We start from the raw sequence: 72,089 nt of genomic DNA, 5'->3' as shown, positions 1-72,089 counted from the left end.
TAATTAAAAATGGTGTTTATTCTCTCTGGATCTAGAAAAACTAATAATCTGTTTCAAGAATCACAATTTATGTATTACGAGCTAAACCCGCCAATTATTTGCTATTGCTCGATTAGAGTACATACTCGTATATATGTTTATATTAAATGAACGCAATCGAAAGTTTGATATCAATTATTGTACATAGTTCAAATTAGGTAAGTCAATAGACATAATTATTTTTGTATTTCGGATTACATAAATTATAAGGATATGCGGTGACAGGGAATTTTGATAAATAGATATCTGAACATTGTTTTCTTGTCGCTGTCTTGCAGATGCCACTCTGATGCTGTGCGAAAAAGACAATTGCATATCGGACCTTTTATGCCTAACTAAAATAGACAAAATCGACGTTTCGTTTTCCCATTTTTCGCATCTCAAAACTGAACCAATTTGGTTTTTCTTTATTTTGAGAAAAATATTATCAAAATAAAATTTCCTCGATAGGTACGTATTGTGTTTTTTAAAAATAGTTGTATTTTTTTTTTAAAGTCATATTTGTACACCGTGCGCCCGAATAGCGCAGGTAAAACTGGACGTTTTTATGGGTTTTTGGATGGTTCTAGTTCCCATAATGAGCTATATATTAAAAAAGCAAAACTATAAAAACACGCTGATAGCAAATATTATTAGTGCCATAATCCAGGGTGAAAATACGGGAATATGTTTGTATTAAGGAAAGTCAGATCGCGTTTCATCTTAAGATAAAACAATATTAAGTATACTTACAAAGTTTGCTTTATAAAACTTTCTCGTAACCATAGAAACATGTTCGGTTTTCTTTAATAAAACCATAGACCTATTAATTCACATGGACGCACCTTGAGCCCTCTAAATTAATGACACTAAACTCATGTCCAAATGTCCAACGGGTTTTAAGTCGTTCAACCGCCAGCCGGTTTCGACGTGAGCTTGATATTTAATTTGAAACCCAAATCCCTGATTGTGCGTGAAAACGTTTAAAAACTGTTCGAATAAAAAGAAAAAAGAGAGTATAACTTTTCGTTGATAAGGAGGAACCTATTATAGGTAGCTGTTAATGATTTAATTCTGAATCTAAAAACAATTCATGTTCAAATATTTCATTTAAGTAGGTACCTAAGTACTTTATGTTTAAATTCCAAAACATAAAATAATTTATTTTCAAATTTATAATTCTTTTTGCAAACGTCAAAATCTGCTCTTCTATCAACAGAGGTGCACTTTATCTAGGAATGCGATTTTCAAAAACGTATTAAATGTCAGTTTATAGTATTTTATCATTATCGAAAATTTATTGTAAAGAAATAAATGAATTTTAGGAAAGAATCTGGTTGGAATCCATAAAATGCGAATTTTGTTTGTAAATACCAAAAACCCGTATTTTTTTATTTACGAAAAAATTACCCCCTCATAATTTTTCAGTATTTGCATTCTCGACGAATGCAGCCCTGGTACCGATGAATAAAACATTTACGCTCCTAACTTTTTTCTGCTTAAGAGATTGACGATTTTAAAAGCAGCAATTGCATAATTGCAAAACTCGTCAATTTGCTAAAAATCGCACATAAATCAGTCTAGCAGTTATTTAGTCTATCGAAGACACATATACAAAACATTGTCTGAAAGATATATATATATATATGTATGTATGTATAGATGAAAAAATTCAATGCTAAATCTTTAACTTACAATTTTGTTGTGCCTAGATAATGCAATACCTACCTAAATGGTTGATAAAAATAAACGGAAATTGACTTACAGGTTGACTTTTTAATCCACTTAGTTTGATTAAGGTTATTTTTTGTTTATTTTGTTTTATTTTTATTTTATTATAACTTTCATATTGTTTTAGTTGCATCTACGTGCAAAAAAATTAAAACTATAATCAGTATGTATGTTTATTCTTTCATTTTACTTTTAAAAAAATATACTCTGTTCTTTTTTATACTTTTTAATTATTTTTGACTATTTTATCTTATTTTCGGTTTTATTTATTTTACTTAAGTTTTATTTTGGTTTTTACTTTTTTACTATTTTTTTAATAACACTAATATCTGAGCAACCGAAGACAAGCTATAAGTTGATATTATTTATGTTTATAGCATTAACTTCGTGGTACCCGTCTCTTCCTCAAGACGCTCACTACACCAACATGCAAATACCAAAATGGACTTTTACCTTTACCATCACCGTAGTATATGTAGTATTTAGGAAAAAATACATAAATTACCTCCAGAGTTACAGGAGGTGCAAACACCACCGTGTCCGATCATGCACTGAAAATGAGTACGTCTCGAAACCGGTAGATATGGAAAGTCTACTAATATTTATTAATATTAGTTAATATTTCATAGTTTGTCGAGACAATTATTGTTTAATATATAATATTAAAATGTAAAATAATATTCTAATAAAGCATATATATTTTTTTTTAAATAAAGACTCTGAATAAACCAATAATTGGTTACATCACTCTTGCGATATTTTCGGACAAGTACGTATATTTATTTAAAAACTTTAACATAGCCTGTAAAATTTTAATATGTTTGGGGGCATTTTGTAAAAGTAGTTTAAAGTAAAATAAATATCAAACAACTTTGTTTTTTCCACTTATTTTTTATTATTTATTTTGTCGGTCTCGTGGTGCTGTGGTCGGCGTGTTTGCCTATTATGCAAGAGGTCTCGGGTTTGAATCCCGACATGGTTGACATGAAATATTTATTTAAATAGGTGTTTTTACACTATAATATTTCATAGATCTTCTTACCTTCATGTTACAGAAATGATCAAGATACGCAGCGATTGGTGTACCAATGCAGTGCCCTATGCACTATTAGGTGCGGAAAGGAAATGATGATGATGATGATGATTTTTTTGATTTTTTCCGATCGATTTCAAAGCTACGCAAGCTTCTTTGACAAGATAAAATTAACTTATCAATTGGTTAAATATTTATACCTTAGGAAAATAAAAAATAAGTGTGATATAATAAATAAAATAAACAGAGTTGTTATGTATTTAATTTATTTTAATGAATAACCACGAAGTAAATGCTTCAAATAAAAATTTTGTAATAAAAAGTGTTTTTTAAAATGAACGAACATTGAAAAAATAATTATTTTATTTAAGTATCATTAAGGTGCTATAAGTGGTTTGTGTTTTTTAAAAATATTTTTTTAATTAGTTTTGTGAGGAAAACAATTATTGACATTTGAGGATTATTTTTTTTAGAACACGACATTCGCTAAAAACGTGAAAGGTTTGGGTATTTTGTGATTCGCGTCAAATCGCGTGACAATATTTTTTTTTAATTACACCTTACAACTAAACATGATGGTAATCTGTGATGATTATTGTCAGTTTATATAAAAAAAATATATTCCATTAGCATCTTATACAAATTGTTGAAATTAGGGATATACACGATTAAATATTGTTTTTTCAAAACACGGTATTTTATCGCGTAAGACATTGATGTTATTTTAAGCCAGTTTTTAGCGTTTTATGGTAAGTCGGGTAATCGATGCGTCTTAATACTGACTTTAAATTATACATTGAAAAAACACACGCCATGTGGGGCAAACATCGTGTTTTGAAAAAAAACTATCCTTAATGGGGAAATATCACATACTATAAATACCGATAAAAATATGTGAAACAGATTTAGAAAAATTAATTGCATTTGAAAAATTAATATAGATAATGTCCAGAAATGTTTTCATACAAAACTTTAACCAAAACGTCTGTACAATAACGCGATATGTTAGACTTCTTTACGATGTTTTTTTAAAAATTTAAACGGTCACAAAAAAAAACAAAATATGCTCGACAATATTTCAAAGACCTTTTTTAATTTAAAATTGTATTTAAAAAAACCTGATCTTTCACTTCTATGGAATTCTTACTTTATGGTTACTTAGTAGAATATTGTCTTTTTTCGCTTTATATTAAAATTGTTTAAAAATCGTAAAACAATGTTCCTTAAATTTTACAAAACCGAAATTCTTTATCTCTTGAAGTATGCCTCCCTTTAAGTAAGACAATTTTTTTCTTAGTTATCAGGAAACCAGGCAAATAGCCCATAAATTCTCAATAGAGAAGACTCAAAACACGTAAATATTCTGAAATATATTTAGCAACAAACACAATTGAACCCATGAACTTTTTATAAATAATTGGATTTTTGTTGAATTCTTTGGAAGGGTGAGTGCGTCAGTATTTGATTCGTAGATTCGTAAAAAAAATGGTCGGTTGTGTGTTGCTCTACTCAGCGCTGGAAAATCCATTTGAATAGTTATGTTTAATGGGTCCAAGGATAAATGTTTTATTTTATGTAGGTATGTCATTCCACCAGTTAGATAAAGTAAATAAATGAAAAATTTTCAACCTGTCCTTGTATGTGTGTAAGGGTATCACTAAAACCATTTCGAAATGCAAGAGATCGATGAATATAATCATGGAAAGTTTCAAATCAATCCGGGTGAATTTTATAATTTAAATAACGAATGATGAAAAAAAAACTTTAAAATATTACGACAGATCGTGAACTTTTGTAGTATTTTGTTATTCTTGAAATGAAATCTAATAACTTTTAATCGTTTCACAATGTTTTCAATGTGACAGTTAAATCTCATTGATGAATCCATAATTCCATGGTCTTTAACTGTTGATTGTGTTATTGTTTTACAGGAGTAAGATTTTACTATATTTTTTGTAAAAGATATATGAATACAATTGTTCTCATAAAAAATGTAATTTTCTTTACACCACTTACAAAGAAAGATCAGATCTATTTGAAGAAGCTCACAGTTAACGCAGTGATTTAGGTCGTCTCCAAAAAGTAAATATTTTGAAAAATTTATAAAATGTGCAACATAATTATTTAAATTTTAAATTAAAGTGTTTATACAAATTTATAAACATATAAGTGTAAAATGTCATACCGCAAAGTGAAAAATGTTTTTGAAAACAATTTCATCATATGCAACAATGTACCTTAATAAGACAGTATTTTATAAACCCTTTATAATATAAATTGTAAAAAATTATTTAAAATTTTTTTTTTCAAATTGTGTAATGTTCCATCCCTATTGTAATACGTTAATCTTGATAACTCTTTAGGTGGTAAAATTCTGTCCTTGTCTACAAACATTCGGAAAAACAAAAATGTTATTACAAAATTTTAAGTAATATAAAACCAACTACTGGTCGAAAAAGAAGTTTTAAAATTAGAAAATTGTTTTAGGCGTTGCCCAGTATGTGAAATAATTCGATCAGATAAACCCCTTCACAACAATAAAGGTTTCAGCTCTTTAACTTCTCTTAAATAAATAGATGGAAAAAAAAGGTAAAATTGTGAATTTTACACAGTGTGTAAAGTTACCACTTAAACCAGTCAATGACAGGGCATAAGCCCTGTAAATGCCTAAACCTCCATATTCTTTCTCTAAAATATTCTCCATCCCGGTTGTAATTTGTTAAACTTAAAAATATTAGTTTTAAACTTTCCAGTTCGTTTTTTTCCTCACCGTCACTTTATTTTTCAATTTCATAATGTTTTATTGCTTTATATAATCCGAGATTTCACCATCACGTCTTTCTAAGAGCAGTCTTAATATGAAAAATAAAACACGTGATAAATAGGATTGGTTTTATCCACTCCCACATATTTTTACATAACATAGTGAATTCGCCCATAAAGTAACACGAAATAAAACGCAGAAAAATACAGCCTTGAGAATAAATTTACTTTTAAAACTCAAAAACTGATCAGCATTTTTTTTTGCTCCCATTTGGGCATAGGGCATTGCATTGAAACTCCAAATCACATTTAGTTTAGTTTAGTTTAATATATCTTGTACATAGAATTCACCGAATCACTTATAGACGTCAAAAAATACAACTATATAATACAATTCAACAATCAGTAAATTAAACCTAACAAGCGAATAAATTCAAATCAACCAACTAAAATAAATAAACACGAATCTAATGCCAAGACTATTTGCATATTCTTCGACTCTATAGTAGCTCTTTCTAAACAGCCTGTGCGTGACAAAATCTTTAAAAAATATATCGGCAAAGCTTGAATTTCAAGAGGTACCTTATTGCAGAATTTTATGTAATTTGAGGCAAAATAATTTTAAATTTTTTGCAGTCTAGCAGCAGGCGCAACGAGCATATTTTTATTTCTCGTGTAAAACCTTGAACCATTGAAACTTAGAATCTTATTTTATGCACAAGAATACAGTAGTATCAACAGGATGCAGTTCTTATTCTTTAAGTTTTATATTAAACATAGTTTGTTTGACATTACGTGTGACAAATCTTAAAAATTCATATTTTTTTCGTAAAATAAAAAAATGTTGGAATTAAACCAATTCAACACTATGGAGAGAGCATTGTTTATGTCATCAACAGTTGATTAGTGTAGTTTTACTTTGAATAGAATCCACGTTTTATCTGCAAATAATACAATCTACTGATTTTTATTAACATGATGAGGTAAGTCATTAATATAGTTAAGGAATAGGAAAAGTCCTAATATGGAACCGTGTGGTACACCTGTTGATTCTTCACGATCTCAAGGATTTACAGCTATCAACTACATCCACCCTCTGGATTCTATGACTCAAGTATGAAGAAAAAATATTTAATACAGAATCTCTAATTACATAGTGGTAAAGTTTCCTGACCAATGTATAATCCCGAACACAGTCAAATGCCTTGGACTAATAACAAAATATGCCAATGGCATTGTGTGACTCTTCCTAGACATCGCAAATATGTTAAATTTGCGTATTCCCAGCATCGGTTGTTGATCGAATTGTTTTTTATGTAATAAATCATTGAACAAAAACTGTTTTTGAAAAAAAAAATTCCTACATTTTACTTAATTGGGGTAAAACAGAGATTGGTCTAAAATTAGAACGGTCAAAATCACTACCAGATTTAAATTAAGGCGTTATTTAACTATCTTTCAAAAGGTCATCAGAACTATAATATTCTTTATCTGCCTTAATACAGACATGATGACAATTCGCTAATATAATACATTCCGTTTTTCCTCGATTAATCTGTTTCCAATCACATTATGATTGTATATTTTTGATGTACGAGTATTTTTTTTTCCTGGCAATGATTAAGTTATATATTTTTTTTAATTAATTTTAATTCTTTACTATTAGCATTCGAAAGATGGGAAATGATTCCACAGACAAGCCGCATGGACACTATATGAGTTAGAGAAGAAAGAGAAATTGTGGATGGGTATTAAGACAATAGTTAAATATATTATTTTTTTTAATTGTCCTAGCTTTAATTTTCTTTATTTGTATTTTGTTTTATTTGTGCCTGTATGTATTATAAGGATATTATGTTTTTGCCATTTTTTAATGGACTAAGTCCGTTAATAAAGTGTAACGAAGTTACACTTTACACAGAACGCAAGTAATGCTTGCTTGAACATGATTTTTATATGACTTTTGACCATTGCCTAAGCGATATGCTTAACGATCGTCCGTATTTATCTTCTGAGGTAGTACTAAGCGATTACAAGGCAGACTCTCAATACGTTCTCTCAAAAAGATAGTAACAAAGATGGAAAAAATATAATAACAATTATTTTTTTTACAGTTGCAACTTTCGAACGCTTAGATACTTTTATATGTCAATAGGGCAGAATCTAGTCACATTTTTTTTGCATCTAGGCGCTCGTTTTCTAATCTGACAGCTATGTCGAAATTTAATTTGACTTCAAAATTTACTTATTTCTTTTTCATATTTTTGAGAAAAAAAGTGCCAACCTCAGAACGATTAAAAATTTAAATAAATCGTAATTATAGGAAAAATTTCTCGGTGCAACAAATTTTTGTCACTTTTAATGCGTAGATAAACGTATCGAGGGGTTCTAGATCCGTCGGTATAAACTGATGTACTTACATCAAAACTTGATGGTGGGGGGGATCGGTAGTATATCTTTGTAGTCGGTCGGGAGAATTTTGTATTCAACTATGACGTCATACTGAAGCTTTGTCATTTTAGTACGTAGATACATGTACCATGACGTACGCTTCACCTTGTTTCATATCAATTTACCTACCCAAAACTTGAAGGGGGGGGGTCAGTAGTGTATCTTAGTAATCGCTAGAGAGAATTTATCTTCAACTATAGCGTCAAGGTGAAGGTATGATGTCTTTATCTTCCCATCATAATCGGGGCCCAGGTACCGTTGATATTCAGAGGGTTAAGAGTGGATCCGTCTAACTTACTAGACAATCTTTGACTACCCGCAAACATAATTTATGTTTTAGATAGGTTTGTAAGTAAACCACACTCCTTTGTCCATGTTGACATGCTATTTAGTGTATTAGACATTGATTATATTGCTTCACTGGAGCTTCACTTTTGACATTTGTACATTCAAAACAATTCTCCGGATGTATTAAAAACAAAATGTATTTTTCTAAACCTTGTTTACTGAGAAAAATATATTTAATAACAAAACCATAACATCGAAAGGATATTGAAATTTCATTTTAAATCGAGTTCTTGTATTTGTTTCTAAATATTTAGCATGAAACAATACCATATTTTTCTCATTTAAAAACCTGTTTGTTGTTTTCACCAGTCAAATTTAATATATTTCTCATATAAATTTCTTCTTGGTACTCCACCTATGTATGAAAAATAATACTTATTTGTTAATGGAACTCAATTTCAATAAGTTTGTTAGAAAAGTGTTATTATTTAACAGAATCCCATAAAATCGTTATTCGTAAATAAATAAACTTCGTGCAAATAATATGAAATTCTTGTGCAAACATTGGATTCGTGGTATGTTTTGTATTTGTTTATTAATGGGCGTAGCTAAATTGTATAACATAGTTTAAAAGTAATAAAATGTAAAGTACATATTAAGTTTATAAATCTTACATACGTATTATGATGTACACGAAAGCACATTATTAATAATTTTACATCAGTTGATAAGGTGGTTGATAGGTTTCTGTATGTGACAATATGTAGTGAATATAAGTGGACTTTTTGAACAATGATTATCAAAAATTATCTGATATTTAAAACTGCATACAATGCCGTTGCAGGTGCTTATAGTTAAGTTCAAATATATATTCATTATCTTATCTCTTAAATTCTATAACATATGAAAACTCTTATTACTATGGAAAAAAGAAAATATGTCTTCTCATGTGCATTAAAAATATATTCTACGTAGGAAAATAAAAACTTTTCCAAATAAAAAAGAAAAACACAAAAAGTCAAATTAAAAACCACGTTCTAAAAGGCAAATTTTCAGCATACGTCTTTCTCTTGAGCCTGATAAGTTTTTTGTTTTTTTTTTTATATTTAGTGGGAGCATATTATACATTTTTGGTATATTATACTCTAGTGTTATTTTCCCGTATTAATTATTAAATTTAGGGAGAGCTAGTCCATCTACACTGGTGAACTGAGTATTATATACATGCTCCAATTTATTTCTATATTCAGATACAGACGCATGCTGAGAAACCAGCTTGGACCATAATAAAGCCATAACAGATAAAATATTTATAGATTTATACAATAAGGATATTGAAATTTCGTTTTGTTGATAGTACAATTTTTTTTTAAAATTAACAATTTGATTATTAAATTTTGTAAGATTTGAACATGGTTTATGTTTGTATTACTGGAAAACGCCACATTTTTGACATTTTTTTTATGACAGGTTTATTTTACATTATATTATCTATATTATACAAATTTATTTATAAACAGGCACTATAAATTATTTACAAGATATTTCTTTAGTTCTTTTTTTTCATTTGAGGATCCTTTATTTTAATGATGGTTTGTGGGAGATCATTGAACAACCTCGGAATAACGCAATAATGTTCGTTCTCCGAAGTTATTTGTAATTCGGGGAACGATCAGGGAGCCCTTTGTTTTTGATCTAGTGTTGTGAGTGTGGGAAACTCTTAATCTTAGTCTATGAAATACTGTCCAGTTAAAAAAAAAATGCTTATTATTAGTGGCATAAAAAATATTTTTAAATTTGTAATTTTAAATTCCCGCAAAACCGGCCATTACATTGGCCACGCCCCTAATACGTCACGATTTATGTTTATTTGTTCCTGACCATTCAAATTTGTTTAGAATATTGTCACGAATCTTGACGTTTCAACTACCAAGGCCAAACATGTCTAGCAACGTATTTTTGTCAAATTAGTTTTTTAAATTTATGTATGAAAACATTTCTCCACGATATCCATATTGATTTCGAAAATGCAATTAACAATTCTAAATCCATTTGATATATTTTTATCGGTATTCGTAGTATGTGATATTTATATACTACTCTTTTTTCCTCTATGGATAAGTATTTTAACCTGTACATCTGTTTGAATTCCTAATAAAATAAAATATAAAAGAAATATAACCTCGAGAAAGAAGAAGAATGCCCATTTCTATTCTGCATATATTGATATGTGTAATAAATTATTTAATATATATACTATATGTATAATGTACATATATTTTGATTGATAATTTGTAGAGACATGTAGATTTGTTACGAAATACAACAAAATGTTAACCAACACTAAAATGTTTGGTACATTACATATAGAATGAATGTAAGTACAAAAAAATATTATTTAAATGGGTTTTTATTTTCATTTTACTTTTCTTTGTTGTGAATATGTTACCTAGAAACTTGAACAATTTGCTTTAATTCCTTAAAAAAGTTGCTTTAAATGTGATAAAAAATTGTCCTCTCCGTATCGTCTTTGTGGTACTGGAACTTGGCAGCCATGTATGTCAAAATGTAGAAAAAACACTTGCTTAAAATTTTCTTTATTTTTCTCACAAATTTATTTGTTTATTTTATTTGGGATTTTTACAGATATTCTATTAGAAAATTATCAAAAATATATTAACAATACAAGAGCCAATTAAAAAAAACCACTGTAAATCTAATAATACATAATATATAAGAAAAGAGTTTACGTAATTGTATGTGTGTGACGTTTGTATTCATGTGTGTGTATGTGAATGTGTGTGTATGTGAATGTGTGTATGTAGAAAGGAATGAAGGAGAGGGTGCGTGTGTGTGGGTGCGTAAGTATCAAAAATAATAATTTAAAACTTGTAATTATATTGAAAAGGGTACGAGAAAGAGCCTGGTAAGAAGTTTGATTTAAAAAATATAAAAAAATCGTTTATACCTACTTTCGAAACCTTTTTGTAAATATTTAAGTCAAGAATCGTTATAAATTGTATTTTATACAAATATGGTATATTTCAAAACCATATTCTGAAATAAAGCATTTTATTTCAAAATTTAATTGATACACACTAAATAAATAATGTGCAACGAGTCCCATATGGTAGGTAACCAAAATGCAGTGAATACAATGTTATGTCAACAATAAAACAAGGTAGGTATGACAATACGCGTACGTTGATTCAGAACGAACATACATCGTAACAAACAGGACGCAGATGTCGACTGCGAAGATAAGGCGTATGAAAGTAGAGGAAGCGAGGTCCGTATGCACAGACAGAGTAATACGACGTTTTATTCTCTCCGCCTACCCTTGCGTGGGAACGGCGCGAATAACACTCTCCACTGATCAGACCAACAGTTTGAATGTTTCTTCTGACTGAGATTTCAATGCGTTCCCCTTTTATATAGGAGAACAATTAGTTTTATTATGAAGCAATTGGCCAAGACGCGCCAGTGAAAATTAAAGTCTCCAAAAACAAGCGGCATAATTCCAAAACATGACATTACTTTTATTTCCTTTTTAAGAAATGCAAAAATTATGCATTTTAAAACTTTATTAAAGTCGTAAAAAAAAATTCTTTTTCATGCAATTTTTTCTCTGTTTTTGATGTGTATTATTATTATCTTATCTCTCTCTTAAATTAATTTATAAAATATTTTTGTGTACCATATATAATATTATTATCTCATACTAACTGTAAACTATTTTTTTATTATTTGTGTAACGTACGCGTTACCACGATAAAATTTCGCCGGTTCGTCACCCGCGTCTGCCGCAGTCAAGCTTCCCGGCGTAAGTGGGAAGCCGCCCTCCCAGACAGAGCCAAAGACAAAGTCGGAAGGTAGGAGCACAGCTGCGCCGACCGCAAGTCAACCTCAATAGCCCTGAAAAGGACTTTCCACCCGGTCCAAGTGGTGCAGAGAGGCGAAGGCAGTCAGCAGGCAGAGCGGAGCGAAGAGCGAAGTGCAGGAAGGCGAACAGGGCGGAGAACGGAATAAAACACGTGTGAACTGTTCAGAGTTAGGAACTCAACTGATTTAATATCTCCAATTGACCGCCTTATAAAGCGGTGCGCGTCGGGCTCCGTGAGTCGGCCATCCCACCCGCGCCGGCTGCCTCGGAGTGGTGGGGGTAATCCTTCCCCGCCACTCGCTACATGCCGCCGGCCGCAGGTGGCGTAAATACGGGCGCTCAATGCCCGTACGGGCCATTTCGTCGGCAGCCGCGACGCGCGCAACATGACATTTACATACAATATATTTTTATACATTTTATCCATTTTAACCTAGCTATTTTTCCCCGGTAATACTGAGGCCAGGCTCGAAAGTGACCATTTTATCTTTATTGAGAGCCCAGCCATCAGTTCTATACATTTACCGGGGATCCTTTCTAGTTATTGCATTATTTTAAATTATTCGACTTTTACGCGTCCGGAACAATTTGTTTTTAGCATTAGTTTGTTAATACCATTATTTTGCTTAAATTCTTTACAAGTTATTTACAATTTGCTTCTCAATTCTAACATTTTTCTTATATCCATATTTATCTTTTTTACTTTTTTACTGTGCAAAGTTTCACCTTTTATTTTGCATTGCAGCATACTTTTTTGTATCTACATGTATACAAAAAAATGTCTTGTTTATTTTTTAAATTATTCTTCACTATGTTTGTACTTACCTGTATAATTTTTGTAAATGCCTCTCGGGAGCATTGTAAAATAAAATAAATAAAAATTAATAAATTAATAAAAACATTACTGCGCGGCAGATCTAAATATTTAAGAGCTTTAAATAAGAATTGCGTTTTTCAAAGAAATAAAGTTACCGTCAAAAATATTTTTTTTACACGCCCTGTTGTACTTTTTTAATGTTACATACACAATAAACATTGTTTTCTTATTCATTACACAACAGTCTAAAAATAATGATAAGGCAAAAGTACATATTTACATCTTTAAAACTGAAATTTACGTCATACAAAAAATATCCATGAGCATACGCAATAAGATATTATCAGTATATTCCAGTAGGCAATACACAGTTAAAATACGAGTATGTATCTCTAAAAATCTGTTCATAAAAGGTCTAAACACTTATTAACTCGTTACTTCCAAGAAATAAATCTACTCCCTCTCCGGGTGTGATAAATAATATTTCACAAATTTTCCTTTAGTAACTTTTGCTTACAACTTTGATGAGAAAAAGTTGAGTCGTAAAAACAGATTTATATTCCGTAAAAGCCTTAAAATGTTATCAAAGATACACACCTTTTAACAAAACAATCAGCGCCATCTATACATGTTACACGAAACTTTAACATTATGTTATAAAGTTGTTAATGGAAAATATTTCGTATAAAGATAAGGACGAGACGAGATAAGCGGTCTTTTTGTGACTTAAATAACATTTATGCAATTTAGTATCAAATTAATTTAGCGTCCGAGTATACATGATTATGTTTTCCATGTATTAATACTTTGTTGTAATGTGTAACATAAAGATAGTTGTTTTTGTTTATACTATTCACTTATTTGAAATTCCCTGAGGTGATGAGTTCTGCTTGAATGGTTTCTGTGTATTATAATCTAAGTTCGATACTTTTACTACCGAATCGCCCGACACGAGACTTTTTTAAAGACAGCAAATTAAACGTCACTTCGTTACAGATAGTGACTGCCGGCGTAACCTTAATTCGGTAAAGTGTTGTTTAGATAAAGTTACTAAAACATTTACGTTTTTTTCCAAATATTGAACATTTTGAGACGTTGGATATTTTTTGTGCTTTTTATTCAAAATGAATTATAGAGATGATCGTCTCAGCAGCCCGCTGGTTTTCGTCAATAATACTGTGAGTGCAAACAATGTTATTATATTATAAAACATATCGGACTATAAGCATGACTGATTTTTAAAATCCTTTGGTTAAATCAAGATATAAGAGCAAATATGAAGATAAGTATATGTTTTTTTTTAATATCACTAACGAAACTTTAAACCTCTTAAATCAAAGTAATAGTATCTCGATAATAAAAATAAGGATTTTTTTATTTATTTGATCTTTTTAAAAAACACGTTATACTTTATAATTTTTTTTATACTAGGGTTTTCGGAAAAAAACTTCAATAATTTAAAATATTACAACAGAAATAAAAACAATTTTTAATAAAAGTAACATGTAGATATAGGCATTTATAGGGCTTATGATTGCCTGTTCAATATATATATATATAACTGGATAATTTATACAGCGCCATTTTTGTGAAAATCACCTCAAGGGCGCTGTACAATTAATAAATATCCCAGCACGTCTTGCAGCTACAGAGCGCATGGACAATTGGGAGTCTAGTTCCTCGTTTTCGATTAAGATCAATTAAAAATTATAACAGATAGGAGCTAGATTACAGGACGTCTTGCAGCTATAGAGCGCATAGACAGTTAGAAATTTGGCCCCCATTTACCCATTTTAAAAATTGACAAATAAATTTATTGTATTAATGATATTTAAAAATAAAAATAATACTATGAATAATAAAAAGGAGTATGATTACAACACGTCTTGCAGCTACTAAGCGAATAAACTATTGGAATTCTAGACCCCATTTACAAAATTTAGGTATTTTAAAAAATATATGAAAGCTAGATAACCAATCATCGTGCAACTACAAAGCGCATGGACAAGTGGAGTTCTAGCAAATTTAAAATTATATCAATAAATTTACAAAAAATAGAGCATAGTAGTAAATTTGTCAAGTGTTCATGAAGCAAGTGGCCACTTTACACATTAAAAGTAGATTTCTGTTTTTCACATGATAGGCTTAAAATATGAAATTTATGTAATTTTTTTCACTTTATGTATTTTTAACATAGAACACTCTTAAGGTGGTAATATGGAAGTTGAGGCATATAATGGGCTTATGGCCTGTCATTGGCTGGTTTATGTTGCTACTTAACACACTGCGTAACGTACTGCCATTTAAAAATCCATATTTTTTCAATCATCCCAGTTATTATTTTTTTAGTAGTTTATTTATACATTCACAAATCATTGATTCATTTACATTAATTGGGACACAAGACACAAGTTCATGTGACTGAAGTTCTGAGTTCAGTGACTTGATTTTTATCGAATTTTATGTATTACGTCCCAACAGAGATAAAGCATCTAATTTGTAAGTCTATGCATTTACTGGGCTTATGATTTACCATAGTTGCATCACAATGACGAAGTTCAGTGGTTTTTTTATATACATTTATGTATGTATAATTTTTTAATAGAATATTAAACTAAGCTATTTTTTTCGAATACATATCTTATTATTTGCGCTATGTTTTTTAAAGTTTTGTATTTCTGAAATACATCCGCGTGTGACGTCAGAGGTTCTTCCCTGTCAGTTCTCCCGATTGGATCGTTTACGGTAAGCGACCGGATATCCTGCACAGCTCTCATATCATTGGTTGGTTCATATGAATCAATGTCGTCGTTCATATTTTTTATGATTTTTTCGTACATTTTCAAGAAACTTTGCCGTACAGTTTAATGCTTTAATTTTTACCTCGCGCAAGAAAAAAAAATTGTATCCAATTTCAAATTAACAAATACAAACTAATAAACAAAACACTGTACTTCCTCGTTAAGAATTATTATAAGGTTTTCATTTTAATTAGAATTAGCGTGCTTGTGCTGCGCTATCAATAATAAATAATATTATCACAAATTATTATAATAACAATTTAATACACATGCGGAAGCTGTTTTGCGTAAATACTTTGAACCACCAAGTATTTATTTATTTATTTTTATATTAACGGTTCAAGGAACCTTATACAATAAAAAGTTTTACAGAAATCATCACAGCAGTGAACAAATCATTGTGTAATATATAATATGAAATATACCTATATAATTCAACTGAATAATTAAAACTAAACAAATTAGTTAAAGTTTTTTTTTTTTAAACTACAAAAAAGTAAAAGAGAAACATAAAATATCTAAGATGACAAATAAAATATAACAACATAAAGTGTATTCTAAATATAAATATAACAAAGTAAAATTAAGAATAATTTAACATAAACATAAAGTGGCTAGTATTTAGCTAGATAATAATGAAAAACAAAAATAATGCTACAATAATACTTTATAAATAATACGTTTTCTGGATCAATATGGTACTCACATTGGCAAGTTTATATTTTATTTGTCAGTTCCTTCTTTTAACTTGTAAATTATTATTATGTATTAAAATGTAATTGCCTAGCTTGGAACCACGGTATGTACCCTTGTCAGCTGGGCAAAATGTTACACAAAATACATGTTATGTGATAATGTTTAAATAAAAAAATTTAAAAAATATATATTTTTTGAAAAAATATTAATAATTATATCTCAATGTCTAAAAGTGATCTTCTTACTTTGAAAAAATAGTTTGATGAATTTGAACTCACAAATTCTCTAAAATACCTCGATACGGTAACCAAAAACCATACAACGGAACTTAAAACAATGTAAACTGCTTTAAGATGCTTAACGTATTGCTGCGAATTAAGATCAATATATAGGTAACATTAATTATAATAATAATAATCATGATTTATTAACAAAAATAACAATTACTTTATATACCTACTACATAAACACTTAGATTTAGATTTCTCTGGATCGTGTCTAGTCTGCCTAACTAGGTACAACCTGTTTCATTACAACAATATTTCAAAAATAACCCCGCAAACGCTTTCTTTGCCATAATTGCCGACAAGTTTTCCTTATTACAAAAGGCAGTTTTTTATAATTTGAGGATTCATCTTGCAAGTAAACCCAGAGGTATTATTAACGTCTGGTTTAGAACATGAAGCTTTAATTTCGATTGAATATTTTTTTTATTCAAATTTTCGATCATAATAAAATATTTTCAATTGATAATTTTACATTAAAAAAATTAAAATATATCATCATAATTCCCTTTCCGCACATAATGGTGCATAGGGCACTACATGGTTACACCAATCGCAGCGTATCTTGATCATTTTTGTTACATGTAGGTGTTACTTAAAAAACATCTAAATAAAACAATTCTTACAGCCTGTATTACGAGTGATTTGTGATGTTTTTTTATCAACTTTTTATTAAAACTTTTGTGTTATTATATATAATATCCCCTCATACCAAAACTTTTGCTGGTTGGGAATATTTCGTACAAATAAAACATGTAAATTAAAAAAAACCTTATATATTGTCATAAATAAATAAATCTAAATCTAAAATAATCAGTTTTACGCTTCAGGTACCAGTCCAGACACTATGAAATCTTCTAGTGTGAAAACATCCTTTTAAATAAATATTTTATATCAACCATGTCGGGAATCGAACCCGAGACCTCTTGTATGGTAGGCAAACGCGATTACCATTGCACCATGAGGCCGAAAAAATATAGATTTACATTTTTTGGGAAGTAACGTTGTCAAAAACATTTTTGAATTACTGTTATTACAAAAGTTATAGTTTTTTAAGTGTTCTTTAAAAATGTCTTATCCCACTTTTTTGTTAAAATTATTTTTTAAATTAATAAATGTGAAAGTTGTATAACCTTTTTTGTTCTATTCAGTACTTTATAAATTAAACTCAACAGCCAAGCTAAATAATCAATCAAGTTTTTGAAAAATACGTCTGATGTTAAGCATTCGTTATCTCAGTTTGAGGTTTTTTGTTTTATAGAGTCTTTATTCAATAAAATATACATATTATTACAATATTAATACATTATAAAGAAAACAAAGTATTAAGATATATTTTGTCCCGATAAACTATTCAATAATAGTTTGTCATCGGGTGCCCAGACATTAGTTTTAATTGATAATCAAATAAGAAGAGTACAGACATAATACTGTATACGTATATTTTATTTTTTTTTAAGTAAGAAAATAGAGTAAAATAATACAATTAAGATTAAAAAATAGTAATATACTTAAATATATTTTAAATATAAGAAAAAAAAATAATAGACACATATATAAATAGTGTGTGCTCATAAATGTAATCAAAACAAGATAAAAAATAAATTAAACAAAGTAAAGTAAATCGAGAATTTCAATTCATATCTACAGAAAAAAAAAAAAAATAAGTTGGTGGGGCTTAACACGTTTTTGCATGAATAACTTGTAACTATTAAATTAAGTCATTAAATTGTGAATATGTTGTAGAAAGTCTTATATTAAATACCAACATACTTGTATTTATAGAATTTTAATAAACGAGAAGGCGCGTAAAATCAAGTTTGCATACATCGCACTGTGTTCAACAATTGCCAAGAGCCGTAAAAAAAACCAAAAAAAAAGGAAGAAAAATAAAAAAAATACAATTTGTTTTTAAATGTATCGATAGATTAAACATACACAGTTTATCACAGCACTGACCCTTCTTTTATCAATGCAAGTAACATCGGTAGTTTCTTCGAGTTCAATGTTGCAATAACATTTTATGTTTCTTAGGAGTAAAATTAAATTAAAATTTGTATTATCGGATCCAAACTCGGAAATCAAGTGCTACGGAATATGCGTCATAATAAATATTTTATTACGTGCGGTAAAAATTGAGCATTAGTTAAATTGTACGGCGAAGTTTCTTAATAAACAATAAAAAATGTTTTGAGACTGAACATATTACAAAATAGATGAAGAACATTTAAGAGAAGGAAATATAGAAGTCTAGGCATCTACAGGGCCTGGTCCACCTGGTCCATGACTTCCCACTTTACACACTGTGTAATATTCACCATTCTGCCCATATTCCTGTTCTTGTTGAATTTTCTTCATCTCTGTTGTAATATGTTGATATGAACAGCTCCCCAGGGAGTTGAATCCAGTCCTTGTCTACAAAAATTTGGACAAACTCAAAATATTGTTGATAAATTACCTGGTCCATGAAGAAGTATAGAAATTGAAAAAATAATATTTTCAGGCGTAGCCTAGTATGTAGGTGAAATAATTCAATTCGTTGAATCTCACCTGCATAAATAAAGGTTTCAGCTCTTTAACTTCACAAACATCAACAGATGAAAGAATTGAAGGAATATAGATGTTCAAATATAGGCAGAATGGTGAATGTTACACGGTGTGTAAAGTGGCCACTTAAACCAGCCATTGACAGGTCATAAGCCCTGTAGATGCCTGGACTTCTATATTACCTTCTCTTAAATGTTTTTCATCTCTGTTGTAATATGTGAATGTAATATAGATGTCTCTATCTATATTCCTTCAATTCTTCTGTTTGTTGACGTTTGTGAAGTTAAAGAGCTGAAACCTTTATCTATGCGGGTGAGATTCATTTAATTGAATTGGTCATGGAACAGGTCATAATCCCTGTAGATGCCTAGACTTCTTTATTACCTTCTCTTAAATGTTTTTCATCTCTGTTGTAATATGTTAACATGTTGTAATATTTAAGTTTGTCAGTGAAAATTCTTGATGGAAGCTCATTGTAATTTATTGAATAAATAAAACTTAATTCCACCTGGTCCAAGAAGAAGTATATAAATTAAAAAATATTTTCAGGCGTTGCCTAGTATGTAGGTGAAATAATTCAATAACATGAATCTCACCCGCACCAATAAAGGTCTCAGCTCTTTTACTTCACAAACGCCAACAGACGGAAGAATTGAAAGAATAAATTTTCAAAAATAGGCAGAATGGTGAACGTTACACAGTGTTTAAAGTGGCCACTTAAACCACCCAATGACAGATCATAAGCCCTGTAGATGCCTAGACTTCGATATTCCCTTCTCTAAAATGTTCTTCATCTCTGTTATATTATGTTAATATTTACAGCCCCGTGGGTGGTTGAATCCAGTCATTGTCTACAAAAATTAGGACAAACTCAAAACTTTGTTCAAGTTTTTTTTTCATTTCTTTTCACAATTACCCCTTGTCCCTACAGCATTTTCAATTCCCGTCTACGATTTTACACCACACCCACGCCATATCGATTTCTGTATGCCCACGGAACAGCATAGAACCCAGAGTAACTTTATACCACCTGTGGTCAAGGGCTATAATACCCCAACGTAAATTCGAGTTCGACTTCCCCTTCCATTTCAGTTCCTTCTCAACATCCGGTGTTTACGTAACTATTAGGTGTAAACTTAAGTTGTGCCCCCTTTTTTCTAAATTTAAAAATGAGCACCAAAGATAAAAAACGGTAAAGGTTATACGTCATTCGAAAGGAAATTTTCTGCTCTACAAGAAACTGTATTTGCTTTTACGTTGACAAGTTGTGATTGTTTATAACATTTTCAACTTGCCAGTCTTGAAGATGCCTACTAAGGCGAACGTATTCTTCATCCACCTGGACACAGAATAAAAAGAAGTATAACTACTATAGTCCTTAAAATATAGCTTGATTAGAATGACAGTTGTCAGCAAAAGTGACGACATAATTTAGCAGTAACTTCTGAGGAGTGATTTATATTGACACACGAAAATTCATTCGTATCTGGCATGTTAATTTATTTTTTTAATACAATGCTTGACATATAAATCAACAAAAATTTATAAAATCAGCTTTGAAACTAAAAAAAACTAAAACTAACCAAATTATTAACGACGTTCTTACAAGGTTACATCATTTTGCAAAAACGTTAGAGATGTGACAAATTGATCAATGTAAATAAATATATAAAAATAATGCATTTGATGTTGTTCGTGAAAAAAGTATAAATGCCTTACTTTTTGGTGAATAATTGTCTTAAACACACTATAATAGGCTTGTTTTTGCGTTTTTATATCAATTTTTAGAAACAGAGTTTCATGTTTGCATGAAAAAACTGATTAAATCGATTTGATCGGTACATGATCAGTGATCAGTAATTTCCCATCACAATTAACATTAGTTTGGCAGCTGTCATTTAAATCAAGCTATATTTTAAGGACTATAAAAAAGTTTTTTACCTATTTCTAAATATGTGAGATAAATCGGTAAAATCCGTTTTTTTTAAATTTTAGGGACAATTTTAAACTGTTTTCGTGTGGTTGATATTTGAAGGGCACACAGCAAAACGGGCTCATTAACAAATAATCAGGATAGCAAAAAGAAAATTAAAAACCTGGTTTTCGAAGTAGGTACTGGTTTTTTATATTTAATTAAGTAGGTTTGTATTTAGCGTAAAATACATTTTTACATACAAGCACTGAAAAAAATAAACTCATAACTTCTACTTTCAACTAAAAAAAACTCCATTCTTGAACACAGAAAAACAAGCTCATTAAACCGCGATCTCATATTTTTAAAAAAAAGTTATATGTTCCTGATTGTGTCGCTATAAACTGTGTCTCTGTCCTTAACAAATGTATGTTTAATGTAATTAATAAATAAATAAAAAATAAATATAAAGACAAAGAGACCCATTTATAAGTTTTTTGAAATTCTATTAATATCTCGAAAATCAATGAAAATGCCAAGAGCTCGTTTTGCCGTGTACCCTTCATTTGACACTCGTATATGAATGTATGAAAGTTTGTCCTTTATAGACTTGATAACTAACTGGCCGATTTACATGCAATTTTTCGCAAAATAATCCAATTCACGTGACTTAGGTTTGCAAATAATATCTTCAATACGTTCATCAGAAAAATTTAGGAGCGAAAATGTGTTTTTCATCGAACTTCCAGAGTTGCATTCGACAAAAATGCACATTTCAAAAAATTAGGAGGATGTTGTTTTTTGTATTTAAAAGAAGTTAGTATTTTAACGTTTACAAACACCAATACTGAATTTATTAATTTCCTTACAATTTCTTAATTTCTACAGAGTAACTTATTTTTAATCAATTTTAAGAAATGGTTAAATAATTTCAATCGACATTTGATACGTTTTTGAAAAACGGATTCTTACACAGAATGCACCACTGTTAGTAAGTTGCGCAGAGATTTACATTTGCAAAAAGAATTCCATATTTGAAAACGAATTATTTTATGTTTTGGAATTCAACCATAAACAAGGTACCTAGGTACCTGATTAAATTCAATATTTAAATATTAAAAAGTTTCCTTTTGGAATTCAATCATAAGCAAGTACCTAGGTACCTATATATCAATGAAAAGCCTTTTTCCTTCGATTCTGACAGTTTTTTCACGCTTTCACGACACATTACTTTTTCTTTTATTATTATTTAATTTATTTATTTATTTATTGACGGACTTATATAGTCCATTCCAACTATGGTGAACACATTTTATTATACTAAATACATGTACAAATGAAATAAAATGCAACCAAATAAAATTAAAGGTAGGACAAAAAAATATATATAATTACTACCTCAAGACAAATTCTAGTCAAATTAGTTTTTTCTTTTGGTTTCGAATTGAATGTCAAGGTTACATCAAAAGGCTGGCGGTTAAAGAATGACTCAATTCGCGTTGAGCATGAGTTTGGTGTCAAAATTTTAGAATGCTTAAAGTAAAACGCGGTCTGTCTTTTCTTCATTAACCCGTATTCCCGTATTTTCTCCCTGGATTATGGTAATAGAGCGGTGATTTTTGCACAATTTTGATTTGAGTACGACGAGGACTTTTAACCAATCATATGAGGAGATAAAACGAAAAACTAACCCTTATTATATTTACATATAAATAGCTTAAAAAAGTCCAAAACAAATAACGTGCGTCCTTATTTACGAAAAAATATTTGTTCAACCAGCTTATAGCAGGCAAGCTGAAGTTCGAGCAGGATAACGTCTGTCGGGTCTGCTAGTTATTTAATAAAAATGTTACGATTTTAAGAGAGAAAATACTGTATGAGATACAGGAATTTTGTGTTTAGAAGGTTTCGTGCCTAACCTCTATATAGGGAACACAGTTGGAAGTCCCCTATGTAATTAGAGACTTCAATATATATTATAACATTTCTCCAGGTTTCTTACTAAGGATGCCGAATACCGAACGCGTCTCCTAAAGCATGTTGTACCTAATGCTGTACTTTATTAGAACCATTATGGAACCTCACGATAGCACCCAATAAGAGATACGTGAATATGGTACACAGAACATAATTATCCGGTTTTAGGATTGCGGTTGGTAACGCTTTATCACAGAGGACACTTCCATTTAACCATAAGACGACAAGAATTTAACAAACGGACATTTACACCAAAATGATGCGTTGTAAATATATAGTAGGGTAGGTCCTTCCCCGAGCAATTAATCAGATAAAAATATTTTTTATGCTACCCTATTAGGATTTATTGAATTGCCAAATGATCAGTCCTGATAATAAGTTCTTACAATCACTTCATTATGCATTTCACAATATTTTAAACCGTATTCAAAAGAAACGTAATTTGATTTCTTCAATAAAATTAATTACTTATTTATCAACTCATTTTGTTCTTAAATATTTTTTTTTTTCTGTTGTTTTTTTCCTTGTTTATAATTATCTTTTCATGAAACTACTTTCTTTATAAATGTTTTTTTTATTTAAACGAAGTGGTCAAATAAAACGAAATAATAATTCGTAACCAAATAATTTTATTTGATTTTTTATTAAAATCATTAACTATCATGTTTTAAATAGCAATATTTACAAAAATCACAAATATTAGTGTAAGAAAAATACGTTTTCTTTGTAATACTAGGAATCAGATATGTTGTTAAACTTACGTATTTTTTTTTTGTTCATAGCATTAACTTTGTGGTCAAATATTTTAATTAATGTTAGTAAAATAGTTAATATAAGTAGTTAACTACTTACCGACTTTTTATGTCTACTGGTCAAATGTAAAAAAAATTACAATCAAATAATAAAAAAGGACTTAAATTAAGCAACGTGGAAGTGTTCCACATTAAAAAAGCGTTAAAAAATAATATTTCCCTAATAAATAATCAAATATCTTATTAAGAGAGCTCACTTTTTTATTTTAAAATTAACCAATCGAATTACGTTCAACCACTTAGCCCCTCATCTTCCTTACCCCTCCCCCACAAATTCTGCGACATGTCGCTAAATATTATTAACCTAATTTTAGTGCATGTTCAGACATGGTGGTGTTTGCATCCCCTTTAACTCTGTATGTAATTTATGTATTTTTTTGTAAAAACTAAATATACTACGGTGACGTTATAGGTGATAGTGTATTTTCGTATTTGCATGTTGTGTAGTGAATGTCCTGACGAAGCGGCGGGTACGTCTCGAAACCAGTAGACGTAAAAAGTCGGTAAGTGGTTAAATACTAATATTTACTAACATTATTATATTTTTTAATTTGAAAAGAACAAATATATGATAATATATTATTTAACATTTTACAACAGAGATGAAGAACATTCAAGAGAAGGTACTATAGAAGTCTAGGCATCTTCAGGGCTTATGACCTGTCAATGGCTGGTTTAAGTGGCCACTTTACACACTGTGTAACATTCACCATTCTGCCTATATTTGAACATCTATATTCCTTCAATTCTTTCATCTGTTGATGTTTGTGAAGTTAAAGAGCTGAAACCTTTATTTATGCGGGTGAGATTCATCTAATTGAATTATTTCACCTACATACTAGGCAATGCCTGAAAATATTATTTTTTCAATTTTTATACTTCTTCATGGACCAGGTAATTTATCAACAATATTTTGAGTTTGCCCAAATTTTTATAGACAAGGACTGGATTCGACTCCCTGGGGAGCTGTTTATATCAACATTTTACAACAGAGATGAAGAACATTCAAGATAAGGTAATATAGAAGTCTAGGCATCTACAGGGCTTATGACCTGTCAATGGCTGGTTTAAGTGGCCACTTTACACACTGTGTAACATTCACCATTCTATATTCCTTCAGTTCTTTCATCTGTTGATGTTTGTAAAGTTTAAGAGCTAAAACCTTTATTTATGAGGGTAAGATTCATCTAATTGAATTATTTCACCTAAATACTAGGCAACGACTGAAAATATTATTTTTTCAATTTCTATACTTCTTTATGGACCAGGTAATTTATCAAAAATATTTTGAGTTTGTCCAAATTTTTGTAGACAAGGACTGGATTCAACTCCCTGGAGATAAGCCCTGTAGATGCCTAGACTTCTATATTACCTTCTCTTGAATGTTCTTCATCTCTGTTGTAAAATGTTAATATAAACAGATCCCCAGGGAATTGAATCCAGTCCTTGTCTACAAAAATTTGGACAAACTCAAAATATTGTTGATATATTATTTAGGTTTATCTTTAAGATATTTTAACTACTAACCCACTTGATATCATTCTAACGAAGTCATCAAAATTGATAAAAATACCAATTAATTGATTTTGATATTTTGTGCATTTATACTATTTTAATTATAACGTTTAAATAAATGATTACTAAACGGTTATCTTAAACAGGTTTACAAAAACAAATAAGGTAATGGCATCAGTAATGGACTGCACCTTAGTTATGGACAAAAGTTTATTAAATCCTTTAAAATAAGAAATATTCAACATATTTTTATACTGGCAAAAATGAATCATAAACTATAGATATTTATCTATCAACCGGGATGCATATCGCGACAATCGGCTATTACGTTAAAAAATAGCTAGCATTTAAAGGCACCAATCGAACGGCGTTAGCGAAATTCATAATTTCTTGCAGAAATAATTAGTGAGGTGAGTAACTATTTTGTAATTAGTTGGTAGAAATTTTAGTAATTACTTATTGAAATATTAAATAATACGTTTTCTAGACATACCGTAGATACGAAATTAATCTAAATTCATACCTAGCTACTTGTATATTTTGTCAAATTTGAATGTTCATAACTGACTACCGATTTTCATCTTAGACCAGTGATGGACAAAATGTCCATAAATTGAGTCAAATAGTTTATCTGTGTTTTTATCGCAGTTACCTTCAATTTAAGTCTGTCGTGCCGTCTTTGTTGTACATTATGTTTGTGCTACTGATAAGTGTACGCAATTTAGTCATGGACATGGGTGTCCAATACTGGTTGTCCATAAGTGGATCTTAAATAAAGGTATATTTTGTGTTTTCTTTTCTAGCCATGGCACCCAAAAAAATATATACGCCAAAACAAATGGGACGTGCCGTAGATGCAGTGAACAGGGGGGAAGCAGTAGGGGCAGCGGCGTTAAAATATGGTCTACCACAAATAAATAACCCAGGAATAATTGAAAACAAACTTTTTTCTTTGTTTGAAATTAGTACAATGACGTTATCTATTGGAAACACCTTCAGATGGTCGGAAAAAACCGATAAGATTTGGTACAAAATAGAAGACATTGTGGAAAGGATAAATGATCCTGTACAGCAAAATAAAAGAGGTTTTTTTTAAAGTAATGAAGATGGAAAAATATTTACCTAATATCTATATGACCTAAAGAGATTTTGTTACTCATACGTCCAATGCTGGACGTCCATTACTGGACGTTGTCCATTAATGGGTGTCCATAATTAGATTTTGTCTGTCCATCACTGATGATTAGAAGTAACTATGGTTTTTCTATTTTTTTATTTAAACCTGTAACCCGCTATTAATTTTATTATTAAAAAAAGATTTCCAACATACCGTACTATCATTATTTCACATCGTCTGATTTCATTTTGTTAAAAATGGATCGTAGGGTTATGAAGTCTAAAAACATTTTCTAAAACTGTCCATCACTGGTGCCTTTACCTTATTAACTTATCTGCGCATAATGAATAACCTCGGCACATATAATAAAAACGAGGTCTTCGGTTAAATAACTTGTTAAGGTGATTCTGAACTAAAATATGAAATTAATTATTTATAGATGGTGCTTTTATATTTTTTTATTGAAAAATGACATTTTTACGTTTATTTTCAATGAAAATTTCACGAAACTTGGTTTGCGGAAACTTATCACTATATTGATTGTAACAAATACCATAACAATATAATTTATGTACTTTTCCCAAAATGATGTACAAACTGTTGGACATGGGGGTGCTTCATGAGTTACTCAGTGGGCGCCTTGTTAGTCCGGCTCTTTTGTCGGAGTTATCATTAAATGTCCCCGGCTACCGCACCCGTCACACGACAGATGATTTCAAGCCATGTAAATGCCTAGACTCGAAAATGGGGCCGAAAATACCAAAAACTTAAAGATAGATCGTCGTAAGTGTACCTTTGTAATCACTGGGGAAAATTTATCTTCATCTATGACGTTATGGTGAAGCTATGCCTTCCGATTGAAGCTAGGCCGTGGTCCCATGGCTAGTATCGCAGACTCCAGATCTGGAGATCCGAGATTCAAACCCCCTCTACTACAACTTATTTCACATTTTCTAACACGGGTTTTTGCTGCTAAAATAATGGTTCTGAAATTCAAATTATTATTTTTTAAATCTTAAGAACGCAAATATTATTTTTTCTTTTAAAAAATCCCGTTAAGGCTGTAGTCGGTAAGTTGAATCGTACGGTTTGCCGCCGAATGCGTAAAATATACCGCTTCAAGACAAAGCAATCAAAAAAAATATCCTGTTACATTGTATGTTCGTCAATTTTTACGTACTCTTCATACTTTGTTTGACAAAATGAGAAAGACAGAGATAGATAGAGTTTTTGCGTGACTATTTAATAGGTAAAATCTATAAATAGCACTCCTGACTAGCGTACTGCAGAGATAATGTAGAATTGTACAACTATCGGATAATCTGTGACATATGTTGATTTCTGGCTTCTGGGTAATTATGGATATTTGTATTTTCGAAGTTGACAGATAACACTGTTATGTTTTAATGAAAATGCACCATGTCACTAAAGTGAATGCCAAAAAAATAATGCACTTCATAATATTGTTTTCAAGAGAAAAATTATTTGATCTCATCAAATTACGTAAGTAAAAACATTTTTTGACAGTATGACATTTTATAATATTTTTCCTTTAAACTGATAAGTTTTTTTGAATTTGCACTTGATCATGTATTTCGTAATAAAATTGGAAAAATATGGTAGATAAATTCTAAAAAATTAACAACATATAATGAGAAAAGACTCGGCCAAATACCTAAAAATATTTTTATAGGTTAAGAATGTATTGTGTATATTATTTTAATTGATTTTATTTTCTTAGTTACTATTTAAGTTCAAAACCATGATAACTATCAATTAAGGTAAGCATTGCATTTAATCTACGTAAAATTTATAAATACATTTCATTCCAGGTGCAACAGACAAAAGAATAATGCAAAAGAATAAAGTCAAAAGGGTGCCTACCAACTTTTACACTAAAAACCTATAAAAGCACATTTAATCACCTATCTAAGAGTTGTGTATCAAGTTCTATATAGTAAAGCATGTATTCCACTCAGAAAATACTAAAAGGATGTCTACATAATCTTACATGAAAAAAACTAAAACGGTAATTCAAGCATTTTAAGAGTTTTGTGCATATAGTGGAAACCTTGTATTGACAAAATACTGTAAGCGATTATTTTAATATGCATTGAGAAAATATAAATATGCTAAATTACTTACATAATAGTTTTATTTCTATTTTTACACCTATGTGAGAGTGACGTAAAATATTTTAAAAATATATACAAGTGTTTTAAACCTTTTCGAAGTAAATAGAATTTTGGATAGATCATCATCCCTATCACCTATTGGTGCATAAGGCATTGCATTTGAAAACAAAATACAGCGTATTTAATAATATATAACATGAAGGTAAGATGATCAATCCTGCAGTCCCGTGCCAGTCCAAGGAGAATTAAATATTGCAACGTAAAAACACATAAAAAAAATATTTCACTTAACCCTGCCAGGAATTGATCGTGGGACCGCTTGTAAGTAAAAATAAACAAATTGTGGAGGAAAATTTCATTTTTATTGAAAAAATACTAAAGTGCAAATGGTTCAAAAATATATATTATTGGGAAGAACCAGTAAAGAATCCCAATATTTTTGATAACAATAGATCGCTAGTTATTTTATGAAAAATACATTGTGAAAAAGAACTAAGAATATATTTCATGTTACAATGGTCTTGATTTAGGGGGGACAGGTTCAATCAAAGTTGTGTATCTGGAAACAGAAATTAAAAAAATAATAAAAGCAACATCTACATAAATTTAAAAAAAAAAAACCATCATAGTTGAAAGAGGGCGGAATTTCTAAGCTGATTTAGGTAAATATTTTTCTGAAACTGGTGAGTATAATTTAACTTTTACTGGTTGATGGGATGTTTTCGTTAAACAGCTTTTTTTAACAATTTATGACTTTATTGGGGGCAACTTTTTTGTTTTCGATAGCCTCGAGAACATTTGGTGGATCTCTGATAGGCATGGATCGTGTAACTCGGGGGTCAACAAGCTCTGGAAGCAAACAGTTTAAATAAAAAGATTTTAATTTTATGTTGGGCTCCGGTCCACACTCCAAAAAGACATATATTTTTTTTAGTAATATGCAACTGTCCTTGAACTTGGTAATACCAATCGTGATTCTGATTTACATAATACTCGGTATGGTTTCTATTTCTTTTCCAAAACTTAATTTTACCACTGTCGATGGCGGTTTCAACAGTCATAGTCATATTAGAAGCAGACGATGGACATTTTATTTCTATAATGATACCGCCATGATCCGTACTAATGTTATCTGGTGTGGCGCCTAGAAAACAATATTCACTATCAATAAACAGCCCACACTTCTGAAATTTGATATTTTCTTGAAGGCTTAATTGGTTTAATGCGGTCAGTTCATAATCCTGACCATATTTAATAGAAAAAATATTACTTAGCGATTTACTATATGGCATACTTTTAACTAACCCTGAACAACTAATTCCTATTCTTCTTTTACAAACTTTACCAAACCATGACGCAGTGAGTAAATTTCTACACTTTTCTAACCATTCCCCACTATCTGATTGTAAAACCGTTCTTCTTTCTATCAAATTTCTTTCAGAATGATCGCCGATTCCATACCACTTGAAGATCCTGAGTAATTTTTAAAACATTCATGTTTTGGTGCCTCAATATTCTTATTAGTTGCTCTGGCACAAATCACACAGTATTTATTATAAACACCCATATATAGAACTTTCCCCGTACGAAACCCTACTATAGAAGCTGCGCCCGAGTTAGACGAGTAGTTGGTTTTGTATGATCTCTTAGACCAACACCCGTCAGCCACAACAGTTATCATTGGTATACCATTTTCATCAATTTCACCATTCGCAGTAGGCAGTTGTCCCTCTTCTTTCGTTGCCTCCTCCATAACTTTTAGTTTCGCAGTATCCCACCATTCACACACTTTCTTATTGATCTTCAAATACTTCTATTTACTCATGCAAGGAATTCCAACAGCAGCAGTCAACTCTTGCAAACCACTATATCCAGAACCGATACTCGATATTCCAGACACAAACGATTCATTTAAACTCATTTCATTCGATCTGTCCTTGCAACAATTTACAGAAAAACATAATCCACACATATTACATTTTAAATTTAATATAGAATTAAAGCCATGCAACTTTTCATCCACAATCACCATATTCGTTCCTTTGCAATCAAACATGGAAGAATGAGAAAATATTTCCTGGATTTTAGTGAAAAATTCCTGGATGTCCACAACTCTCCTGCCTTCCAACTTAAAGGGGTGTAATGGCTGTGCTAGCAGTTCTGGAACTAGCTGTTGCGCCTGAAATAATACAGATTAATTAATAATCATAATCCAATTTAGATCTCATTAGCTATTTTAATGTAAATACTTAAAATATTCCTACTTCGATATGAATACTAACCTGACAACCGTCATCTTCTAGAATATCAGTTGAAAGATATTTCGCTGGAACACCCTAAAACATTTCAATTTGCATATTACCCAAAAGGCAAATATAACCCTACTTATTGATAGTCAATATTTAGAAAATAAGGGTTATAATAATTATTATTTGTACTTTTTTATTGTGAATGCAGACAATTGGTAGAATTCTTTGTACTTTATTACTTAATTAATTATTGTACTTTATTTTTTTAAATATATAAGAGCGTATACTGTGACGCGTTTCGTCTTGTTAGGACATTTTCAAACGACGGAATGCGTCACAATATAAACTCTGGTCTTTTTAAACAAATAAAGTAAAATAAAAATCCAATAAACGTGTTTTATTTAGGGATACATTACCAAATTCAAACTTATTTGTACATTTAGTATTGTTTTGTAAAATGTTGTAGGAATTTTATTTATCTAAGTAAATAAGACAATAACTTACAGTGTATTCTCCACAGGCCTTAGTTAATTTGAGCTTTTTTGAATCCTAAAATAAGCAAATAATAAACTGTTACATTTATTTGTAATGGTGATACAATGATTTATGTAAATCAAATGTCTGTCCTTTGTATTCTTCATTTTAATACTAATAAATTAATCAAATCCAACTTACATTGCATTTCTCCTTTGGAAATTGGGATTGATTTAGTTTTCGTTTGGTTTTTTCGTTGGTTTTTTCGGCATTGTTATGATAAAATCGGTCACTAAATATTCCAAATTTATGGATTAAAGTATCACTCGTCTTTCATTTCTATAATAAAGTAATTCTGATTGATAGAAAATATTATTAGTCTGAGCCACAGACTACAGATATCTTATAGATACAGGCCGGCTAAGCAAAACGTCAAACCATCACAATGAAGTTGGCTGCGTTCGCGACATTGTAATAATTATATGGCTGTTTAGTGTACACTTTGTACATAGTACCTACCGAGTGCTGGTATGTCCTAGATAAATGTGCAATTTGATTCTGAATTTCTTTTTTTACCTTTCTTTTTTACTAATTTATTTTTCCATACTAAGAACTCGCCCTTATATTATTATTATAGAACAATATGAGAACATTCATTTTATCTTTTATGGTATTTACGAGAATACACACACATATACAGGGTGTTCTTTAAACCCTGTCACATCCGAAACCACGATGATTAGTATGGGCAAGAAGACATATTAGCATAATTTTTAAAATATTAAGAACAAAGAAAAATTTTAAAAATAAAATATTAAAAAAAACAAATGGTTGCTTACTTCTGCAGGGGAGAAGTGAGGGGAGCGCGGCGCAGTATCAGACTCCCCCCTTCCCCCTTCTCGTTTCTCCCCTGCAGAGGTAAGCAACCATTTGCTTTTTTGATATTTTTTTTTTTAAATTTTATTCGTTCTAAAAAAATATTTTAATGTGCCAATATGTCTTCTTGCTCATACTGATCATCGTGGTTTCGGATGTGACAGGGTTTAAAGAACACCCTGTATGTGTGTATAATGTATACATGTAAAATTATCTTTAACAATGGGAATACCTTGGTTTTAAAGTGGTGTTTTGAAAGTTTATGCAAAAAGGGTAGTATCCATTATATTTAGAATTTCTTTCCATCTTAAAAGAGGATGGCTAATAAATTTTCAGCAGTACATTGATAGTTGAATGAGATTGAAGCCTTCGGATTTTAATGATGGTATGAAATTCTGAATAGAGGAGAAAAGTGACTTTTATGTGAGGTGTGTAACCGAAATCTACCGAAGTTTAACGATTCCATTCTAGTAGACCCGAGTGTAAAATTACAATAAAGGTCTTCTGGGTATTTTTTTATTATTTATTAGTATCGTGTTACGGGCAGTTTTATCTGTAAAGGGGTTGCTGTACATCGGAGGCATAATTTACAGGAGAGGAGTTTATTAATCCCTTTCTCCAATTTCTTATCGATTTGCCTGTATTGGGTTTAATCCTGTATTATTGAGTACGAAAACCAGACCAATCCATACTACTGGCACTTGGAGAGCTTCTCTTCGAGGTATTTGTATGTACACAATATATTAAGATATAAATATGTATGTTGGTATGATTTGTGATGTTTATTGTATGCATATCGGTAGTTTTTGCCATTGAACCACATTACTTTACCAGAAATTTCAATATTTACCTTAATTATTAATTTCCTTATATTCTTATAAGCAGAATGTAAACATCTCTGGACTCTTCATGACAGACTGTCCAACTGTCAAGAATTTTACAGAACGTTCTGTACTTCAGTAAATATTTTGGGGTATATTCCAGGGTTATTTGCAACTATTTTCCGTAGCACGCCAGGAGTCCCGTGAAGTTTAATTGATGTTCTGCAAAAAATTGGAGTAATTCTATTCGAAAAAAACTCTTTCACAATATTTTCTCAAAACCAGTAAGGACGATTACTTGATTAGGAATCCGTTTTCTGTAACAGATAAAGTAGGCTTAAGTGCAAGTGATAATGAAAATCCATTTGATTTAATCAGTGACTCTGATTTGAAACAAAAATACAAAGATTGAATGATATCAGAACACGATAAAATAGTATCAGAACGAGTTTGTTGGAAGAGTACACCAATGTGACAAAACAAGCTATCATTGTTGTACTTCCGTTTCTACAACTTATTTATATGAACTGGGATTTTTTAATTATGCTGCAATAATGTCAAAATACAGAAACAAGCTTAATGCTACAACAGATGCATGTAAAAATATAACTAATGTGCCTGATATTAAAAAGATTTGCGATTAAAAACTCTAAAAAAAGTCGTCGAGATTTTTATTCGCTCATATTTTTATGAAAAATAGTTATAATTACAAAATAAATAAAATAAAAAATTAACATTTTTAATTTTTATTTTTACTATTATGAAATTACCCAAGTTTTCCATTAAAATCATTTTTAAAAAACACCTGCAAAAACTTCGCGAAATAGGTAATATAATTTATCTATTAAAAATTGCCTCTTGTTCAATTAAATGTCCTGAATGACTATCCAAACTCTCTAAACACTTTGTATCCCGGAGCCGTGAAAACACGTGATTATATAACCATGTGTTGTATCCCGGTCCCGTGTTTTCACGTGGTTTTCCAGCTGTCTAAAAAAGTGCGTTTAATTGACATCTAGTGACTTTTATTAGTAATTTTTAGCTGCTGGTAAAACCACGTGAAAACATGGGACCGGGACACAACGCGTGGTTATTGTAATCACGTGTTTATACGGCTCCGGGATACAAAGCACAAAAAAGGGAGTGAGACCCTGTATATGTGCAAACATTACAATGCGCAATGCGCAATGTGGCTCTCCATAAAGGCCAATGTTGGCAAAACTATCATACAAAAATGACTTATTTGATTATTTCAAATAAATCTATGAAGTTTAAATTGATTTAACTGAGTATTTTCATAATTATAACACTTTTAAGAAACCCTTCACAAAGCATGAAATTTCACAAAAATGGGCCGGGCACAGGGTAAATTCTATGTGTATTCGGCCGGTACTCAAAGTGTTAATGTTTCTCAAAAAGTGTTTAGGAAAACCCTTTTCTTCATATTCCTTTTGTTTTATCTAATTATAGGAAAAATTTATATTTATGGCGCACTTACAATAATTTTAATGTTATAACAAAATCATTAAAGAAAAATTTATTTGCCAATAATCATAATGACGTGCGGAATTCGCTTTCCAAATAATTTGTAGTGTTTTTTTTCTTTCAGATTTAGATTACTATTAGTTTTATGTTTGAGAATATTAAATACTTTATCTTGCTGTGGTGCTACTTCTGAAAACCTGTAATAGACTTTTTTTTATTTGTTTTGTTTTTTATATATGATAAATGTAGCTATTGGTTATCCGAATAAATAATAAAGTTGATAATTTCGGATTTGCGTTGCTAAAAACTCTGTTTTATTTTTATGAGAAGAAGGCATAATGAGTCTTAATGACTTGCTCAAGAGGTAGAATAGAACATATTTTGGAAGAATCAGAGTGGTTGGTAAGGCCGTTTTTGATCATGTGTCACAGCGTAAATTAATGCTAATACCTGTCTCATTTTCTCTCGCCAAATTCAATCCTTTCCCTTTCGCACCTACATGAAGATTCCGAAAAACAAATTAACACCTATTTTCTGTCACCTGAAGTCAGTGTCCGCTTCGACCTCGATAGAGGTGCGTATTTAATCGCTAATCGCTTATCAACGGAAATAATGTTCGAAACACTAGTTTCCAAATAGAGAATCATCAAACAAAATTTGTAATCTGCAAGCTTGTTTCAGTACTAAAAAACCACGCCTGGGTTTAGGATTCAAAATATCATCATTATCATTCTCTTTATTCACCTAATGGTGCCTAGGGCACTGAATTGGTACACCAATCGCAACGTATCTTGATCATATTTCGCTACATGAAGGTAAGATGATCAGTCTTACGCTTCTGGTACCAGTCTAAGAAGTATAAAATATTATTGTGTGAAAATTATGTAATGGTCAGCGCGTTTGCCTATCATGCAAGAGGTCTCGGGATCGATTCTCGGCATGGTAAATATGAAATATTTATTGAAAAGGCGATTTAAAATAACGTGCACTTTTTTGTACGGAGGAATAAGCTGAGGTAATGTGTTATTTTCATCGTTTACTGAGAACGGGCTAGGCGCTGGGCGCACTTTATATATACATGTGGTTGTGATTTATAATAAAAAACGTAAACTGGTTTCTTGATTTACTAGTAATGACTTAGGACTTAGGATATAGAGATTTTGGTATTATTTATGTTTTCTCTGTATATTTATTGTTTACTTTTAAGACTTAAAAAGCACACATTATGATAAAACTATAATTACTTTTTAATATTATTACAAAATACATAATTTACTGCCTTAGAACGGGGAAGCTATCCCTAGTTAGGCAGTTTAGATGAACCAACAGCAAAAATAAAAAAAATTATATGTTTACTTTTACTACGTAATTTAATTTATTGTATAAATAATTACTTGTTAATTGCTGTAATAAATATTAAAAAATAAATACATAAAAAATATAAATAAATAAATATAAACAAATCTTGTTGTAATTATTATGTACGCTTGCCTATCCAGAGATTACTTAAACTTGATATTATTATTTATATCACTACAGAGATGGGTAGAATTTTTGTTTCAAGATTATGGATATTCGAGCGTTTACAGGGCTTATGACCTGTCATAGGTTGGGTTCAAGTGGCCACTTTTATGTAGAATTCTACAACATTCCCCATTCCGCTTATTAGCGAATATCCATATCGGTGACATTTTTTGGTTTTTGTATATATGTCATGAAACAAGGAAAGCTTTCGCTAGCGCGTTTGGAGCGCCATCTATGTATTTGATATTGAGGTTTTAAGTATATCGAATATCTATAATCTTGAAACAAAAATTCTACCCATCTCTGTAGTGATATAAATAATAATATACCTACTCCCCCTTGGGATAAAACCCAGAATTGTGTGTGTATAAATATGTAAATATATATACACATACCAAAAATAATATTGTGTAAACTTGATATCTTTTGCTGATTAATATTAAAGAAAGACTTTTATTATTGATAGAATAATTTATTGGGTCATTAAGCCATATTGTGTATAAGTCCATATTGTTTTAATGGTTTTATTTATTTGAATTTCTTTCCATTAAATTTGTATTCTTGGATTAATTTATTTTGTACTTGCTATCGCTATGTAGTTTATAGTTTATAATTACCATATCTGTGTATTTATTGTTGTGTTAAAGCCCGCTAGGGCGTTTAAATAGATAAATAAAATAAAAGAGATGGTAAAAATAAGAAAGGTAATATGAAAAACGTGTCTAAGCAATTGTGTCGTATGATTCAACATCTATTATCTTTTTTTTTGCTTCTTTCTGTGATTTACTCTGAATATTATGCTATTGAAGAATGATATTATCAAAATGTGATTCACTTTCTACATTCTCAGCTGTTTTTTAGCTAACTAATAGCTAGCATTTCATTCGTAAATCGTAACATGCGAATGTGAATTTAATACACGAGCAGTCAAGGATATAATCGGCAGAAATCGTTTCCGAATAATACATGGGTGTATTATAATAATAAACGGCATATATTGAAGCCTTTTCATCAAGATTAGGTACTTAAAGGTCAAAAATAAGCAAGTACACGGATGTTCAATAAAGTTAGAGGAAATTCATCATTATCATCATCGTTTTTTTATCCAATTTCTCGTAGGGCTGAACTCTCTCATTCTGTGCGTGTAATAGGCCAGATTCCAGGGTTCCCTAGGCGAGTGCTTTCGACTCGATGGCTGCTCCCAGGTAAAAGTCCCGAGTGAAGAAATCGACTGGGTATAAGTCCACCTCGTTGTGTAGTGGTTGACGCGTTCGTCTACTATTCTTTCTCAGACCCCGGGTTCAATTCCTGGCAGGATGGACAAAAAATATTGATTTTAAAGGTTGTTTAAACTTAAATATTTTATTTGTTACCGGACTCGCACCTGAAGGGTAAGACTGATCATCTTACTTTCATGTAACAAATGATAAAAATTACGCTGGTTTACTAATTAAGTTTCCTATACATCACTTAGTGCGGAAAGGGGATTGATAATTGAACGTAGTTATACAGAAAGCAGCCAGCCATAGAAAAGTGAAACTGAGATAATAGCACATTTGTAAAAATATTGAATAATCAAATATACACAACAGTTGGAATGTTTTTGACTTTGACAAATGATAAACAATGAATATATTAGTTTTTATTAAATATTATTAGTATTCATAATATCCAAAGAATAATATAATGTTTGTTATTGCTCACTTTAATGTATTAAAAATGTTTTTAGTAAACTTTTTACTAAATTAAAATAATCGTTTTCATTGTACTTCCTACTCCCTACCAATCTCTGTAAAAAAACGCCTAAATTGTTCATTTGTGACAACCCTGTTTTATAAACATCTGGAAACGAAAAACGTCTTCACTAAACAAACGACCACGCCTCCTTTTCAAAAATTCTTACAAACTTTGGAATAGTACGGACTCTAAGATATATATACTCTAAGATTATTACCGTTTTTTGTATGAAAGTTGCCTGTCTGTTTTTAATAGAACTTAGAATTGACCTTGCTGCACCTGATAACACCAATATCTCATTTTTTTTAAATTGTGGACTGACTGCTTTCTGCATAACTACGTTTATTTTTATTATGGATAACTTCTATTGCGCCATTTTCGTATTATAATACCTTAAGGGCGCTTTACAAAGTGATGATATAAATTAAATTATGATACACGCGGTTTGAATAATATATTCGAGTGCAAAAAACTTACCCCTTTCCAACAATAGAGATATGGTTTTCTTCATGGTTTCATAGGCCAACACGCAGGCGAAAGTAACATTTAAACCAAGCATATGTAGATCACCGAAAAAGCTAAACCTGAATATGGAAGTAGTACGGTGTATGTTAGAATGATGTATTCGAAATTTGAATTAACAATATATTGAGTTTTTCCAAATTTTTGTAAACAAGCACTGGATTCAACTCCCTGGGGAGCTGTTTATATTAACATGACACACAACAGAGTTGAATAACATTTAAGAGAAGGTAATATAGAAGTTTTGACATCTACAGGGCTTATGACCTATCAATGGCTGTTTTAAGTGGCCACTTTACACACTGTGTAACGTGTAACATTCGCCATTCTGCTCATATTTGAACATCTATATTCCTTCAATTCTTTCATCTCCATGAAGAATGGTCCATAAAGAAGTATAGAAGTATAGAAAAAAAAAAACATTTTCAGGCGTTGCCTAGTATGTAGGTGAATTTTTTAATTTTTTTTTACAATAAACATAATAATAAAACAGAGTATTAAAGTTAATTTAATTAGATGAATCTCACCCGCATAAATAAAGGTTTCAGCTCTTTAACATCAACATCAACAGATGAAAGAATTGAAGGAATATAGATGTTCAAATATGGGCAGAATGGTGAATGTTACAGTGTGTAATGTGGCCACTTAAACCAGCCATTGACAGGTTATAAGCCCTGTAGATGCCTAGACTTCTATATTAACATATCTTAAATGTTCTTCATCTCTGTTGTAATATGTTAATTTATTATAACATTTATTGAAGTAGATACTCATCACTATTTGTTACAAGGAAAACAACTTAAAACCATGTCCTGTCTAATGTTTTCAAGCAGTAACATTCTCACGTGATAACATTGAAATATTATGTCCTGTGTTTATATTTATTTATTTATTTATAGTTAAACAAATATTCTACTTAAACACTAAGGATAAATCAAGCAAGCGAAGGAGTGTGGTATAGGTGTGCGGTATGCGGTAAATATATATATATATATATATATATATATATATATATATATTACCATTCTACACGATTTTAATTAAATTCAACCAAAGTGATGTATTTTGTCATATTTATCAAAATTGGAAAAAGGGAATTACGATAATAGTTAGGTCTCTTCAATAATAAACGAAATGTTTGTGGTTAACTGTGTAAAATCAACAAAAATGTTGGCCGCGTGGTGTAGTGGTGAGCGCGTTTGCCTAGCGTGCGACAGGTCTCCGGTTCGATTTCCGACATGGTTAACATGAAATATCTGTTAAAAAATATGTTTTTACATTAGAATATTTTAAAGTCCCTGGACTGATACCTGAAGCGTAAGACTGATCATCGTACCTTCATGTAAGACCAAAATTATGAAGAAACGCAGCGGTTGGGGTACCAATGCAGTGCCCTATGCACCATAATATGCTGAAAGGGAGTGATGATGATGATGATGAAAATGTCGTACCCTAGGCCCTATTTAAAAAAAACGCAATTCAATTTTTGAATACATCATTCTAACATACACCATGCTGCCTGTAAGTAGTTGACTTCCATATTCAGGCATGGCATTTTTCGATGATCTATATATGCTTGGTTTAAATATTACATTCGCCTGCGTGTTGGCCCACTATAGATAATAAAAATATGAAGAAAACTACATCTCTATTGTTGAAAAGGGGTAAGTTTTCTGCACTCGAATATATTATTCAAACCATGCGTATATCATAATTAAGTTTATATCTTTATATAATCACTTTGTAAAGCGCCCTTGAGGTATTATATTACGAAAATGGCGCTGTATAAGTTATCCATAACAATAATAATTATCAATCACCTTTCCGCACTAAGTGATGTATGGGAAACTTCGTTAGTAAACCATCGTAATTTTTATAATTTGTTACATGAAAGTAAGATGATCAGTCTTACCCTTCAGGTGCGAGTCCGGTAACAAATAAAATATTTCATTTCAAACAACCTTTAAAATCAATATTTTTGGTCAATCGCACCAGGAATTAAACCTGGGGCCTCAAGAATAGTAGACGAACGCGTCAACCACTACACAACTAGGCGGACTTATATCCAGTCGATTTCTTCACTCGGGACTTTTACCTGAGAGCAGCTATCGAGTCGAAAGCTCTCGTCTAAGGAACCCTGGAATCTGGCCTATTACATTCCGTTTTGTTTGCCGTCTACTACGCAATGGTACATTCCCACTTATCCTATCTATCATGTATATGGGGTTTCATCAGCAAAAATCAGATCTCGGAGATACAAGTTCTTCAGAACAGAGCTCTGGGAAACATTCTTGGACTGAAATTCCCATGCCAAAGATATTTACGGACAGACAAAAATACTTGCTTTCAAGATGATGCCACTGCATGACATAAGCAATACTATTCTGAATATCATAAACTTTTCTGCTCACACAAATTTAAAATACACTTTTGGTCATGATATTCACAACTACAATACGCGTAGCTCAAGGGAATCTTCACGTATCTAAGTTTTGCTCAACGAAGTTCGGCAAAAGGTCTCTGAAAAATATTGCCCATTCCGAATTTAATAATATGCCCAATCAGCTCAAACACGAAAAATCGAATAGCAAATCCAAAAGTGTCGCAATTAAAAAATATTACCTTAATCTCTTTGATAATGATAGTTATTAATGTTATTTATATAGGTGGTGCAAAGTACTGTCCTTCATGTTTCTTATATAATGTTTTCTTACTATTTCGGATGTATTAACTATGAATGATAATTTGTATTGTCACAAAAATGTTTCCTTTTTATGTACGGTCCCAAATATTTTTTTTAAATAAATCCTGGGAGTATTATATCTACAATTTGTATGTAGGGTCCATAGTCCATAATCGATTACACACACGTATTAAATTAGTTCACCCGAAGTAGACTAATGACCGACGATGCAATGTCATCATTTTCTATCGAATCCAATACATACGTATAATGCAACTCTATGAGTATTGCACATGAAATCGGAGGGCATCGTTCTGCCGTACATTAACATCGTCCCTATCATGAAGAAATGAACTACAAAGGAACGTCGTCTATAAATAGACCATAGGACGCAATGTCAGTCAGTCAGCCCAACAAGTTCAGTTCACTTCAATCCAGCTCGACGACATCACTCAATTCCAGCATGTAGTTCAAGTGCAGTCTCTTCAACCCAACATCGCCGCTACGCTCGTGCTACACAACCAAGTGCCGTATCTTATTCGCCATGTAATAATTACGCATTAAACAGCAAACTCGCATCTTCTCTGTCAATCTCTAACTGGGGTAGGAACTCCAAAACTCAACTACCTAAATCCTACATGTATGTTTGTGTTTTTTTACTAAAAAAAATTTTTTTTTAATCAAAACGAACTACTTTGAACGACGTTACTAGTTCTTCTGCCAATAAACCAATGATAAGAGAGTTGATTGTGATTGATTTCCAGTTTACGGTAAGTCAACTATCCAATCAGCAGAACTCACCGAGAAGAAGGGGAAGAAAACTTGAGACGTCTCACTCGGAGTAATTTCAAAAATTCAAAACTTTAAAAAATCATAGCGCTGATAATACAATACTTTTTTTTATTTTTTATTTTGGCCTAGTTTAATAGTGTATTAACAAATAAGAAAATATTTTTAAAAAACGACTGAACTTCCTTATTGTATTTTTGATCCACCCAGGCACGACGACCATACCTTACATGGAATAAAAATGATCCAGTACAAGCCCAGTGCCCTATGACCACTGGACCCGGAGAGGAATATGACGATGAAAATGATATTATATGATATCATTAGCTTGCTGCATACATACAGCTTAGTTTATGTATTTTCAAACATGCAAAGAAATGTATAAAAAATAAATGAAGAAAAAATAAAAACGAGTATAAAATTACTGCGCATATAAAATAAAATGCTCAACCAACGTTAGTGATGTGTATTTGCAAAGATGCAAAGTGCAAGTTTTACATGAATCGTAAATCAATAGTTCTAGAGCAAATAAAATGAGAATGAAAGAAAAGTCTAAAAGATTGTTAATGGTTAATCGGAAAGTTCAAGCTGTTTGAGTAATACGTAAATTGAACGTAGTTATGCCGAAAGCAACCAGTCCACAATTTTGAAAAAATAGATATTGATATTATCGGGTGCAGTAAGGTCAATTCTATGTTCAGCTAAAACAGCCAGACTGCTTTCATACAAAAAACTGTATTAATTACTTTCTGAAAATTGTGTCAATCACAAAATGGTATTTCTCAATTTGCAGAAAACACCCACAGCACTAGAAAAATCTTATGGCACTTTAAAAATCATTAAAACTGATCAAATACATAATAAGATACGAATACGAATAGATAGCGGGCTTTTGATTCCCACGTGGCCCCAAATCGAGAAATTTTAGTTTGAATAAAACACTAATCTTGGCAGTTAACATTTAGGTATATTTTATAATGAAAACGAATATTCAACTGTGGTTTTCTGTTGGGATTAAGATAAAATTGTAATTACGGTTACATAATAATATCGTTGTGAATCTCCAATATGACAGATCTAATGATCGTGGAGTAGCGGATAGCCCAAGGGAAATATGTGTGCTTGATGATCAAATAATTCATTTCGAATATTCCTTCGACCAAAAAGCAATGAATGTGACATTTAATATCCCATCAAGAAGATGTAAGATTTTTTTTTTAAATACTACATGTTCAGAAATCGATTTGGGTTAATTTATTTTGTTATACAGCTATATTCTGGTTGTTTAATATGCATACTTATTTTTAAACAATGGTTTCTTTTTTCAGCGGTAGGATTACAAAAAAACAGTTTGCGACCACACACATGAACACACGGTTAATTGATTTCAAGGTATGCGGTGATGTCGCTAACACACCTCAGTACCTTTCCGCGTTCCTTCCAAGTTACCTTTTATTATAATAACTATGTTCTAAACAAGTAAAATAATGTATACATAAAGCTTTGAAAAGATAAAAATTTAAAACAAGATTTTGGGAAGGCAGTGATAAAGAACTTCTAATTAATGTGGAAAATAACTCAATTATCGATCGATAATTTTTTTATAAATATTTTATTCCATTCTCTCAAAAACAAAACTCGTTTCTTGAAGTTGATAGAATGTCGTGTTTTAGTGGTTTAAAATAAATTTATATTTATCGAATCAATGTGAATTAAAAACAAGATAATTATTTTTTACAGTCAAGCAAAACCACGTATTTATTTTACAGACGAATGTACGGAACATACATAAGTTAGGTCATAATTTGCGTAACAACTAATTAGTCCTTTGGTCTTTGACTTTTATCGTCACGAATATCGTCGAATTATCATCACATATTTATAATTTTATTTAAATGTAATTTTTCATTTAAATCATCATTTTTATCAGATATTGCGCACTTGCTTTTGAGAAAAATATAATATTTCAATGTGAAGTCTTTACTAGTGAAATTATAAAGTGATTGTGTCTCAATGTATTTAAATTTATTTACTATCGAAAGATATTTTAATGCTTAGTTTATTACTTTTATGTGGCAAAATACGTTTCAATCATTCAATTTATGCTTAAATATACTGATTTACAATTCAATTCGCTATTAATTGCCAAGATAAATAACTTGCTAATATTATATGCCATATATTATATGTTATATTGCGTTCAGAAAGCTTATTTTGAGAAAGTTAAAAAAAAAAATTATAATTATTGATTTATACATTTTTTTTAACATATTGGGTTGATGCAAAAGTTATGACCGTTTTTTATGATCCTAGGTAAAAAAAATTTTTCTTCAGAAATGATGAATAGTATCTTCTTTCAACTGATTCCATTGTATAAAAGATGCTTTTTTTCTACTTTCTATTTAGTTTCGGCCTGGCCAGAGTACAGTGAACAGCCCTTTTATTTTTTCAAAATGTCGATCGATAAAGTGCATTTACGTCATTGTTTACTTTATGCATTCCGTAAAGACAATACCGCGAGTGTGGCAACCGAAAATAGATGTCATCAAAGTTCGACAGGTACGAAGATGGTTTACAAAATTCCGATCTGGGGATTTTTCACTAATTGATAAACCCCGTACCGGGCGGCCATTGGAGTATGTTAACGACAAGTTAAAAGTCATAATTGACAACAATCCACTCCCAACCCCCAGGGAGATCGCGTCGATGATGGGAGTCAACCAAACAACCGTATTAAGACATTTGAAGCGAATGGGGATGGTATCGCGGTGCGGCGTTTGGACACCTCATCAATTGTTGGCTGCTAATTTATTGGATCGTGCATTGCTTTGAGTGCGAGACAAAAACATGAACCTTTTTGCATCGTTTGGTAACGGGAGATGAAAAATAGGTCGTGTACAACAACGTGACAAGAAAAAGACATTGAGCTATACCTGGACAAGCCCCATTAACAACTTCGAAGGCCAAATTCATAAAGTAAACAATGTCGTAAATACACTTTGTTGACCGACATTTTAAAATAATACAAGGGCTCTTCACTGTACTCTGGCCAGGTCAAAACTGAATAGAAAGTAGAGGGAAAGCATCCTTTATACAATGGAATCATTTAAAAGAAGATACTATTCATCATTTCTGAAGAAATTTTTATTCCTAGGATCATAAAAAACGGTCATAACTTTTGCATCAACCCAATATATATGTCTATGTGTATTTATCTAATGCCTAGTACCTATATTCTGATATTTTTTCAGTTATTGATAAAATTATGGTCATACGCAAAATCTTCTAAAAATACCAATTATTTGTTGAATTTAACTTAATAAATTACATAAGAGGCCTACCTAGATCATCTATTTATAAGTAACAATTCAGCGTAGGTAGATTTGTCTTTATATTTTAACTCAAAGGATTCGTAACGAACGGGTTTTCCGACTGGTCCAAACAAATATTACGAGCACTTTCATATAATATAAAACCACAATCGTTTCTTAACACAATCATAATTATTATGTTATATATCCACTGATTATGAAACCCGTGGGTTTATTTAATCGCTAAATACAATATTATCTTACGGTATTCATAATTTGCCTGTAACTGTTATTGACAGATAAATAATTATAACTTATATATTATTACTACGAAATGTAGTCGCAGAACTTTTGCCTTCAATGTTTAGGAGGAATGTTGGCCGTAGATAAAATATTATTGATCCTGTTTCTTATTTATTTTATTAAATATCATACTAACCGGAACATAAAACATTGGTTTTACAAATTATTCATCATCACAGGGTTATGGCTAAAGAAGATAGTAGAAAGTACATTTTAAGCGAACGTTTATATCAATTTCATCAAATTAATTTCCAAATACGAGTTGTTGAATATCAACCCGCATTGCTGTCTCTTTTATTATAACGTTATTGTTTAAGGAATAATATTATCTCTTTGACATAAACTGATTTATCTCTTTGTTTTCTAAATATCTATTAATATCTACAAATTCATGTTTGTGGAGTTTCAATGAATATACTTCAAAGAGTCAAACATTTGTTCATGAGAATAACGAACAAAAAATGTTACCGTATTTTGAAATGATATGTTTTTAAAATGTGATAAAACTTGGATAATTACAACCATTTTATTATACAAAATTGTGTGAAAATCATCGTGGAATAATCTTTACAAAGTGTCATGACAAACGGAATGAATTCTAAAATGCTGGTTCTTAATTTCGAAAGTGAAATTACGGGTATTAACACGACAGGAATATCGGGTAGAAACCTTCGATTAGAAAGCGAAATTAAATATCCTGAATGATTGAATACATGAAACTCGATAATCCAGTAAGTTACAGAGTAATTCGTCCCATTAATCTACATACATCTATATGAGATAAATCTATACCTGGAAGATGTACTGATGATATTGCATGTACTATGTACATCGAGAGATATCATCTCTTTACTAAACTGGTGTGACATTATAAACCACAATGGTTCCATTTACGTACTAGCTCCAGATGCCTGGTGTAATCAGCATCCGTAATTATAGATGACGGTGGGCGTAAATATGATAGCTGGAGTAAGGTAGCATCATGCCAATACGACATAGTCAATACAAGTGTTTGGTGAGAGTGGAAACAAGAAGAGGAAGACGTTTCAGAAGATCACAAGTATGCTTGCACTTGGAGAACTCTCGAGCCCAGGTTATTGATTGCATAATTTATTTACTGTACCTAATTCTAATTGAAATACCAGTTTTCGCATTTTATTAATAGGAATTTAAACATCAAATATTTCATTAATTTATTTGTTTTGATCTAAACACGAGTTTCCCAGTTATTCATAATACATACTCATAAATTATTCTGGCACAATTAGCAATAAGTGCAAAAATGATGTGTTTAAGATGCTTTTCTATGTACAGCGACTTTATGCATTGAAATATTGGGCTTTAAAATCATTTAAATTTTACATATTTTGCAAAGTAATAAACTCGAAAATTAATCGTTAATCATTGGAATAATTGACCCGAAGAAATGATTAAATACGGAATTGTTAAAAACATAATGAATTATTCTGAAGATAAAATAAGTTTTATGGAAATATTATTGCTTTTTATACAAGCGTGCCTATTGTACACTAATAATCCAAAGAAGACCACAAAATTATAGCGTAGCAAACCATAGTTATAAAAAAACTATCATTACTTTAAAAAACTGTCTTAAGTCACTCACTAATCCCGATTTATTATAAATATAGAAAACTAGCGTTCAACTGAAAATAAAAAATGTAGAAATATAAAATGGCTTCCTTTCGAATATTGATTAAATAAGTGCACTACATTTTAAAGGTAAATTAATTATTTTTATTATTTTTTGCGGGTTATATTTATCTGATATAAATTCCAAGGCTACCCGTTAGCATCGCGACGCGTCATGTTTAAAACAAACAAAGGCGTCGCGAGTGTAATGACACAAAAAAGGAATGCCTTCGATTCCCTTGTCCATTAAGCAATATTTTCTTCGTGTCAAAACAGCCCTTCAAGGTCGTCGGGTGATTGATTAATGTTCGGTTTACTATTTTAAATCTGTCACAAGTTATGAACACTTCTACTCCAAAGGATAACCTATTTTTACCGTACTTTTTGAACGGGTTTTATGATTTAAATTGATTTATTACATTTGATTATAGTTGCGACCCAACAGATGAAACTTCTGAGTCTTATAAATCTTTAGAAACGTAGTGAAAAAAAAACATTCAAATTAGACAACTTAAAAATTTTAGAAATTGAAAAAGCGATAAACAATAACAAAAAAAAAACAATCAAATATACGTTATTTCCTATAATCCACTTTTGTCTAGTTTTATAAATAAAAATCGAATTTGAACCCCCCTCACCCCTCACCACACACCTTCGAAAAAAAATACTACATGGTACGACTGACTTATTAACATCAGTAATAATAAAAAATATTTACTAGCTCTAATATATACAATGTGATAAATACAAACAAATATATTTTTTTATTTAAAACAAATGTAAACACGGTTAAATGGCGAACTTATTGCCACTAGCAATTATATCTTACAGTCTGACCAAAAATAAAATAAAATATTTTTTTAAAAATAAATTAAATAAGTAAATACATAAAAAAGTTAAGAAAATACATACAGTGAAAACATTGTATTATTTTTGCTGTCTATATCTTACGTTATTTACATTTAATACATTTTCATTTTTTCAATTGCATCTTCCAAATATTCATTTATAGTATACATGAAACATTTATTTACTAGAAACACTTTTAACACTCTTAAAAAAATTTAAAACAATTTATTTCTTTATTTTTTTTGGGAAGCTCATTATAAATTTTAATGCATGTACTCGGGTTCTTCTTTGTATTAATGATTGTTTCTTCAATGGAATTTTTGGTTTACTTTTATTCCTGGAGTTATGAAAGTGGATTTTTTCTCGTGTATGTACTAAAATATTCGGGTCTTGATTTAACAATAAGATTAAGTCCCATTACATAAATACCCGTCACATCATCTCTCATATGTTTAGATTTAATCTTTAGTAGTAAGTATGTACTTGAATTGAAAAATAGGATAATATTTATTTCTAAAGTTTGCCTTGATAAGGAAGATTGGGTAGCTTCGAAACCGATCAGTAATAAAAAAGAAAATAAATAGTTAAAAACGAATTTATTTTATTTTTATTTTTATTTCAGAACCTCATTTCGCGTTGAATTATTTTCATTGTAAAAATATCAACGTCTCAAAGACTATTCTTAATTCTATGGTCTCACATAATAGTAAGTGGTTGATCTAATAAGATAATAATCATGGTTTTGTGTAACTATCATTGATTCATGTCAATGATTGTTTTCGTTATAATGAATATAAGTAAGCTCCGTGTTGAATTTATTAAGTTGTTACATAATAGCTCGCAAAATATTAATCAATTAACTTATTTATTGAATAATGTCATGATTTCTGAAAAACAAAGGGTAGAAATCATTACTTACAAAACCACACTCACCAAGGATGGGACACTAAAAATAAAATAAAATACTTAAACTCATTAAAATAGCATTATATCAACTCATTAGTTAACCCAAAGGAAATTTTTTTGATAATGATCCTTAAGATAAAAATAACTTTATTTAACTTACTTACATATAATTTTGAATTATCCATCCTTACCTCTGTTTTGTATAAATACATTTAACTTTTTAATAAAGATACCAGTCTTGAAGATGTCGCGAAATCGATGAAACCGGTCACTGGATATTCCAAATTTGTGGATTAAAGTATCAATCGTGTTTTATTTATATAATAAATGTCACTTACATAATGAAATCTACCTCAGTTTTCCATTAGAAATCTGAACTTCAAAATTGTCATAGTGACTTAATATTTTTTTTTTTTAAGTATTTAAATTACAAAGTTACTTATGCAATAGGGAAATATCCTCTTTTACAACTTGAAATTTATAAGGGTCAATGAAATACTGCAGAGTAAAAAACAATTTTTTACTACTTATTAGTAACACACAAAATATTTTTAATTGATTTATTTTTTAATTCCCACAAAAACGGTGCATTGCATTAGCCACGCCCCTAATACGTCACGATTTGTGTAAATTTTGAGCTTTGTTTGTAACCGTTTAAATTTAGATAGAACATCGTTACGACTCTTGACGTCACAATTATCAAGGCCAAATATGTCACGTTCTTGCACGGACATATTTTTTAATAATATCTTTTTTAAAGTTATGTATGAAAACATTTCTTCACGATATCCATATTGAATTGAAAAATACAATTAATTTTTCTAAATGCATTTGATATATTTTATCGGTATTCGTAGTATGTGATATTTCCCTATTACGTTGTCATGTTTTACAATTATTTTTGCAAGTCTAAAATTACACAATTTAATATTTACAACATTCTAATTTTAGCATAATGAGTATAATATTATTTACTTATTATATTGGCTAGTTTTCAACTAAGTTTATTTTAAGTTTGAAACCATAATATAATTTTGTAAATAAAAAGGTTTTCATGAATGGTATTAAAAAAGTTATTTTTATAATACCGGCTTTGGTTAGGAGATAAAATTAGCAATTCTGATCCACGAATCTGGCCGATAGTATTCTTTAATAAAATTCGTATTATAATAAAACCAGTGTACAAAAATACATCAGCATATTATTCACAGGAGATAAAGTTTTAATTAAATAGACGAAAAATGTCTAAATAAATTTATACAGGCAAACTTTTCCTTTATACAGAATTTATTTAATCTGGATAGTTCTAACGCCAATTTTGAAAAATATTATTAATACCAATTTGCTTTAAATCTTTTGTACGCTGTATTTTCTTTCAATTTAAAAAAAAGTGTTTTTTTTAATATCACTATTAAATATGTATATTTATAGACGTGATAGAAATTAAACATGTGTAATTATTACTTCATATTTGTTTTTTTTAGGTTTTCTATGTACCTAAAATATTTTTTTCAGAATGACATTCCCTTCATTCATCATCATAGTTCCCCTTTCCTCACCCAGTGGTGCATAGGGCACCGCATTGGTACACCAAATGCAGCGTATGTCGATAATCTGTTACACGAACGTAAGGTGATCAGTCTTATGCTTCTAGTGCCAGTCCAAGGACAGTAAAATATCGCAGTGAACCATCGTTAAAATAAATATTTACTTTGACTTTTCCGGGAATCAAACCCGGGACCTAAAGCGTGGTTGGCGAACGCACCAACCACTGCGCTACGAGGCAGATCCACCTCCACTCGATTTTCTAAGAATGTTTACCTGAGGGTAGCCAACGAGTCAAAAACGTGCTCACACAGAGAACTGTATTCTTTATCCGTCCGTACATGGGCAATTATAAGGTGTATATATTTTTTATTTCTTAGTAAAACACAGTTTTGTTCGGGTTGCTTGAATTCAAAACAGTTTTTTATACCATAGTTCTTAAAATATAGCTTGATTAGAATGACAGCGGTCAAACTAATGTCATTAGTGATGGGAAATTACTGATCACTGATGAAATCGATTTTATCAGTTTTTCCATGCAATCATGAAACTCTGTTTCCGAAAATTGATATAAAAACGCAAAAACAAGCCTATCATAGTGTGTTTAACACAATTATCCACCAAAAAATAAGACATTTATACTTTTTTCATGAACAACATCAAATGAACTATTATTTTATTCGATCAATTTACATTGATCAATTTGTCTCATCTCCAACGTTTTTTTTTGCAAAATGATGTAACCTTGTAAGAACGTCGTTAATAATTAGGTTTATTTTAGTTGTTTTTTTTTGTTTTAAAGCTGATTTTATATATTTATGTTGATTTATGTGTCAAACATTGTATTAAAAAAATTAATTAACACGCCAGTACGAATGATTTTTTGTGTATCAATATAAATAACTCCTTAAACGTTACTAGAAAGTTATGTCGTCACTTTTTCTGACAAATGTCATTCTAATTAAGCTATATTTTACGGACTATAGAAGATATTTTAAATACCCATTTTTCTAATGACACTTTATAATTCTATGTAATATATCGCTCGTTAACTTTCACAACCTTGTATCTAAAAATGTGCAATTTTACAGGAGACATTAGAAACTTTATGACTTGCTCAATACAAAGTAAATAAAAATTTGTTGATGTAGAATGAAAGTTCTATTAAGGATGCTTATAGATAATTCAATAGTTTTATTTATTTAATTCATTAAAATTTTTAAGAACGTTGTCAATTAAGATACGAGAATGCAGCCCTTTTTTAGATACCCGGTTGTGAAAGTTAACAAGCAATATGTTTTGTTCTCTGTAATCAATACTGACATATTGATTTTATTTATTATTTTATTACAAAATATTTTTTCACATTAAGATAACTTTCTAACTTGTTTTGTTTATTTATTTTGTTCCAGCTTAGCTACAGTGGCCAAGACTGTCAGAAGATACCACCAGCTCTGAACAAAATGTTTGGAGAAAAAGTTGAATGCCTCGATCTTAGGCAAGTTTATTTCATATTTTAAAATAAAATAAAATCACTTTGTTTTTTATGTACCACTTATATTTTTTTATAATTTGACAACCAACTAGTTTAGGCAATACTATGCCTTCTTCAGGGTTAATTACAAATTAACATAACATATATAAACTTTTCACAGTGAAGGTAGAGTGGGCGTGGCTACGGGGGTAGAGAAGAGAGGGGATTTGTGTGTGGATTTAGGGAGAGGCAACATATTTAAAATGGGACTATTAATAAGATTTATTTGATCATTAATAATATTTAAATTTTTATTTACAGCCTTTCTAATCTCCAATATTTCAAAATAATCAAGTGCATATCCTTTTTTGTTTGTATGTAGAATTTCGATGCCATCTTCAAAGTTGAATGAGTGACTATTTGTTAGAATATGGTCAGCAAACTCTAAAATTATTGTTTTTAAGACATCTCATATGTTCTTTAACTTTAGTTTTGAAAGTACGTGATGTTTTTCCTATATAAAATGCCTTGCAGTCATGGCACATCAACTTGTAAATGCCTGATCGATCTAATTTATCAGTTCTTTGTTTGGTGTTTTTTAGTATACTTCCTATATTATTGGTTGTGTAAAATGCTGGTGTTATGTCATCCGGTAAATCTTTTAAAATTTTATTTGAATAATTGTTGATGTATAAAAATCTTCATTTAAATTTAATTTAAAGTGAGTAATTTAAACTACTGTATTTTTTTTATTTTAATTCATTTTAAATTTTCCGCAGTTTCAACAGTCTCGTGTCCCTTGAGGGTATCAGTGGGTTTCCGTCTCTGAGAGATCTGATATTGGACAACAACCGTTTGGTGGATGTTCGTCCTCTTAGTTACTCACCACATTTGGCTGCTTTGTCTCTAAACAATAATCTGGTAAGAAGCAATGTTGTTTATTTATTTTTTTATTACTAATTTTATAGAAAAACTTCATACCATGGTCTCCGTGGTCTGGTCTCCATTCTATGTCAATCGCATAAATCACATTGAATCAGTCCAACATTGCTTGCTTCGAAAAATAGCGTGGATGCTTGGACTAGAGAGAGATAATTATTCTTATGCTGAAATAGAGTCAATGTTAAATATTTCTAGTCTACAAAAACGTAGAACTAATATTGACTCCATATATATGTTCGGTATACTAAATTTAAAGGTATAATCGATGTGCCATCATTACTGGGACAGGTAAAATTGCATATACCGACTCGTAGGTTGAGAAACAATGAAGTACTGTTCATCGATTATCATAGAACAAACTATGGCCTTAATTCTCCAATGACCCGTCTTAGTCGTATTGTTAACTCAAGACAAGATCTGGACTTTTTTGGTTTAAATTTACAACGATTTAAACGAGCACTAAATAAATAGTCCAGATCTTGTCTCGATGTCCCTTATGTTTGTCAATGCTTCTTTTCTTTTTTTTTCAATGTTTTAAACTATTATTTTATTGTAATATTTAAACCGTATAAATTATATACATGGACAATGTCCGTTAATAATTTAATTAATAAATAAACACCACTTACATACATTTTTCATGTGCATGTATGCAAAGTCCCCAACCCCCGGGCTGCGGCCCGGTACTGGGCCATGGATCAAATGGTACTGGGTCGCGCAAGGCCCTGCTTAAAAATCAAAATTACTTTTAAAAAATCGAACATGCCTATATAATTTATCATAGTGCTGTAATGACTGAAAATTAATCCCGATTGTCATTTCCGACATCCTATCTACGTGAAGCGGGGTTTTCTGCACTGACAGCAATCAAAACAAAACAAAGAAATAAACTGGACATAAGGTAGACACTTCGGGGGTCACAATCTCCTATTACCCCCAGATGGAACCATCTCGTTTCAATGAAGCAAGCTCGGGGTTTAGCATTAAGTTAAAATATTTAATATGGTTTTATTCCTTTTGAAGGGGTTACTGTATTTCATTTTGAAGGCATGTTTAAACACTATTCAATTAAAAATATGACATGAAAACACATAAAACTTTAACATCAAAACTTTTAAAGAAAATACTTGAATAACTTTCAAGTTAATATATCTGCAAGATATCAGAATAACATTAAAATCCCGATATAAACCCTGAGCATTCTCAAAATTCTTTTCTCTATCTTGAAAAAAAATACATTTAACCTTCCATTGAACCTTTTAAATATTGAAAATACTCCTAAATCCAAAAGAAAATTTAAAAGATATCTGAAACTTAATAATCCTTCATTGGTATTATATATGTTTTCTTCATTTTTCCCACAAACCTACTATTATTTGTCACTAAAACTTATGTACCACAGCTGTATTTTTTTAAATTATATATTGTACAAATATATATATTTTTTTTAATTCGTTGAATTTAATTCAAATAATTCTAACTTTGAAAATTAATTATTTTTAGTTTTGGAATTCAATCATAAACAAGTACCTAGGTACCTGCTTATCAATAAGTCTAGACTTATGACCGATCTTTGGCTCGTTTAAGTGCCCATTATACACGCTGTGTAACATTAACCATTCTGCCTATGTTTGAACATCTATATTCCTTCGATTCTGCTATCTGCTGATCTTTTGTGAAGTTTAAAGAACGAGCTAAAAACTTTATTGACGTGGGTGACAACCGCTTTTGAGAGAGTTGTAAGACTCGTACTTATGATGTTTTATATTTCGACAAAATATTATCTTAGTATCATACGTCAGCAATCGTATTTAAGCAAAGATTATTCGGTTCCAGATAACAAATCTGGAAGCATTGCTCATCAGAATATCCGAACAACTTCCCAACCTGACGTACCTCAGTCTCCTCGGAAACCCGGCGTGCCCTGACCAGCTATCAGATAGAGAGAAGGATGATGCCGACTACCAGAGATATCGGTAAGTAACGCCAGCCGAATTAATAGAATCTCTAGTTTTTGTAACCATTCGTATTATGGTCATAAAGAAGTATTACAGTATCTGACATAGCCTTCCATACAAATTGCCAAACTCACATTGAAAGAGACAATAAAAACATCGAAATCACAACCAAATTAAAAGTTTAAAAATAACTCGATTAAACTCGAGCGAAACCGAGCTGACGAATCAGCAAGGCTGGGAGCTCAGACAGACCCAATAGGCCCAGAGCCCTACCGTGGATTGCGTAAATGTGCTCTTCGTAATGAACTTCAGTAGTAAGCTCGGAAGCAAAGCATAACATTTAGTGACATCACTAATATGTTCGCTGCTTTTAGAATATGCTACTGTGATCTGGTCTCCCTTCTATGTAGACCAGATAAATCCAAAAATACAAACACCACCATGTCAGAACATGCACTTAAATTAGGTTAATAATTTTTAGCGATATGTTTCAGGACTTGTGGGGGAGGGGTTAGGAAGGGGAGGGGCTAAGTGGTTTAACGTTACAAGATTGGTTAATTTTTAAATCAAAAGTGGGCTATCATGAAAAGATATTTGGTTATTTATTAGGGGAATATTATTTAATAGATAGAAAAATATTTAGTTTTTTTCTGTTTGAAACACCTCCATGTTGTTTAATTTAATCCTTTTTTATTATTTGAATGTAAAATTTTAACTCCTGTCGTGATTTGAATTTACGAGATGATTAGCAAACTCTAAAAAAATATTATTATTTAAACATTTCATTTGTTCTTTAATGCGAATATGAAAGTTACGTGACGTTCCCTAATATTCCTTGATGGACACTTATTGTACCGTAATTGGTACACCTCTGAGTTGTTCAATGTATCATTTTTATCTTTATAATTTATTAGTGATTTTCAGATATTATTTTTAGTATGAAAAGCAGGTTTAATATTTTTGTTAAAAAAATTTCAAATTTCGGCTGAGGTATTATTTACATATATAATTCTTCTCTACTTACAAATATTATACTTATCTTTGTTGGTATTTACAGGAGGATATAAAAAAATGTAATCGATTGTTGTTTAAGTTTCCTGTTTGAAAGTGTACCAATTAATTTTGTGGTATAACCGTTATTTATTGCAATTGGTTTAATGGTGTTTAGTTCAATTTAAAAATCACATTTAGATAAGGGAACACTAACCAATTGGTGAAACATCGAATGGAAGGCGGCATGCTGTTGATAAATTGGATGGTTGGATGAATTACCAATTATGTTCGTTGGTTTCTTGTTGGTTCTTAAAAAATAAGTGATTATCTCTTTGAATTTCTAATTAAATTGAATTTTTTCGTCAATGTATGCATATAAAAATTATTCAATACCTCCCATGACTCCGAACACAATTACTAGAGTTACTAGACATTCCACCCTGATGCTGCAAAAGCAATTGAAAATCAACCAATCAATCGAAATAATAAACGGGCTCAATGACAACACATCACCTGGCCATGACGAAATAAAAGTTGTTACAGTCAAAAAAATAAAGGAAGAAATGACCACGACAATAGTGAAAATAATAAATAAACATATAGCAGACGGAAGCTTTCCAGAAGTAATGAAATTAGCAAGAATAACACCAATTTACAAAGGAGGAGAAAAAAACTTAGCTTCTAACTACAGACCTATTGCAAACTTAACCATTCCAAGTAAAATATTTGAAAAAGTGCTACACAATCGATTATACCAACACCTCGAAAACCTTAATTTTATTGCAAAAGACCAACATGGATTTCAAAAAAGAAAGGGTACCTCCACAGCAATGACATCAGTTTGCAACTTTATACAAACCAAAATTGATAAAGTAAATACAGTGACTGCACTCATACTTGACTTCAAGAAGGCATTTGACACAGTCCACATAGATACCCTTCTAGATAAACTACAACATTCAGGAGTTAAGGGACAAGCTCTCAAAATATTTAAAAACTGTCTACAAGGAAGAAAACAGTTTACGAAAATTGACGAACACAAAAGTAAAATAACAACAATGCAATTCGGAGTACCTCAGGGATCAATATTAGGACCATTGTTTTATATAATATACATTAACGACATAATACACAGTGACATAATGGGAAAAAAACAATCTATGCGGATGACTTAGGAATTTTATATGAAAACAAAAATGACATTGAAACGACTAAAACCATCAACAATGACGTGCAAAAACTATTAGAATGGACAAACAAAAACTTCTTAACACTAAATCCCAAGAAATGCAATATAATACATTTCAAAACACAAAAGAAGAACCATAACATGAACATAAAAATAAACAACGAAACTCTTAAAGAACTAGAACATGGGACTTACCTAGGACTCACAATGGACAGACAATTAATATGGACAAAATACATAGAGACGGACTCACTAAAATAATGGCATCACTACATAGCCTCTTCTACAAAATTAAAGATTTTATACCAAGAAAGGAAAAAAATATGATGTACGAAGCCTATGTCAAAAGTAAATTGAGTTACATGATCGCCTTCTGGGAAACTGGTAACAAGACAGACATAACAAGAATACAAAGACAACAAAATAAAATTCTTAAACTAACATACAACCTACCCTACCTGACCTCTACGACTGAACAGTACAAAAAAACACACCAGTTTTGACATAAACTACTTGACTAAAATTGAGACCTTAAAAATTGTGCACAAAATAACACTGGGAAACATACAAGACGACGACATAATATTTGCCAAAAATGCTGACATACACAAATATAACACCAGACAACAACAACACTATCATATTGAAAAAGCAATGACAAACACAGGACAGTCAAAAGTACTACATAATGGACTTAAACACTACAATGACTTACCTTACTACTCGAAAACTTTTACTGGAGACAAATTTAAAATCAATCTGAAAAAGCACACGATGACTGGACTAACTAAACTAGACGAGACATAAAATGACTAGACAATATAAAATTTCTAATGTAACCCTAACGGGTTTTTAAAATTGTAAATAAATAAAAAAATAAAAATAAATTAAATTTAACACAACTTTCGGTCAAAGAGGATTGGTCTACTTCTCCATTCGAGTGTTCAGCCTGCTTTCATTGTCCATAAGTACAGTTAGTAAATACTACCACAATAAAATCGCTATTCAGAAATGGATAATGGAGGTGGGATGCGCACGCATTGATGAGTGGACCAGGCCAAATAGGTAGAAAAATGTTTTATTTATGGTATTTTTATATGTGAGTTTTATGAGTTATATTATTATCGCTAATAAAATTTAAAATACCCAGGTTTGATAGTAGACTTAATCATTTTTTTTCAGCATCTCTTCAACAATCGAATCTGGGTAAAAACGATATATTCATGCTGGTCTTACGATAAAATTTTTAGCACGATTAATCTTTTCAGCGAAAGAAAATACTGTTTTAAAAAATATATTAAAATTGCGATAGAGGCGTTACAATAGCAAAATTTTTACCCACAATTTTTTTATCGTTTTACTTATTGGTTTTCATTCGTTTATTATTAATTATATATAATATGTACGAGTATATATGTGCATTTTTGTATGCGTATATGTCCATGAGTGTATATATATATATATATATATATGCATGTTCGTGTGTATATATATATATGTATAAATGTGTTTGTATTTTTATATATATATATATATATATATATATATATATATATATATATATATATATATATATATATATATATATAGTATGTGTGTGTGTGTGTAAGTATATATATGTATGTTGAATGTGTACATTTAAATACATTTTTATTTCTTTTTTCATTGTTTTACATTTACTTGCTATTTCTTCTTCTTCTCTTCCTTTCTTATTTTCCCATCCCACTTTCTTTCACCCCTAGCAAACTGTACGTTTTGTTTTTTTTTTATATTTTTGCACCTATATGAAACCCTGATTGGTCTTGTTTTTTGTTGTTATTCTTTATGTAGTGTTTATAACTATGACTGTGTTGGTTTAAAAATCAAATAAATAAATAAAAAATGAATAAATACGTATTTGAGATAATGATTTAATTGTGTTTAATAAAGCGTGTTTCAAAATTATATAAAATGTCTCCCTTGGCGCTGGACACCCCCAGTGAACATAATCTTCAATGTAAAAAAGTAATACATAAATTGTAAAAGAACAAATGAATAAACGGCTATCACAAAAAGGAAAAATGTATAAATGGGTACAGCATTAATATTAGATAAACTTGTACTACTCGATCTGAAATCCAAAAAACATTATTCCTGTAAGGCAACGGACTTTCTCCCTTCGAAATATTTAATATATTTATATTACTTTTTGTACTACCTCTTAAAGTTAAACTGCTAAGGAATTTATTTGATAAGGGGGTAATATTTTAATGCTCCGCATGTTTTACTAAAAAACAGCTTTTGAATATTTTGTTTACTGAAAACTTCATCTTGGGAAACAAGTTTACTCGATGCTTTACCAAGTTACAAGAAAAGTTGATTCACGTAAAAGTAAACTTGGCGCGTAGTGAAAGTTAACATTAATAAACTTTCTTAGTAAAACATTATGTAAACGTATTGTAAGAAGTAGGCAGTGTTTTGCCCAACGCCATGTTGCCTTTTCTTGTCATTCAAATCTAATGATTGTACAAGTAAACTTAGCCAGTATAGACTCTAGGGTTATTATCCAGAGATCTTTTACCACAATACAGTTGCCTTCTGGGAATCCTCAGAGTCCGTATTATGAAACTTTTCATTAAACGGAAACACGGGCCCGATACCACATAACCAGTGGCTTGAGGTTTTGGATTTAATCACAAAAATACTCTAACCTAACTTCTATTGCCCATTTTACACTTATTGTTCAAATCCACACGGCACCGTTATACGGAATTAGACTGGGTAAACACTTCTTTAATCTACTGCTACTATTACCATCACGCAAGCTAAACTCAGTAAATTCAGATAAATAAATCGGTAGATTCGTTATCCGCTTACAAAAATTAATTGAACTGTTACTTGTGACGAGCCTCACTGCCAACTACTACTCTAAAAACTGTTTTTACTATTTTTTAGGTTTATTATTATTATTAACAGTTTCGTTGCTTGTTTTCAGAGAAGGGGGGCAACTACAGCCAAAATAGCGAATTGTTCAAGATTTAAAAAAATCGGTAGAATTACCATCGAATTCAGTAGATTGATAGATTACTCCCAAATCGGAAGAGTTAACAACGCTGATCACGCCATTTCCCCGTAGGGTTGAGCAAAGAGAACGGACCACCACACACGTCTATCATGCTATATATTCCTAGCTTCTTCCACATTCATACATCCATACATGCCCTTCGGTTCTGTCTGCTTTTGTCGATTTTTTAAAGATTTTTGTTTATCTGACCGTGCCACATCTTCCTCGGTCGTCCTTGTCTTAAGTTACCTTTTATTCTCGCTTTATATATCTGTTTACTATTCTTTCGTCATCCATTCGTTCTGCATGACCAAACCCTCTCAGAGACCCTTTCTTAATCTTACTTCTTATTTTATTTATCTGTTTTATTAAATTTAGTTTCTACTCGCTGATAAAAAAAAATGAAATAGGAAATCGGGTGGATATTAGTCGGCCTCATCGTGTTTTGGTTAATACGTTTATCTGGCATTGAATAAATAATTTATTTTTTTAACATATTATACATATATACCTACTACGTGAAAAATCAATCCACCCGATGATTTTTACTGTGATCTGTAAAAAGTTTCATTTATTCATACTGTATTTCAGTGACCAAACAGTTCATTCATTTATACTACTCGTATGTTTCACTGACTAAACTGTGTGCACAATTTAACCTAAAGATGGCTCCTGCAATAGTAGCCGAAACGTCGGAACGAATCCAACTTACACGGGATCACCCAAAAAAGATCTACGCTCCTATTAACACAGATTATATTTTTTCAAATAAGTTAATTTATTCGACTCTCGTTTAATGCCAGTACTTCTATATGGGTGCGAATCTTGGCACCTTACCAAAGCTCAAAACACCAAACTTCTGAGTTTAGAGAGTACGTGCTTGAGGAGAATATCAGGCATAACGTGGTTTGATTTCATAACTAACATCGAAGTCCGAGAACGGACTCAGCAGCAGAAAACAGACGCAGCTTATATACCGTTTACATACTCGTACATATGCATAAAGGCGAGCGTATTGCCTCAAAGCAATTTTATCCTACTTACCCAAACCATTCAATTTGAAAAAATCAGTGGTATATGAGCACATTGTTGGGATATTATAATATTTTCGTTGGTATTAAATAAAAATTTACTAAATATCTACACTCTACTATGAAGAGAGGAGGGGGTAAAAGGGGATGGAAAGAGGGAGGAGAAAGGAAAAACTAAAATATTCAGGAAGTGACAATTCATACATGATTTGAATGTAAGTAAGGAAGAGCGTAAGAGTGTAAAAATCATAAGTCTCTTCTGAAATTGCCGGTAGAAAAATGTCAGTAAATATTAGCATACGAGACGTACACATCTCTTCTTTATGGTTAGGACACTCACTACACTAACATGCAAATACTAAAATATTTTTTTACATTTAAATTTGTTACAACAGAGTAGGAAAACATTTTTGAGAAGGGAATATGGTAGTTTCATTTCATTTTTTATTTTTTTGCACCACAACAGGCCAGAAGGCCCAATTACAGTGGTGAATTACATTACAGAACAACCAGGCTTGAGAAAAATCACATTTTATTTTTTTGTGTTCTCACCGGGAATCGAACCCGGGACCTTCCGTGCGTGAGTCAAGCGTCTTGACCACAACACCACGGAGGCCACCTAGGTATTTACAGGGCATTTGACTTGTCATCGGCTAGTTTAAGTAGCCATTTCACAAATTGTGTAACATTCACCATTCTGCCTATGTTTGAACATTTAGATTTCCTCAACTCTGCCACCTGTTGACTTTTGTAAAGTAAAAGAGCTGAAACCTTTATCATGTGGGTGAGATTCATCCGGCTGAACTAATTCACCTATTAGGCAACGCCTGAAAATAATTTTCCAATTTTCAGACTTCTTCTTTTACCAGGTAGTTAATTCAATAATGTATTGAGTATGTCCAAATGCTTGCAGACTGGCGGATTTTCTCCCTAGGGAGATATTCATATTTAAACTTCTTGTAACAGAGAAAGAAAACATTTTTGAGAAGGAATATGGAAGTCTAGGCATTTACAGGGCTTAAAAAAGTTATATAAATATCCATGTTCATTGAACCGGGTTGTGGTCCCGTAGTAGTATTGTTGACTCACGGACCAAAGATCCCAGGTTCAAATCCCACTCTAGCACAACTCGATTTCCATTTTCCAGCACAAGTTATTTACGACTTCCAGGAAATAGTCGGAAAAATGTAATATTTGAGTAAATAATAAGAACTCGAGTATTTATCTTTTTCCTTTTAAAAATAATGTAATTCAGCCGTATGAATTTCACCCACATCTACAAAGGTTGTTGAGGAAATGTGGATGTTTGAACAAAGGCACAATGGTAAATATTAGACATAATATAAAGTAGCTACTTAAACAGGGCCTCGATTATGATGGGAAGATAAAGACGTCATACCTTCACCTTGACGGTATAGTTGAATAGTAATAGTTGAAGATAAATTCCCTCTAGCGATTATAAAGATATACTACAGACTTTTGGGTAGGTACATCGATATGAATCAAGGGGAAGCGTACGTCACGGTACATATATCTACGCTTTAAAATGAGCTTCAGTATGAGTCACGGTTGAAGATAAAAGTCTCCCGACCGACTACAAAGGCATAGTACCGATAACCATCAAGTTTTGATGTGAGTACATAGATTTATACCGACGGGTCTAGAACCCCTCGATACGTTTATCTACGCATTAAAAGTGGCAAAAATTAAGAAACACTAAAGATATATAATATAATCAATTAAGTACTTCGTCTCTGTTGAAATATTTATCGATATTGCAATTAAATTTCAGTTACTACGTATTACACCACCTGCCGGGACTGAAGTTTCTAGACTCCCGGCGCGTGAGTCGCGAGGAGAGGGGGGAGGCGAGGAGGAGGGGGCAGTTCCTGCGGGTGCGCCGCCCCGCCTCCCCCGCGCCCCCCGCCCTAATCTCCACCCCGAGCCCCTTCACCCCCTTGCCCACCACACCTCGTAGGCAGCAACACAGAGGTGAAAAAAAATGAGCATTGCTTATAAACCTGTAGCTCAATCACAAATGACTATCGACGTGCTAATAAGCGACGTGATAACAATTTCTCACCATGGTTGTTTATCGTATTCGCGATCACAATGAAACATCAGTGAACACCTAATATTAAATGTCAAAATATTTACAATCACATATTTCAATTTCACTAGTGTACATATGGAAAATATTCCAAAATTGCTATTTTATTTATTTATTATGCTATTTATTGCAAGCCAAATGTCAAGAAAAGCAGTCGCCATAGTAATTGTAATTTAATTGTCACTTTTTTGCATTAGATACTCCTTACTATTTTGCAAATGCAATATATTGTTTTTTTATAGTAAACGCTGATTTTTCGGCAGTGAGCTGTATTTATTTACGAGGAAAACAAAAAACAAACCGACACGAGCGTTGACTCAGAGATTACACACGCGTTGACTTTTGACTGCGATAACTCAAGCATGTTCATCATTGTTCGTTGTGATCGCTCAATTGCTTAGCACGTTTTTAAGCACTTCGATAATCATTTGTGATTGCGCTGTCGGCATAAAGTTAGGCCTAAAGAATAAGGATGAGATTACCATCCCATCATTATATGTGATGTCATTAATTGAGGGTATATCTAGTTCATTAAAAATTATATATGAAGGGTAAGTTCTAGGTTTTTTTCAATATAATTTAAGCGTTGGTTTTTTGGGCAATCAAAACATAAGTTCACAATATTACTACTAAATGCAATTTTAATATTAATTTAATACGTATATTTACATTAACGTTTACCATTACGTAAAAGAAAAAACAATTCTTGTGTACATAGTGGGGAGTGACGTCTTACAAAAGTTTGTTTATTTTCTTTTTATTCATTAATATGTTTAGGATAACATACAAATTACAAAAAAATAACATAAATATAAACATATTATAATTTATGCATACATATTAAAAAGGGGGGGTTCAGCGGTTTTTTTAATTTATTAAAAGACTATCAAACTAAGCCAAAAAAAATAATATATTTTTATGTATCATATAATCAGCACTATGATTTTTTAAAGTTTTTTAATTTTGAAATTGCTCCGCGTGTGGCGACACAAATTACCTTCGGTGTGTTCTGCTGATTGTTGAATTGGCTTCCCGTAAACCGGAAAGCTATCCCAACACTCATTGGTTAATTCGGAAGAACTAGTGACGTCGTTCAAAGCAGTAAATCTTATTTTTTTTCATTATTTCTTAAGAAATATTTTTATTTCCAATTTCCTACACCACTGAACTTCCTCATGGGAGTTAACTCTTATTTGATTTCCATTGTAATCGGGGCCACGGTTTAAAATATTAATTTTACTACGCTGCTACTGTTTTTTTAACATACTTTGCCTAAAAAAAATGTTTTTCAAGTACTCATTTTAAAAAATATTTTTTCCAGGTGCCTACGGTAAATGCCTTTATAAATATTCTGGAAAACATTCTGAGGGGAATCGCTTCATTTGTAATGCAGATCTCTGATGTCGGACAGGAAGGGTACCTCACAATAGATTATTCGAGAATGGAGGTACAAATCAACCCATTGAAACTGCCCTCGGTCGATGCGAAGATGCATAATGTTTTGTTTTTTTAATTTTTAATTTACATATAGAGTGTTTCTGTTGAATGCATTTTTTTGTGTATTTGTGAAGAATAGAACCAAACAAAATATTGAAACACGATGTGCAACGAGCATTAACTTTACGGTACCTAAAAGTAGAACTGCTTTTTTACATTTCACTTCACGGCAGCCATAATCATTTTTTTCCTAGCCACATACATATCGACGCTAGAAAAGAAAATATTTTTTTTTATATTTATTTATTCAACTTTTTGTGCATAATTTTATTTATACATTTGCGGGCTTATTGCCAAATGGAAATTTCTTCCAACCAACCAGTTAAATAATAGTTTTATTTTTATAAATCAAGGTACAAAACATATTCAATAGAAAATAAAGATTAAAAAGCTAAAAATATATAAAAATAGAAATAAACGCATTTGTTTATAAATTACCTTAAATCAAAACTATTACTCAATGGGAAAAGGGGAAATAGAGGAGAGAGGAAAGGAGGAGAGATTAACGATTAACAAACGACATCGCAACATATAGCAACTTTACAGAAGAGCCTTTTTTATATTTTATCAATTTGAGAAAAAAAAAACACTGTTTTTACATTTTTTCATTTTGTCAATATTGTTGTTTAAGACTGATTAAAGTATTTATTTTTGTAATTTAAAGATGTTTTATTTATCAGTTAACAGAATATGAACCATGTAATTTTAAACAAAAATCAAAATTAAAATCGAACATAAAACATTTTTCTTTTTTTTTTAAGGGTGGGTCCAACGAAGCTCTGACGCCAGTAACGTATTTTTTTACCACGACGCCAGTTAAGAGTTAAGTTTTTATTCAATCACATAGGAATTACGTCAAAATCATACGTATGTATGAGATTATTTTATTAATTAATAAAAAATCAAAAAACTTTATTTAGCTCTTCTGTAAAGTTGCTACATGTCGCTAGGTATTTTTTTTTTCTTTTCCAGCGTCGATATGTATGCACGGGCCGGAACATTACAGAGATATGACTAAAAAAGAATTCGTAAAGGGAAAAACATCATCATCATAATTTCCTTTCCGTACCTAAATGAAATAAATTCAGGTCTAAAAGGGCTAGTTTTTAACATGACTTTTTTGGTGCAATTTGTCCTAATATTATAGATACAATACATTGATTTAATTTTAGTTATTTATTCATATTTCTTTATGGAATTCCATTGTAATGATGTAATAACTGAGGATTATATTCTATAAAAATATTAATTGTTTTATTGCAATCTACGGGGTCAAACTAAAGTGACTAAGAAAGGTGAGTTTTTAAATTCTATCTGCTGATTTATTAAAATTCTACCTCTATTATTCGTTAATTCAATTATCATTCATTCAATCCAATTTTCGTTCAATCGTTCAATAAATATTTTCATAGAATAGAATCCTCTCTCATAGTACACCGCCAACACATGTTTTCAATAATTTGTCCTTCTGTTTCATTGAAATATTACGTATTGTATTTCTTTCTTACTTGAAACATACCTACACTTAAGATAATATTTAGTTTTATATAAATTATCTTTACATTGTATAAAATTTACCAATCTGAAGATGCCCATTAGAGGGTGAAAGCGCTAATTGATAAAATAAACAAGTGGAAGTGTACCAAGTATTCTTAATTAGTAACTTACATATACATATAAGTTATTACATCATTATAATACATTACATTTAACTGACGAGTTGCCTAAAAAAAGAGGTACCTAGATAATTTTAAAAGTCAAACTATGTAAAACATTGACCATTATTTACGATGTGTAATGAACCTCTGAAGTACATTACATTTTTAGATTAATGGGAAACTTGTAAACTATGTATGGTATGTCGAATACATCATTAATAAAAATACCAAAAAGTCCTTACTAAAGTACATACCTTAAATACAAAAAAATGCGATAAAAAATAAAAGCAATTAGCCATCGAAAGAATTGAAGATAAAGTAAAAATAAGTTGGGTGCTTAATTAAGCTTAAGATCTCAAAAGGATATAATGTACAACACTGTACTGTAAGTACTTAGTTCTTGAATAAGTTTTTTTTTTTAAAAACTCTGCACACGACAAGGATTTTTTAAAATTATTCGTATTTAATTAGCGACTCGCGTTGCCGATTGACGGAAATACCTAATAATTAGGTATAAAAAAACATTTTAATCTTGTCCCGATAAAAGTGCCCTAAATTACGTTTTTTATACCTACTTTTTACCCGTTGTATAGATAGTTCACTTTTATGCCTATCTTCTACTTAGATATACGAATATATCTTACGAGCTAAACCCAGCAATGCTTTGCTATTACTAGATTTGTTTACATATTCGTATGTAGATTAAATGAACACAATCGAAAGTTTGATAGCAATTATTGTATTTAGTCTAAATTACATATGTACGTATACATTATAATTTTTGTGTTTCGTTTTACATAAATTGTGAGGACAGATTTTTTTAATATGCATTAAATATTCATTCCCAGGACTGCATTCTCCTCGAATGCAGCCCCGGAGAATGATGAATAAAACATTTACGCTCCTAACTATTTTTATACAGAACAGATTAAAACTTATAAGAGTTATAGATATACCCATGGCAAAGCCCAACATTTTGGGAAATACCGCTCGTAAATCAGTCCGGTAGTTATTCAGTATATCGAGGACACACTTACGAACATTGCCTTATATATAAATATTAAGATAATATAGATATAGATATTAGGCACGTTTATAGGAACCTTTATATAAGGACGAAGGTCCTTATTATTTTTTCAAATTATTACTTCGGTAATAACTTGCGTCTATTATTTTATTATTATTTTAACCTATTTTTCATGTAGTGGTTCATAATAATTTCTAAATTTTATTTTTGATTAATAATTGAATTAAGCTATTAGTATAGGTGTGTGCTTATACGTGGAAACTAAGCATTAAATGAAACAAAAAGTAATAGCATTAAAGCCGGTTGCATTAAAAAAGTCATGCTAGATAAAATTTACATAAGACAATGCAACTCATGCAACCTATTTCGTCCAGTTTATCGAAAACGCAACAGTTGAATTGAGCCCACGTAGAATAGCATATACCATACAAAGTGTTATCTAAACGTAAAATGGCATATTATATAGCAACGAGGTACCATTGACAATCGTCACTTTTGTGAAATAAGCATTGTTTCATTTAAAAAAAAACAATAAAATTGACATAATAGAGCTTTTCCTGAATATTTTTATTCAATAAAGAACTTCAGCCCTACGGGAAATTGAATACAAAAAATGTTTTCTTGCCCGCGTTAAAAATTAGAGCATTAAATTGCAGGGTAAAGTTTCTTAAAAATGTACAAAAAAAATAATGAAAAATCATTTTAATAAAAGCAACTACTTCGAACGACGTCACTAGTTCATATGAATCAACCAATCATAAGAGAGATGCGAAAGATATACAGTTTAATTACAGTGAACGGACCAATCGGCAGAACTGATCGAGAATAAGCGGAGAGAACCTCTGATATCACATGCTGAGTAATTTCAGAAAAACAAAACATAAAAAAATCAGAGCGCTGATAATACAATATATTTTTTTTTATTGCTTTTTTCAATAGTGTATTAACATTTTTTTTTAAAACTACAGAACTTCCTCATTCTAAAAAGAAAACGACATCTAAACAAAAAGGGTATCCCTTCAACATGGGCACAATTCAATTATTTTTCTAAACTTTTTTTGGCACAACTGGTCCGGTCCTTATTCGCCAAAATAGGTTGCAGGAAAAGAATTACTACAGAAACTCATTTTATCAATTTTATCTTTTTTTACCTTAGATATACATAATAAGATAGGTACTGACATGAAAGATACAGGCATAACATCAAATTACGTCTTGTATGTTTTTATTCGTAGGTTTATAAAAATGTTACAACGATTCGTGGTGTACTGTTGGGTGGGTTCGGATGATCGAATTTAGTACCAACCGAATAAAATAGCTATTCTGATATGTTGAAAATAGTAAACGAAAGTTATGAATGAAATTATTGATTATTAGAGCTTTTATAAACACTAAAAGAGTCTTTGAGAAATCCTTTATATGTACAATATGTTAAATTCGATATTCCTCCCGGGTGATAATACCCTTTTGATTGAGCTTATTCCCTACATAAATTTACATACCGTCAAACGTGACAATTTTGCCCAGTTTTAATAAACTTTTACAATATCATAATTTTTTTGTATGGGACTAATCCTATCCATTTTGTTGAATAGTGATACTAATTATTTTGAGCATTTTTACAAGTACAAAACGTTTGCTTTTCTTTTATTTATGCAATTTAAGAAGACAAAACATGCTGGGCAAAATTATCTCCACTTGTTGACAATTTTGCCCACTTGGTAATTAACTGTTATTTTTGGTTTTATCATCCTTATCATACGGTTTATTACTTCTTTTTGGGCGAAAAAACTGTTTATGTTTAAACAATAGCATCATTGACGCATCACCATTATAAAATCAATGAAAAAAACCGGTGGGCAAAATTGTCAACTATTTCCTCAATTTTTCTATACAATGTGGATTTGTGGGCCAAGGTTGGCACATGATTGGATTTATAACAAAACCAAAGGAGTTTATCTCAAATCCTTTTAATTTGTTCGTGTTTGACTATGTATAAGCCAATTATTTTTTTTTACAAACCATTTCAGTTCTGATGCGATTTTCGTAATTAAGGGAGCTTGCCTCCAAAACGGTTTTTCTTTAAATGTGTATGTAGAAAAAAAACAATCTTTATTTTTTTTGTATAGCAGTGCAATTATTTGCTAGATTACCTATATTTTGAAATTGTATTTTATATACAGAATTGATAATATTTTGTATGTTTTATTTTCTTCTTTAGACTGTTAAAAATATTTATGCAAAAAACATTTTTTTTTTTAAATATAAGTCTTCATAATTTCACAAAAAGCTGGCAAATTTAATAAATAAAACTTTCTAAAATGTGGTCGGATATTCTTACATTTTTTAAAATGGTTTAAATTAAGCGATGAGGCTCGCAACCCATCAGGTCACTTCTCTCGGGGGGGCGCAAAGAGGAGGAATTCTCAGGAATGTAGAATTGCCACTTGGAATGTAAGAGGACGTATGACTGATAAGATGAATGAACTGTGTGATATAATGAAGAATAAATGTATAGATTTATTGTGTGTCTCTGAGACTTGGAAGAAAGGGAGTGGTTCGATGGAGCACGGTGATACTCTGGTTCTCTGGTCCGGTCTCCCTGAGACGGACAGAGCTTGCCGGGGTGTTGCTGCGTTTCTATCGCCAAGAATGATAGAGGGCATGAATGAATATGAATTTGTAAGTGAGAGACTCATGTTTGTCAGATTTAAGGTCGGACTGACAAGATTGCTTGTTATCATAGGATACGCTCCTGTCAACTCCGACTGTGAATCTGAGAAGGACGAGTTTTGGACGAGTCTAATGAATGTGATGAATGGGAAAAAAGATAGCGAAAGGATAGTTTTGGCTGGAGATCTTAATGGTTGGGTGGGAACAAGGAGAGATGGGCTGGAGTCAGCTCTAGGTATGTTTGGGGATGCAAGAGTGAATGACAATGGGAAAAGACTGCTAGAGGTATGCCTGGAATGGAACCTTTTTGTATCAAATACATTTTTCGAACATAAAGGAATCCACCAATACACATGGGAGAGAGGAAATGAAAGGTCGATTATCGATTATGTCATCATTGACTCTAGATTGAAGCCTGTAACTGTCGACACACGTGTGTACAGAGGGGCCGAGATGGAATCAGACCATTTTTTAGTGGTCTCAAGGGTGATTCTGTTTAAGGGATGGCGGTCCCAAACAAACAAAGTTCAGGCTCCTTCTAGAGTCAAAGTTGAAAAACTGCAAAATGCTGACATAAAAGATAATTTTGAAAGATCTGTGAGTCACAGACTGAACGAAAAAGATGTAGAATGTATGGGTATAAACGATATGTGGGAGTGTTTGAAAATAAGTATGTGCGAGGCGGCGAAAGAAGTGTGCGGTGTGACAACGCTAGGGAGAAAGAAAGGTGATGCGTGGTGGGACGACGAAGTCAAAAAACTCGTTAAAGAAAAGAAGGATGCGTGGATAAATTTGCTTGCTGTAAAAAAGAATACAATTGAATATGAATCGGCTAAACGCGTGTATGGTGAAAGTAAGAAAAAGGTTAAGCAGGGTGTATGTGAACGGAAGAAAAAATTGAAGGATGAAGAAGGAATGAAAATGACACACAATTTCCATGAAAACATTAAAGTTTTCTGGAAAGCTGTGAAAAACTCCAGGAGTAGCAGTGAAAGCGGAGGCATGACAGTTGTTAAAGATAAGGATGGAAAAATGGTGACTAGTGAGAGTGGAATAAAAGAGAGATGGAAGGAATACTTTGAGGAAGTTTATGAATCGCACACTGGTAACTCGGGCGGTGCCGATGTATCGACATTATCCGAGGTGTGTCTGAACGCAAATGATGAGGTAAGTCAGATTAGTATGAAAGAAATTATCAGCGTTGTCAAATGTATGCGGAATGGTAAAGCGCAAGGGTATGACTGTATTGCAGCAGAGTTTATTAAGTCGGGTGGCAAATTAATTCTCACATGGCTACATAAACTTTTTAACTTGTGTCTCAAGGAGGAAAGGACTCCACCTGATTGGAGGAGGGCAGTTGTTATGCCGTTATACAAGGGAAAGGGTTCTAAGGTGGAGTGTGGGAATTACAGAGCTATCAGTCTTCTGAGCGCTGTCGGCAAAATGTATGGAAGAATACTGATAGAAAGAGTAAGAAACGTGACCAAGGAGAAAGTATGGGATGTACAGAGTGGATTTATGAATGGTAGAGGATGTATGGATCAAATATTTGCATTACGCAATATGACAGAAAAGTTTTTGGCGAAAAACCAGAAGCTTTTTTGCGCTTTTGTTGATTTGCAAAAAGCATTTGATCGAGTTGATAGGAAAAAATTATGGATGGTTCTATCGGAGTATGGAGTGAGTGACAACCTTGTCCGCGCTATTGCTTCCTTGTACAAAGATAGTGTAGCGTGTGTAAGGGTAAATGGGTCATTAACTTCCTGGTTTGACATCCCTAAAGGAGTCAAACAGGGATGTGTAATGTCACCGTGGTTATTCAACATATACATGGATAAATGTATGAGAGAATTGAAAAGTATGGATGTGGGAGCGAAAATGAGTAATCTTACTGTCAGTTGCCTTCTGTACGCCGATGACGCAGTCCTCCTAGCTGACAGCGAAGAGGAACTGCAATCCTTGGTTACAAAGGTTTACGAAGTGTGCAAGG

At 31.1% G+C, this 72,089-nt stretch overlaps 2 protein-coding genes and 2 long non-coding RNA genes across 6 annotated transcripts; 3 read left to right on the top strand and 1 right to left on the bottom strand.

Moving 5' to 3' along the window:
* Positions 1-13,732: 13,732 nt before the first annotated feature.
* LOC148275674 (leucine-rich melanocyte differentiation-associated protein-like) lies at positions 13,733-66,703 on the top strand. 3 transcript variants are annotated; one of them, XM_088235363.1, is made up of 8 exons: positions 43,391-43,419; positions 45,872-46,647; positions 51,917-52,002; positions 52,758-52,899; positions 54,757-54,896; positions 62,927-63,126; positions 64,566-64,691; positions 65,503-66,703. In XM_088235363.1, the coding sequence occupies exons 2-7, from the start codon at positions 46,537-46,539 to the stop codon at positions 64,643-64,645; spliced, it is 759 nt and encodes a 252-aa protein (XP_088091489.1). In that variant the 5' UTR covers positions 43,391-43,419; positions 45,872-46,536; the 3' UTR covers positions 64,646-64,691; positions 65,503-66,703. The 3 variants fall into 3 exon arrangements, with proteins under 3 accessions (XP_088091490.1, XP_088091489.1, XP_088091488.1); XM_088235362.1 differs by lacking the exon at positions 65,503-66,703 and having other exon boundaries at positions 64,566-65,122; XM_088235364.1 differs by lacking the exons at positions 43,391-43,419; positions 45,872-46,647; positions 65,503-66,703 and adding an exon at positions 13,733-14,162 and having other exon boundaries at positions 64,566-65,122.
* LOC148275676 (uncharacterized) lies at positions 27,890-28,789 on the top strand. The gene is made up of 2 exons (XR_015823963.1): positions 27,890-28,148; positions 28,478-28,789. It is a non-coding gene; the product is annotated as an uncharacterized LOC148275676 (long non-coding RNA).
* Positions 29,124-31,956, bottom strand: LOC148275675 (uncharacterized). The gene is made up of 4 exons (XR_015823962.1): positions 31,705-31,956; positions 31,534-31,578; positions 31,063-31,116; positions 29,124-30,959 (listed from the first exon to the last, which is right to left on the bottom strand). It is a non-coding gene; the product is annotated as an uncharacterized LOC148275675 (long non-coding RNA).
* A 3,201-nt stretch (positions 66,704-69,904) lies between the features above and the next one.
* Positions 69,905-70,599, top strand: LOC148275673 (uncharacterized). Its single transcript, XM_088235360.1, has 2 exons — positions 69,905-70,384; positions 70,507-70,599. The coding sequence occupies exons 1-2, from the start codon at positions 69,905-69,907 to the stop codon at positions 70,597-70,599; spliced, it is 573 nt and encodes a 190-aa protein (XP_088091486.1).
* The last annotated feature ends 1,490 nt before the right edge of the window (positions 70,600-72,089 follow it).

Source organism: Micrasema longulum, unplaced genomic scaffold (assembly GCF_059751315.1).
Source record: "Micrasema longulum isolate JH-2025_06_02 unplaced genomic scaffold, ASM5975131v1 h1tg001364l, whole genome shotgun sequence".
In the NCBI taxonomy this organism is placed as follows: Eukaryota; Metazoa; Arthropoda; class Insecta; order Trichoptera; family Brachycentridae; genus Micrasema; species Micrasema longulum.
Note: the sequence above shows the minus strand (reverse complement) of the source record. Positions and strands in the feature narration are given on the sequence as shown.

Excerpts from the sequence above, each read along its gene's own strand:
- LOC148275674 (XM_088235363.1), top strand. The coding sequence starts at position 46,537 with ATGCCAATACGACATAGTCAATACAAGTGTTTGGTGAGAGTGGAAACA. Across the intron at positions 46,648-51,916 it reads TGGAGAACTCTCGAGCCCAG|CTTAGCTACAGTGGCCAAGA; the intron begins GTTATTGATTGC and ends ATTTTGTTCCAG. Across the intron at positions 63,127-64,565 it reads TCGTAGGCAGCAACACAGAG|GTGCCTACGGTAAATGCCTT; the intron begins GTGAAAAAAAAT and ends TATTTTTTCCAG.
- LOC148275673 (XM_088235360.1), top strand. The coding sequence starts at position 69,905 with ATGAATGAACTGTGTGATATAATGAAGAATAAATGTATAGATTTATTG. Across the intron at positions 70,385-70,506 it reads ATGGGAAAAGACTGCTAGAG|ATTGAAGCCTGTAACTGTCG; the intron begins GTATGCCTGGAA and ends CATTGACTCTAG.